Genomic DNA, 72,089 nt, shown 5'->3' with positions numbered 1-72,089 from the left:
GTGTATACAAATTATAAGGTTTTATTTATACATTCAAAGTTACAGTACATTAAGCGGATGAAAACGTTTAAAGATAAAACAATTTATTTTTAATATATTTATGGTTGGTAGATACCATATTAAACAAATTGTAAAAGTTAAATACACAAAACATATTTTGGTTGGCCACTGTTTCTTTAAAATCGTCAATAATTTTAAATGCTGTTACGTAATTGGACGCGTAGCGGACAACGGTATCATACCTTTCATGTTCATCCGATAGAAATAAATTGTTGGGTGCACATGGTTCTTTATACAATATTTCGTAAATTTTACGATAATTATCGGTTATAACGTAACCCATTAATTCAAAGAGTTTTTGGTTCACTTTAAGGAGTTGAATGTGCGAATTAATGAAATATTTGAGTCGGTCCAATTCTCGAGTTTCCGGCGCTTTGATTACGACCGACGCTTCGGATATCGTACTTTGCAAGGTTAATTCTTTTTGGTCAGACATGGCGGCGGTCACTAGCGCGTCTGATAACGGGAACGGTGATCGAAAGGGCAGCCTTTGTGGATCATTTATTTGTTCCCAGTGGCCGTATAAATCATCCCAGGCGCGCGAAGACATTTCAAAGGCCTGGTGTGTGATTTTATTGCATAGAGCTACAGATATATCGAGCTCAGACGTAAAACCCGTAGTAACGAAAAGCTCGGATGAAAGTGAATACCGAGGGTTAACTTTCCGCTGAGTCGGATCAAATTTAGACATTTTAGTGGGCCCAGGAACGTTATCTACACAGCTTCGTTTAGACATGATGCTCGAGAAACGGTTTGTAGTGTACTGCCGATGGATGACGGGGATGAATCCCTTATATAGCGATAATAATTTGGTGACGTAATCAGGATGATGTAATGGGTTGACTCAATGACTCACGCGATTAGTCAAATTTTGCGGTGTTATGTGTATAGCGACGCCCATATTGGTAAACCAAAGAGATAGAAATTCTACAAGTCCCATTAAAAGTAAAATCAACGCGATTAGTAATGCGTTTTTAGGATTGTTCGCGATAAGCCGACTAACGGGAGAGGCGGGGATAGAACCTTCCATACCGGAAGTTATCGTTAAACTAAATTTATCAATAAACCAAAAAAGGGATTTAAACGTTATATATTTTATAAAAAACCAAATGACATACAAAGTATTAAAATAAACAAATGACTAAAATAAACAAATGACTAAAATATACAAAAAGAAATATTGACAAAAAACTAAAATATAGAAAGGAATTATTTACAAATGAAAAATACAAACGAGAAATGAAAAAAATATATACAATAATTAAGAGGATCTATTCCACATAGTTTATGGGGCTACATAAAATTCTACGCGCAACAACATTCATTTATAACCATTTTTCGACAAAACGTTTGTCCCCAAAAAATATCTAACACTTTGAAACGTCTTTTTTTAAAAAGTATTTGAGTATATAACCATGACCATCCTTCGACGCTTAAAAACAGCTGTGAAAACAATCGCTTTTTATAAACATTTCGGTGCACACTATTTTAACAATACCCGATTTGACGCGTCATGTTAAATTCAGGAGTCGCGCGTGGGTCTTAATTTGCATCGTAAAAAAGGTTAGGGTTGACACAAAAAAAGAGCCCCTAAACAATTTTCCCTTCAAAGAAAAAGACCGTAGGGGCCCACATTGTTCAATTAAGACTCGAGCGGCGTGGCCCCCAAAGGATTCCACCCTAAGGGTTTGGTGTCTAATAAAACAGCGGCTCGTAAAAAAAATTGGGGCCGCTCGGAGAACAAGAAGGGCACCGTCAAAAAGTTTTTTTTCGTATATTCATCCAGCTTTGTCAAAATAGTCAAAAGAGTTTTCGGGCGGCTCTTTTGAAAAACAACTATTGTCAGCGATAAAAGGATGAACAACCACCAAATTTATGGGGCTATCATTAAAGTAGCCCTTGATCCATCCTTAAATTTAATAGGCTTAAAAAACATTGGGGCCCATCTTTTAGAAAACAATCGAGTTTTATATAATAGAGTTTCGACTTAACGACGTGATATTATTTTTATACAGCCTCAAAAGATACGTATAAATAGAGCCCTATCGGCCAAAGAAACTTCACTAATCAGCGGAATTCTCTAGTTGGAAGTCGTTTTCTTAGCACCTAGAAAAAATGGATAGCGAAAGCTTATGTTGGTTTCTAGACGATTTGGAGGTAAATAGACCCTGGTCCGTACCGCAACTACTGCAATTTTATTACGGAATATGTTTATTTTTAAATTTAGAGCCGGGGTTTGCACCAAATAAGTTACCCGCAATCTTTAGCCGTCTGAGTTTTAAATTAATTTTGACGGTTATTGAAATTTTTGAAACTGTTCAAGCTATCCCCCACGTTCCAGAAGCGTGCCAAACGGTAGCCGAACTCCGATTATTTAATCAAGCATTACCGCCTCGGTTAGGCGAAATTATTGAAGCGAGATATAATAAGCGGGAAAAAGAATTACTCGAACTCGAGTGGGATGCCATGTTGGGTGCCGAATATGACGAACCTGTGTTGGACTACCTGAAGAGTAAGTTTTTTTCTCGTACCGAAAAATATCTAAGAAATTAAAATATATATATTTATTTTTTATAGACGCCCCTGAAATTGTCCCGGTGGATGATGCTGAACCCCGTGAATCCGCCGAAATGGTGGACGACTATTTCAACGACCTACTTAACCAAAGCGGTTACGGGGAGGCGGAGGGAGATTTCCCAATTGTGGGGTATATTGATTTTGAGGACCCTAATTGCGTAATTTTGGGTCAGAATGAAAAACAGTTCCCGAACTTCAATATGACGGGAATTGAATTGGAAGCTGAAATATCTAATAATATAGCGGAAGGGCTTGCCAGGGTCACTGAACGGGTATTACGCGATGTAAACCCCGCTGACATGGTACAACTAGTAATCCGTAGTTCGGCGCTGGGTGCGGCGCATCCCGATATAACCATTTCATTTAGGAGACGTGACCAAATTGATATCGAGGCCCTTCTCGACGAGGTATCCGAATCTATATATTCAGATGAGGAAGAAGCGTTTTTCCTGGCACCCGTTAATTTAACTTTTTCCATTGTCCGTCTCCCCCAAGGCGGTGGCTGTACGAAACGGAAACGACTAGAGACCTTTGCCCTGTTTTCTAGAAATAGACGAGCAATTGTCCGTATTGCGAACAGCGACTCAATCTGTCTCGCTAGGGCTCTTTGCGTCGGTGTGGCACTGTGTAAATATCAGAATGAACCCGAAAACAAAAGACTAAAAACGGTCTATGAAACTTTGTCGCATACCAAAGAAAACAATGTGGCCCAGCGAGCCGAGGCGCTCCTCCTATGCTCCAAATCGGGTGTCCGACCGAATAAAGAATGCGCGTCGCCCGAATCGATTAGAAAATTTAGAACGTATCTGAAAGAATACGATATTTTAATCTATCAAATTAAAAACAGCTGGCCGACCTTGGTGTACGATTCTAGAGTACGGGCAGGTATGGACAAAAAACGTATTGTACTTTTAAACGAGGGGGCGCATTTCAATCTAGTTAAAAAGCTGGCTCCCTTATTCGGGAAAGCAAAATTTTGTTCAAAGTGTCTCGAGGGGTACAGACAAGATAGCACCCACGCGTGTTCAGACTATTGTTTCGCGTGTTGCAGGGCCCTAAAATGTACCGGAGATATAATAAAATGTCCCGACTGTTTACGTAAGTTTACGGGTGTCGATTGCTACGCTCATCATAAAATAAAATTAACCGGCGATAAATTATCATTATGTCAAAATTTATTTCATTGCACGGAATGTTCGATTCTAATCGATTTGACTAAACGCGACGGCCAGCTGCATTCTTGTACCGAACAGTATTGTACCGTTTGTCGTAAGTTTTCCCCCTCGGGACATCAATGTTACATCCAAGTAATAAAAGACCCGCGACACCCCCCACCACGTTTCGATTCCAACGGTCAACCCACGCAAATGTGGATATTTTACGATTTTGAAACTATCCAAACCAAACGGCACCCCGATAAGAAAAACTGTTATATTCATCAACCCATTTTATGCGTGTCGGAAACTTATTGTGTCGCGTGTGTTGATACCCCCGACGTAGCATGCAGATTTTGCGGCGTTCGCCAACGACAATTTCTGGGTTCAGATTCCGCGCGAAACTTTTTCGAATATTTAAGAACACTGGCTCGGATAAGAAGAGTGACCGCGCTGGGACATAATGCCAGTAATTATGATACGCAACTCCTATTACAAGTTATAATGGAGAGTGCCGACTCGTTTGAGCCCGATCCGATAATAAATGGAACTCGCATCTTGCAACTGAAACTACACAATTTAACTCTATCGGATTCGTATAATTATATACCCATTCCTCTGTCGAAATTCGCGGATACGTTCGAGCTGGGTCGCGAATATACGAAAGATTTTTTCCCTCATTTTCTATTCAACGTAGTTGATAATAATTTTGACATTTACAAACCCGAACAAACAAACTACGTCTCGGAGAACTCGCTGCCCCCCTTGGAAGCTTACGGGGCCCAATATTTCACGGCGAAAGACCGCGAAAGTTTTAACAAATGGTACGCTCTCGAATCCGAAAAGAGTTCGGGATTTAATTACCTCGAAACGTTAAAACTCTTGTTCTAGAGATACCCACATATTAGCTAAGGGTTGTTTAAAGTTTATGAAACTATTTCAAGACTTGTGCGAAGTTAATCCGTTTAGCGTGGGTGTGACTATCGCGTCAGTGTGTAGTTACGTGCTAAGGAAAAAATTTTTGGAGCCAGAAACGATTGGCATAATACCGGCTAATTTGTATCGGTTATCCGAGCCTCAATCCACCGAGGCTTTAGAATGGCTGGTTTGGGAAGCGCATGTCCGGAATGTTACCATCGTGTCAACGCTGAATGGTCGAGAACCGCGTGCTGGAAAAATTAAAATTGATGGTCTAATCGGTGAGAAAAACGCTCTACAATATCAGGGCTGTTGGTAAGTATTATTTTAAAAAGTTCGAAGAGACAAAATATAAACAGGTTTTTTTCATTAAAGGTATCACGGCTGTAGGACTTGCTTCGGGGACTCTGTAAATAGGAACCAGCCATTATACGCTAACGCGAGCGATACCCTTAATACACGATTTTCCAACACGATGCGGACAACCAATAAACTTAAAGAAATGGGTTATACCGTCATTCAACAATGGGGGTGCGATTGGATTTTGGAAAAACAACAAAATCCAGCCATAAATGAATTTTTAAAAAATTCTAATTTTTCGGAAACTTTAACTGAACGTTTAGACCCGCGAGCCGCTTTTTTCGGGGGCAGAGTATCAGCCTTACGAACGTACTGTAACGTTGAAGGGACCGACGATAAAATATTCTACGTGGACATTTGCAGCCTGTACCCTTTTATAAACAAACGGTATTATATCGAAAAATATATATATATATAACGAAAACAAATATTTAAGTGTGTTTTCCTTTTTATAGTGGCAAAGTCCCCGTTGGTCATCCGACAATTCTGCTCGGTAGCGATATTCCAGCCATTGACGATTTTGAGGGATTATTGTTATGTAACGTGCTCCCGCCAACCAATTTATTCCATCCTATTCTTCCGTATCGGACCGTTAACAAAAAGTTAACGTTTACCCTATGCCGGACGTGTGCCGATTTACGGTATCAGGGTGACTGCGAGCATTCTGACGACGAAAGAATGCTTAAAGGCGTTTGGGTAATCGACGAATTAAGATGGGCGGTAAATCGCGGATACAAAATTACAAAAAAAATTGAGGCGTGGTCATACACGGTGACGCAATACGATCCTGCAACGGACAGTGGAGGGATTTTTCGAGATTACGTTGACTGTTTCCTAAAAACCAAGGTGGAGGCGAGCGGCTGGCCGTCAGATTGTCAGACCCCCGAAGCCCGGGCTGAATACATTGCGGCTTTCGAACGTCATGAAGGGGTCAAATTGGACCCTACCAAAGTCTCCAAAAACGAAGGTCTTCGTGCCATCTCGAAATTAATGCTGAATTCCATGTGGGGGTCTGTATGGATTTTATTACCCCCCCATTGGGGTTATAAATCATATTGTGTAGCGTGATAGATATTAAAACTTTTTTTTTCCAGAAAACTCGGTCAGCGATCCATTGTGACCAAAACTGAAATCGTTCGCGAACCCAAAGTGTTCTTTGAACTGCTATCAAATCCGGAAATCAACGTAAAATCGGTTTTGACAGTCAACGATACGACTCTTCTAGTGAAATCAGCCCCCATCAAGGAAGCGGAAATCCCTCTAAAACATACAAATTGCGTGATTGCCGCTTATACAACCTGTCAAGCGAGATTAGTTTTATTAAAATATCTTGAAATAGTCGGAGAGAACGCGTTATATTTGGACACTGACGCCCTCCAGTACGTCTCGAAACAACCCCTTATAACTACGGGCCATTATTTGGGCGATATGGTCAGCGAGTTATCCGGTTATGGAAAGAATTCGTTTATTTACGAAGCCGCGTATGGCGGGCCAAAAAATTACTCGTTTTGGGTGAAAAATCCGGATACTGGCGAAAAATTTAACGTTACGAAAGTGAAAGGATTTCGAATTAATGTCGGTAATCAGCATATCATTAACGGCGAAAATTTAAAAACTATGCTAGGAGTGACTGACGAAGAAACTGAAATACCGGCGGCGTTTGCCGTGCCTCTGCCCAAACAAATCCGTCGACTTCCGGATCATACGCTCGTTAGCGTCGACTTGGAAAAAGCGTATCGGCCCGTAATGGATAAAGTTCGGGTTTTATCGAATTACCGAACAGTTCCATTCGGATATAAAATACGCGCTTAAAAAAAACCTTCGCTCTTATGCGGGCGAGCCGCGGGTCGAGAGGCGCCGGTCTCCGCGAGTCGCCGTCTCCGCGTACGAGAGAGAGAGAGAGAGAGGCGCGCGCGCGTTCTCTCTCTCGATCCGCTATCCGCGCGCGTCGGGGTCACGAGGGGGGTGTGTCTCTAGCGCGCCGGCCGCTTTCCACGTGGCAAGGGGGTGTGTCACGGGAAAACGTGTTTTGTTATTGTCAAAAATAAAAAATATTATATATAAAACAAAATGTCCATTTTATTTCATTCTGGTTTCAGCTACGCGGTGATAATGTACCCTTTTTATCACAGTTGTAACATCATACTTTGCGGGCCTAGCCAAAGTGGTAAGACATATTTCGTAGAAAAACTGATTAAACATTTAAAACAAATGTTTGAACCTCAAATTGAAGAAATCCACTGGTTTTACGGCGAGGATCAGCCAGGATACGATAAACTTAAAAAATATAACGTTATATTTCATAAGGGTTTACCCGATCCTGACTTATTTGACGGCTCGAAACGGATACTGGCGGTTTTAGACGATTTAATGGGGGCGGGCCAAAAGGGAGAAGTTGCCCAATTGTTCACCAAAGTCTCGCATCATCGTAATGTTAGCTTTATCTACATAAGTCAAAATTTATTTCATCAGGGTCGCGGGTGTCGCGAAATTTCCCGCAATGCGCACTACATACTTTTAACGAAAAATGTACGGGACAAAACACAGATTAATTGCTTGGCGCGCCAAATGGCCCCTGATAATTCCAACTTTGTTATCGAAGCGATTTCTGACGCGACTAAGGAACCAAACTCTTACGTATTGATCGACCTTCAGAAAGATTGCCCCGATTCACATCGGATCAGAACTAATATTTTCCCCGGCGAGCAAGTCTCGGTATACATTCCGAAATAATACTTTTCCGAGGGGTGGTTAGTTACCACACACCCCCCCCCCCAGCGAGTCGAATTCATTCGATGTACAATGTCTCGACGAGTCAGGTCGCAAAAACATCTGCTCGAATCGATCGGCAAATTAAAGGGCGTTAAGAGACGTAATATTTTAATTAACGCCAATAAAGAGTTGATCGAAGCAATATCTGATTGCGTGTATAATACTCTTATCGGGAATATACGTCTAACCACGCGGCAAAAACTACGATTAAAAATACACCGTAAAACGTTACGCAAAATTGCCCAGAAAAAATTGGGCTGGCAAACTAAAAAACGAATATTATTAAATCAAAAAGGTGCCGGATTTTTCTCGTTTCTTCTGCCTATTGTGTCGTCGCTCGTGGGAGCCCTAACAGGTTGAACATAAAAAATGTTAAGGTACTCGAAAAAGATGACATTAGCGCCGATTACGCCACCCCATCAACAACTCAAACCGGATATTGACACGGAAATGGCTGATATTTTAAAAAGCGAAGCGCTCGATGACAGGACCAAGTGGAAGATATACGAAGAGATGCTATTAAAAAAGCACGCTCGAAATAAACCGATTGAAAATAACGATACGCCCAGTTACGAAACATTAGTCAATCTGTTCCCGCTAGGATACAGAGCGAGCGCCCGAGAGATATTTAATCATTTGATTTCGGACAGCGGTCGACTGCGGTGGGACAGCCAGGGGCAGATTTTATTAGACGGTGAAATACAAACGGATTCTGATATTGATTATTTAGTATATTATCTAATAAGCCCCCACGCGCCGAGACCCCAGAGTTGGTCAAAATTTAATAACCTGGTGGGTAAACTACGGAAAATCACCCCTCAAGCCTTCCCCACCACCACCCCATTACCGTCTACTTCGTTCGTAACAGCTTCCGCCCCCCCGGGCCCCCATCTTTCGCTCGCCTCCTCCAAACGAAAGAAAACTTTGCCGTCAGCGGTCGGGCCTAATTCTTTCGCGACACCTCGACAGTCACCGAAACTTTGGTCGCCTACTATTAAGAACCGTTTACGTAAAAAAAAAACGCCGAGTGCCAAAATTTTGAAATGGGAGAGTTACCGATAAACGTAACGACTAGACTTGAAAAAATATATTTCGATTCTCGTAATCCAGCTAGCTACGGGGGTGTTGAAAAATTATACGATTCTGTCAAAGAGCTCGGAATATCTCGGGAGAATGTTGAAACGTTTTTGCAAACTCACGACGCCTATACGTTACATAGACCAGTTATTCGAAAATTCCAAAGACGAAAGATTCGTGTAGGAAACAGACTAGACCTCTATCAGACTGATTTGGCAGATATGCGGTCTTTAGCGAGCGACAATTCCGGATACACATTTATTCTTACTTGTATAGATTGCTTTTCGAGAGTGGCATTTGCCGTCCCCCTAAAACGTAAGACCGGCGCTGAGGTTGCCCGCGCCCTGAAAATAATTTTTAAAGAGCGGGGCAAGCCCCGCGCTATACAGTTCGACCGTGGGTTGGAGTACGTTAATTCGACTGTTTTAAAACTCCTAAAAGAGGATGGCATTAGACATTACCATTCCGAAAATAGCGACGTTAAAGCCGCGATGGTAGAGCGTTTTAATAGGACCCTGAAACAGCGCATGTATCGTTTTTTTACTCATAAAAACACGCGACGCTATCTCGACGAGCTGCCCAATTTAATTCATTCGTATAACGCCAGTTATCATACTGCAATTAAAATGGCTCCCTTCGATGTAAACGACAAAAATATTCTTCAAGTTTATAGAAATATTTACAAACCAGGGCAGTCCCAGCCAGCCGCCCTCAAGCCCCGAAAATGCCGTATCAAAGTCGGCGATTACGTAAGGATTACCCGAACTGCCAGACCGTTTTTAAAAGGATACAGCGATCAAAATTGGAGCGCCGAAATATTTAAAGTTGTTTTCAAGAATATTAAAAGACCTCTTCAATTTAAGCTCGTTGATTTGGCTGACGAACCCATCACGGGATATTTTTATTTCAAAGAAATTCAACGAGTTATAAAACCGGAAGAATATACAATTGACAAAGTATTAAAGAAGCGACGCTCAAAGGGTAAAGTCGAATATTTCGTTTCTTGGTTAGGGTATCCGGCTACATTCAATTCTTGGGTTTCTGCTAAAGATGTCCGAAGCCTTTTACCTAACGATACCCAGTAATTCAAATCTCGAGATATTTCCGAATAATACGGTAGCCTGTTTCACGATAAAATTACCCGAACCTATCGAATTAAAGGGGGGGTGGGAAGTTGCTAATGTGTGTCTTACCCACGATCCGCTGAACGGACACGTGGCGCTGGTTGGAAAAAATATTACCCCCTATGGCGTATTTATGAGTGACGGACTGAGCAACACGCTAGGATTTGAAAGAACTAAAACTATCGCGGGCAGAAGCGAGAACCCGGCTCGCTTAAATTTCCACATTCCGCCCCAAATCTTCGTTTATTCCGATATCGTCGCTGATCAAGTGGTGGGCTCGTCGCTCGTCAAATTGTTAAGAATAATAGCGGTTGACGAATCAGCCCGATTTGGTACTCATATCGAGAAAACATACATTTCGCCGCATTACGTGCCCATTGAGAAGAAATACTTTGATACTATCCAAATAGATCTACGCGATGTTTATGGGAAACCAGCTCCTTTTGAGTTTGGCAATCTAACAGTAAAACTTCATTTGCGTCCAAGATGCCCTTAAGACACGTTCTTGAAAAAAGACGCTGCGTAGCGTGCCCGTACGCTCAATATTATGCCACTCAGGCGGGTGGCGCTATTCCCGACGTATACGTGGGATCGCCGTATCAGCGGGGGCACGGGCAATTCGGAAGCGGGTTTGGGAGTTTCTTCTCCGGCTTGTACAAGCTAGCGAAACCGTTTCTTTTACGGGGGGCGAAATGTTTGGGGGGCCAAGCCCTCTCCACGGGAAAACAAGTTTTGGCTAATGTCTCGACGGGGTCATCCATGCGTGAAGCTACCAAACGGCGCCTCACAGAAAAGTACGATGATCTCAAACAACAATACGGGACTGGGAAACGTAAACGCAAAACTAAAACAATTAAGAAAAGACCAAAACGCGGTGGAAAAAAATCATTAGTAGGCAGGAAACGAGCTAGAAAGGTCGTTGATATTTTCTCCTAAAATTATGGGTCATTGCGAAGCGTTAAAAAGTGAACTTGATATTTTTCAATCCGCGCCTATCCAAACGTCAATTGAGGGAGGAAAATGGACCACCTTCAAACCCATATCGTCGCTGCGAGGCGATACCATCGAGTTTAATATTCCTGGAAGCGGGCACGAGTATATTGATTTACCGCTTACGTACCTACTTGTTAAAGCTAAAATCGTCGCCGATGACGCGGGCAAAAGTTTATTACCGTCGGATGTTGTAGGGGGGTGTAACAATTTTTTGCACACGCTATTTAATCACGCGGAAGTTTACCTTAACGGAACCTTACTGTCTCCGTCAGCTTGTTCGTACGCTTATCGGGCGTACATTGAAACTTTGTTAAATTTTGACAAGGGTGCCAAAGCGTCCCATTTAACAGGCGCGCTGTGGTACAAGGATACCCCCGGCGAAATGAATTCGGTCACTGCCAACGAGGGTTTTAAACAGCGGAAAGGATTCACGGATCAGTCGAAAGAAATAGATTTAATTGGTCCGCTGTTTCTTGACGCGCTCAATGTCGAAAAATATTTAATTAATGGCGTAGATTTACGTATTAAACTATCGCGAAGTAAAGCGAGTTTTGCGTTAATGGGTACGCCGAAGCCCGGGGTTGACTATAAAATTATCATTACGGACGCGAGCTTGTTGGTACGTCGAATACAAATTGCACCCAAAATACTTATCGCTCACGAAAACGCCTTGTCACGAGCAGCAGCAAAGTACGCTTTTACACGCACCGAAACAAAAATATTCACCATCAACTCGAATATCCGAAACACAGTTATTCCCAACGTATATTTGGGTACCCTCCCGGTTCGCTTGATTGTCGCGCTGGTGGATCACGAAGCCTACAATGGAACCCTGGCAAAAAACCCGTACGCTTTCGAACATCAAGATTTATCGAGTTTAGCTCTTTACGTGGATTCTGACGGTGTGGATTCGAAACCTATTACGCCAAACTACGACGCGGGACAATATATTCAAGCCTATCATACTTTATTCACGGGTAGCGGAATTCATTATAGAAACACCGGGATCGATATTTCCCGGGGAGATTATGCCGGGGGCTACGCTTTTTACGTCTTCGACATTTCAAACGACCATAGCGCGGGTGAGAGTCATTATTGGAACCCCTCCAGACAGGGACAGATGCGTTTGGAGCTTTCGTTCGCTAAACCAGTCCCGCAAACGTTAAGCTGCGTAGTTTTCGCCGAATTTCAAGCCAGCTTTAGCGTAGACAAAGATCGTAACGTTTCTATTGAAAACGTGTAATTATGCGCGGATCCGAGATTTTAAACATTTTGAGACGTACGCGCAATTTTATGGGCGTATTCGCTTCGGATTGTCTACCCGATAAGATTAATAGTTTTCCAGCGTCACTGGTTGTAAATCTGGACCCCCACGATGAACCCGGCAGCCATTGGGTCGCGATTTACCTTGATAAATTAAAACGGGCTTGGTATTTTGACTCTTTGGCGCTACGGCCCATTTTGCCAGCCATTAAACTTTTTTTTAAACAAAATTCGAGAAAAATCACGCCCACCAAGCGGCGACTTCAATCGACAACGAGCGTCATTTGCGGACATTATTGCGTGATTTATATACGTCACCGATCAAAACGTAGAAGTCACCAAAGCTTCTTTAAGGGTTTTTCACGAAGAGACGTCAACAATGATATAATGGCCACTAGAAAATTTAACAACCTGTTACGTCATCATAAACGGAGTATAAATTCCCGTCGCGCGACTATACCCCGTTTTTATTCCTAACTAAACCCTCAGTATCGTGTCGGTGGCATGGCGAGAATGGCCGTTGTCGAATTTGACTTTCTACTAGGAAAATCTGCCTCGCGCTCCGGCGGAGAGCCCCCCGACATTGTCGTGAAGGAACTAGCTATATCAACAGTATCGACCCCTCCCGCCGTTCAAGCTTGGACTTTCGAACAACCCTATCCAGTACAACAACTTCCGAACGCCATTAAAAGACAAAACGGCTGGGTGTCTAGGAACCTTCACGGTATTTGCTGGACCGCGGGGTATCTCCCCTATTATAAACTACCCGCCTGCCTTATATCAGCGGTATCGAGTGCGGATATGATTTTTACAAAAGGAGACGTAAAGTGTAAATTTTTAGCCGATTATACTGAGACCGCCATATACGATTTGGAAACTTTTGACTGTCCCCGAGCTGCGACTTTTGATACGCCCCCGCCAGTAAAATGTCTATTCCGACATCAAACTCTAAACACCCGACAACCGTGTTCTTTGGAACGAAGTCTACTTTTCGCCGAATGGATTACCCAGAACCGCGCTGAAATAGACAGTCAATTACGATGTCCATTTTAATTTTTTTTTGTATCACACTATAATATTTTTTTGTCTCGTAAAAGAAAAATAATTTTTGTAATATATCATCTTATAAAATAAATATTTTTTATTATCTTATAAATCAGACTCGTTATTTCTCATTGCTCGCGTCATTTTTTTTAGATTACGTAATTAATAGTTCATTGTGTCCATTCATTCGCCCACGGTAGAAAAATATTATAAACGTATTTTAAAAATATTAAGTGTCAATTTATCAATGTAAAAATTATTTTATACGGTCACCTTTAAAAATAACAATGTATTCAATATAAAAACGTTTATTCACATTTTCTTTACAGCGGTTTTAATATTATGAATTTGATTAGTTTTACAATATTCTTGAAAATAAATCAGAGCAGCCATTTCCTTTTCAGTCGGCATTTTTAATTCGGCTGGCAGGTTAGATGTAGTTGGTTCGGTTGATTCCATTGTGGCACCGCGCTTTTTACATGTCCCAATAAGTTCGTTAAGATAATCGATAATTTTATCATCTGACATTTCCTCGGCCTCCGTGTAATGGAGCGATTCACTCTCATCACAATCACACGCCATATCCGAATCTTCTTTCATTGTATTACACGATAAATGTGTCATTAAATGTTGTTTGAAACCTCTCACGGACCGGTATATTTCCGAGCATATCCCGCATTTCTTTGGTAGCCTAAGCGGAGACATCTTCCTCTTTCCCATAGTGGCTGGCTTATGAAAACCACAACGCATCTACGTAATCTTTACGTTTCATGGTGTAGATTACGTCATCTTTAGTGAGTCATTTTTATAGATTACGTCATTTTGGGGTTTAGACCCAGAAATATTATTCCGTAGCTCAAAGAGAATCGGGATGGCTAGTCACGAGGATCTCACCACCGTAACCGGTCGGCTAGAAACGTTCAAGCAATGGGACAACGTACACGTGAACAAGGAAGACTTGGCCCACGCCGGACTTTTCGCCGTAGACTCGGACGGCATAGTCGAATGCTACCTCTGCCACGGACAGTTAGGCAGTTGGGAAACCGGCGACGTACCCCAAACGGAACACGACAAATTTTATCCCAACTGTCCGTCACCCGCCGCTTTGGAGGGGCAAGATATCCCGCCATCCGAAAAATACATCTCCGGTGGACCTACAACCACCCCCGAGGGACCCGGCGACAACGTAACTCTTACCATCAAACGCCTCGAGGTAGAACATTTAATGAAAATGCTCGTAAAAACGCTAATTTCAGATGGTTCGTTTCAACCCTTTGAGTGAACTTTGGTATATACCCTACGAAGATCGACGTAATTACCATGATATAAATAAAATACATTTCCAAAGACGTATTTTCAATGTAAATCGTATTATACAGCCTGTACTCGAAAAATATCTTAATAAAACCTTATAATTTGTATACACTCTTCTCTTTTTTTCCCAAAACACTTTTACCGATGACCGCCCGCTATTTTACGGTACGCTTAGGGGGCCGAAAGTGTTTGTCGGCGAAAACCAACCAACTCGACATTCACTATGACGGGTAGGCTGTTTGCATAACATCGTTTCACCGCCATAGATAACCTATTGACCTAAAATGGGTTAACACCTGGGTTTTATGGGTTATAACATCGTAAATCAGCTAACCTTTTGACCTAAAATGGGGTGCCTCCAGCTATTAACTATGACTGGCCGGCTGTTTGCATAACATCGTGTCAGTCCACACCACCTGCGGAATAGGGGCAGATAACCTATCGTAAATCATCTAACCTATTGACCTGCCGAAAATGTACGCAAAATGGGGCCCCTATAGGGGGTCCGTTTCACACCTATTTATTGTTTGCATCGTGTCCATAGGGGCAGATAACCTATTGACCTAACATCGTAAATCAACCTCGTAAAACAGCTAACCTTTTGACCCCGCCGAATATTGCCGCAAAAGGGGGCCCCTATAGGGGCCCGTTTCCCCCGCCCGCAGGTGCCCCTTATCGGTATACAGACCCACTTATCTCTAATCTCTAACTTGCCACAGATGTAGCGGGTATTGAGATGTACTTCTGTGCTAATCTCGAAAGCTTTTTAAAGGATGACCTATGTGACTTCCACCAATCGTAAACGTTTTCATCAAGTTCAATTAATTTTAGGGTAAAATAACTTTATCTCTTGTCGGTCCACCTTTTCTTGCAGATTAAGGTCTTCGGTCTCCTTTCTTTTTTGACTATAGTTAGACAAAACTGAGATTGATCGCATTTTCGTACTTTTAGTTAAAGTTGAACTAGTACTTTGAGTTTTGGAAGACTGCTCGTTGGTACAAGGTAACTGACCTACATTTTTTTCAGTTGTTGAATTCATAGATTTCAACTTAAGAAGAAGGTTATCTTTGACAAGTTGGGCTACCTCCTTTTCCAATAAAAGCAACTTAAAACGTGGGTCTAAAACCATTCTCATTAATAGATCATCATTGGTTTTATAATCTTTGAACCTCGCTTTCAGAGTTGTTTCGAATGTTTTAGAAAATAACTGTTCTAGATCCTTTTGTTCGTCATCAACATTGTGGCCGTTGGCTTCATCGTCGTCTTCAGACTCATTTTGAACGGTGTCAGAAGGCGAGCCTACATTATTAATTGAATTTTCCAGCCCCGACAAAAATGGGAAAATTAGAGAAAGCGAAGGATAAGAGTCTCCCGAAGCTATACTCGTGGCTTCTTCAAAAGGTCTTAATATATTTACGAGGGCTCCTAGTTGTTTCCATTCTGAAGGGTACAAATTTTGAACTTTGTCCACTTTTAGTAGAACTCGTGATATGGGCTCTCTTAAATCAATAAGCCTTTCCGCCATATAAAATTGACTGTTCCAGCGCGTATCAACGTCTTGGATGACATTTCTTGGGGGAAGATTCATTTCCATCTGAGTATCTCGTAAGAGTTTTTTGGACGATACGCTCCTTTTAAAATGACCTACTATGCTGCGGCATTTTCGTAAGAGGTCATCTACTTGTAACTGCTTCAAGGCTTTGTTTATGACGAGTTGTAAGGAATGTGTGAAACAAGCAATGGACTGCCATTTAGATTTATTTACAGCTGCTATGATGTTTCGACCGTTGTCGGTAACTGAGTAAATGGGGATAGTTGTTCCAGTTTGATTTTTTAAATTATGACGAATACCAAATTCTCCCAACACCGAGACGATTTCTTTGTAAATGTTATCTGCGGTATGTTTCTCATCAAATAGTCGGCAACCCATTTGCTTAGGTATAAACTTGTCTGTGGTGTAATGAATTGTTACAGACATGTAACTATCATTCGCTCTGGAGCTCCAAAAGTCAGTTGTAAATGCCAGCGCTTCTAAGGTTGGAAGATCCGTCGTTAAAATTCTCTTGATGTTTTCGATCATATTAGTGTACATAGCTGGAATAACGTTTCGTGAAAACGTCGTTCTGCATGGAATTTGTTACCTCGGTTCCAGCACTTTAATCAGATTTGTAAAACCTTGGTCTTCAACCATACTATAGGGTTGAAAATCTGTTATCATGAGCTTAGCAATGGCCTGTGTTATTGCTTTTTCTCGGGCGTGACCTATGGGAAACGGGGTTTTCTTTGAGATACTTGTAGCTCTACTTGGTTGATATTTTTGTAGTAAATCTTGCTTGCAACAATTTGAAAATATTTCAATCTTGTGTAACCTTTTAAGGTGGTTGATCATTGGTGAAGTTTCCCCTCTGACTCTCTTAATTCTGGCATCACAAATTTTACAAACCGCTACAGTATCACTTTTGTTTCCGACTGTGAAGTAATTCCACACTTGACTTGACTTGCTAGAATTGTTACTTATCGATGGATTGCTAAAAGCTTGTAGAAAGTGATTGGTACTATCCTTTTGTCTCTCTGTGTTTTAAATTTTGGCACGTTTCTCTGGTATTAAATCGGTTTGTAAATTATTCTGAGTGTTCTCAGGAGTAACACCTTCCAGAATTATGTCATGTTCGTCAGGTAATAAATCATCATAGTTCACTGTACCCGCCTCTCCTACAGTTGCCGAGACTTCTACAAAGTTGGAAGCTCTAGTATTCCCATTGAGTTCTTCACTAATATCAGTACCTCTACCGTCAATCATGATTGGTACGTTCATAACCGTAATCTACAATAAATTAGTATATTTTAGTCACTTCATAATTAATGTAACTTGGTAAATCAGTGGGCCCGTCGTAAAAGATGGTCTTTTAAATTTTTAATTTTACTTAATAAAAAACACTGAAGGGGTCCATTGTCTCAGGCTGCAGGTGGGCCCAGAATTTTATATTACGCCAATGTGGTAAACTCTAACTAACCATTCAAATTAGTACTAATTGTTGTAGAAAATGTTTCCTTTGAACAATTTTTTTGTAACCTACAAAAATATCAACTTATCATACATATTTTAATTGGGTACCATGGCAAAATAATAATAATAATTAACTAGGCTAATACCCTAGGTACCACTCCAGGACCAAGTCTTCTGGCGACTTTTAACCTTTAGTAACTACTAACTACAATTAAAATCAAAGGACATGCTATATACTTCATAGTTTGCAAACACTGAATTAAAATTTCAAGTTTTTAAATATATGTAAAACGCGAAGGAGCAGATCTTTTGTTACAAATTAAAAACTTGCATTTATATTAATTTTAAATCAATAATAATTAATTTAGTTAACTCAAAAATTCTAAATTGACAAATCCATAAAGTTACTTACTTCAACTCTCCTGCCGGTTTTTAGTTTTGTTTTGGACTGGGTTTACGTTTTAGACTCAATTTTAGTTTTTCTTTGCTATTCTAGAAAATTCCATAACAAAAGAGAACACGCGAGTGATCTAGCCAATAGGCGCTAGAATAAACAGCTTCTGCCTTTCGCTAAGAAGTTTTAATACAAACGGTATGGATAATGGACGTGCAAGCTACTCTTTATATGGTCCTTGGCACTGCGGCCTAAAGAGAGGTGCCATAAATAAGGATAGTTCAGAAATTTCACTGCGCTCTCCTGGGATGGCCTTGAAACTCAACAAATTAGAAAAAGACCCGCGGTTATTCGACCAGTTCGCAAACTATTTGAAAATACCAAATACCTTTTCCCTATCTTTTCGAATATTCGACTATTTGATCAAAAATTCGATTATTCGCGAACTTTTCCAAGTGCTATTCGATTCGACGAATCGAATATTCGATTTGGTATTCGATCGAATTATTTGGTCTGACCAAATATTTTGCACACCCCTAAAAAATATTACACATTGAAATTATTCATTTTATACACTATTATTATTTTTTATCGATTAACACTAATTATTTAATTAAATTTAATTAGCTTGTTGGCTAAGTTTTCTACACTTTCTAATACTCCAAATTTGAAATACGTTCAATTATAAGCAATTTTTGCAAGACTTTATTTGATTCTTCTAACATTTTGATAATTTCTATCAGGATTACCTCATTGTCATCAGGTATTTTCAATTTGTCCGGAAATACCGGGTGCTGCATGGCCCTTTGGATCAGCCCTTCTTAATACCCCATAGCAAGTCTGCTAATAAGAACGCTGTAATATCTTTAATTACGTACAATATATAACTTGTAACTACAACATTGGATAGATTGTAAGTACATGTAGTATCGAAAACCAACATGTATTGGAATATAATGATTTTCAATACTAAAATATCGTCAAACCTTGGAGCCGACCACTTAGCTGGCTCACCGACTATTATTAAGGCATTTCCTTTCAACTCAATTTTACTTTGAAACGCACACCAAACCTTCTAGTATTCTAGATTAAATGTGAGAAAAGCGTGTGGCTCTTTTTAGACAATCAATACGACGGTCTAATCCAACGGGCCTCACATCCATTTGTATAAGAGATTTCGATATAACACAGTTAATAACGAAATATTTAATTAAAATCTAGCTAGTTCGGTTAGATCTATTACTCGAATTGTTATTATTTTACTTTTCATTAAATCGATTTTGAAACAACATTACTTTTTTAATTTTGCTATCGGGTTATTAAAAATATCTAAAGGGAACTGAAATATTTTAGTACTATCCTCAGTATATTGCCGACTCCTGGTTAGTCTATTAAATGACCATGACGTTATAGAATATTCATAATATATCAAATGTTTGGAGATAAATGGGGCTTTAATTATTTCCTTAAAATGTGTACGATTAAGAATATTACAGTTAATGTAATAAAAACAAAATTTTATAAAAATTAAATAAATTCTCCATTGGACCATTAAACATTCCGATTTAAAACATTGAACCTATCGCACTATTTTGCTAAATGCAATAAATGTATTCATTACAGCGGTAGCAAGCATGCTTTTTAAGGTAACCTCATCTGACCGGAAGCTTAAAAAAGCGGTGAAAGCGGAAACGTTTGAAGATTTCCTTAGAGCTGGTAAGTACATTAATTTTATATTTATTTGGTGATCTCGGCTTAGACACGGGGGGTTATGTCCAATTGTTTTTTTTTGTTCATTTTGAGAATGATGTGCCCGCTTCCCCCGGAAACAAAATCCTGGTTACGCTACTGCTTAGATGCAAATGCCTGGAAATTTTCGTTTGCTATTCGGATTAAATTTACTCTATTCACTTCGGTGACATTGGCTTAAACGAAAATGAAGGTGATATGAGACGAATATTTATTCTGACTATTGAAATGTTAACTTGGAAATCTACGGTGAGCCGAAATACGATATCCTGTCACCCCACGCGTCTTTTTATTCCTCGCGAGCCAACGGTGATAGACTAAGAAAGCCCTCATAATTTAATCCACGTATTTTTTAACCGTGCTATTGGCGAGTGTATTCTAATTGTCAATTGATTTTTTTAGCATGTGTTAAGCTATGCTTTCCATCAATTGATGGTGTTAAGGTGGTTTTAGAGAGCGATGGCACCGCGCTGTATTATTGGGATGTTCTTTACCATTTTAGTAGAGACAGTATTATGATACTGGGCTGTAAAGATATTTACAATGCGCAAGAAATTTATCTTCCGCTGAGCTAATCAAATTCTTCAGAATTTGAGGTATAAAAAACTTGTTTTAAATTATCCCGGGAGCTCAATGTACATTTAAAATAATAACAACAGTATTTAAAAGCCACGATACTTCATGGTTAAAATTTTTGTTTATTTACATTGGCGAACTTTCGGACCGCGGTCTCTGTTCAAGCCGAGAGTTACAATAAATGAAATTAACAAAATTAACAGTTTCCGACATCATCTCTTAACGCATTTTTTAACCTAATCTTTAAATTGCCCCAATTTTTTATTTATATCTGTCCTTTATCTTGATTTGATTTTCCCTGATTTTTATATAGACCGCCTCTTTAAAATTCCTTTTAAACCAATTATTTTCTTTTGCCAATATTTCTGAATCATCCCACACTATTTTATGACCAATAATATTATTTATGTGATTGCTTAGTTTTTTAACATTATCTTTATGTTCCTCTATCCTTTTCTTAAATTTTCTTTTAGTTTGGTCTACATAATTATCATTTCAGTTACATGGTATATTAGAGATTATACCTGTTTCTTTTAATTTTTCAATTTTCGGTTTATTTTTATCAGACTCTTCTCTAAGTTATTGAATGTATTATTGACTTATAACGTTGGAAAGATTCTGATAAAAAATAAACCGAAAATTGAAAAGTTAAAAGAAACCGGTATAATCTATAATACACCATGTAACTATAAGGTTAAAAAACTAAGCATTGACAATGGTTTGTCCAATCACATAAATAATAATATTGGTCATAAAATAGTGTGGGATGATTCAGAAATATTGGCAAAAGAAAATAATTGGTTTAAAAGGAATTTTAAAGAGGCGGTCTATATAAAAAATCAGGGAAAATTAAATTAAGATAAAAGACAGGTAGAAATAAAAAATTGGGGCAATTTAAAGATTAGGTTAAAAAAATGCGTTAAGAGATAATGTCGGAAATTGTTAATTTTGTAAATTTCATTTATTGTAACTCTCGGCTTGAACAGGGACCGCGGTCCGAAAGCTCGCCAATGTAAATAAACCAAAAATTTTATTATGAAGTATCTTGGCTTTTAAATACTGTTGTTTTTATTTTAAATTCTAACGCCATGGTTTGTCAAACATTTAAAATTATTGACTCAATATACATTATTTCCCCTAAAAAGTAAATTATTTGAAAACTATAACTGTTTCTGTTTTTAAAAACTAATAATTACCAAAACTAATACCTTAGATACACCGCCACCGCGTTAAAGGCATAGGTTTTCTTCTGCCTGTCACGCTTTAAATTTACTGTCCGGCCAAACAAATACCCTAGTGGTAGGCCAACGTTTTCTGTGGTTGGCTACCACCAGGGTATTTGTTCGGCGGGAAATTAACTTAAAGGGTGACAGGCAGAAGAAACTCTAGGACTTGAAGTCGTAGAGCTACTTTTATTGACATGTAAGAGCTGGCTGTATAATTCCGTCAACAAAACTCAGCATTACAACCGAATTTGGCCAACCTAGCGAATATGTTGAAATAAATTCCAGACTCGAAATTATCAAAATATTGTATTTTAATTTTAATTTTTACTTTTATCGTAGGAAGTAGATAAAGATTCGTCAGTTATCCAGGAAGAAACTGAAGATATATCTCTTCATCTTATTACGACGTGCACAACTTAGCGAGCAGATCGTGGGCCGAAAAGTGGAAAATCTAGAAGGACGAGTCCCGAGCGCTAAATTCCAGGGAGAATAAATCACGAAATAATTCCCTGCGTCGCAATTTCGAATTTATTTGTTCGGATCCTAGGAACCCATGGGTTATCCCAAGGTAAGATAATGAAAGAGAGAGGTTCAAATTCGTATCAAAAATAGAGAAGATTTATTATAACATTGATTAATCTTTTCACCGTTAATTAATATATACACAATTATTGGCACCTTGCCTTAAGGTCTGATAACATTGGTGGGTGAGATTATAAGATTAAACCATAAAGTATTTAAGGGACTACATTTAGAGAGAATGTCACTTAGAGGAACTGGATGGTCTCTAAGGCCTAATGGTTAACGATTAGACTTAAGGGCACTGTATGGCCGCTATAAGAGTAAAACTGGGAGAATCTGCATGGGCAATAAATGTAACTCAACGTATTGTCTGTCTTGGGGGACAGATTAAACAAAAAGGACCGGTTATAAGGAACACTAGTAAATAAATAATACCACACTCAAAAAATAATGAACACTTGAATCGATAAAAGAAAAAAGATCTTAAATTCTTGTAGATGGGATTTTTTTCTTCTACATAATTATCCTTGTCACACACGAAGAACTACGATAGTTCTTTAAAACACACAAAAAGACCTTTTATACCGCACTAATAACTGACGGCGCGCTCGAACATACCGCACCAAATACTTGAAAAATAATTCTTCGGACACGAAGGGCAATTACTTTAGCCGACTCAAAAATACTTCGATATTAACTTAAAACTTTATAAATCTATTCATAACTATTTAACTTTTTCACACTTTTTACCATTAAGACAATTACTAACTTTAATTTAACTCTTCATTTCTACCCTTCACCAGGAGTCTCCTGTTCCTCTCTGAGTGATGTCCAATCCTGGATTACCGAGGATTATATATGACATCAAAAAACTAAATAAACTAAAGCCAACGTTTTTTATCTAGTACAAAAAAGCTATAGAGAAAATAGCGAGAGAAAAAAAACAATAATCAGAAAACTATACTAAAAAAAGGTCACTAGAGGGCGACATTGTCTCTATAAAATATTAATTTTTGATTTCCATCGTATCGATGGTTTTTTTTCAGGGAATCACGCCCCGAAAAGTGAACGGGTCGTGATAATCTACCGGAATTTTCCCAATTTACGGAAAATCGATTAAGTGAGGGTAAGCCCATGGGCGTTTTTAAAGATGTCATCAAGGAATTGGCATACGGGCTTCTTGCAAAATTTTATATTAGGACGAAACAGCAATATGACATTATAGGCAAACTTATGCTCAGAAAATATCCTTGCATTAACGTAGCTAAAAACAGTAACGAGCCTGCAGTAAGTAGAAACAAATTATTTTTTTTTAAAATTCAAAGTAATTTATTTTCTTGGGTATTGTATTATTTTTTTCTAGAGATTCTTAATCAATAAGCTCTCGGCCAAGATAAGACATATTAGAATGTTGGAGAAGCAGAGGGAAAAGAGCTTCGAGCAAAAACGTTCAGTAGTGGAAAAGCATGGGTCAAGTAAACGCCGTAAAATAGCTGACGAAGGACAATATTCGTGCACTGTTGAATACAATGAAAATGGCATGTCCTACGAAAATTATATTTATGAAATTGGAATTGAATTTAACGAGGTGGATATGGACATCCCAAAACTGCTAAAGCTCACTCGCCTAAAGTTCTCGAAAAGGCGTTAATGGATGGAAAAAGAATCGGTGAAATATGAGGATATCTTAGAAACATTTCCACATTTTAAGGGCGTGCAGTTTGTAAGTTGGTTTAATTTAATTTATTCTAATATAAAATATAATATAATAATAATATATATATATATAAATAAATAATATATAAATTAATTTATTCTTTATTTTGTAAATATTTCAACTTTTCAGGATGATGCCGACTACGAATTGGCGGTAATATTTTACTTGGAAAGTAAACTAAGCACTCACCTACGAACCAAAGGCTCGAAGAAGAATACAGATAAGAGAAAGAAAAAGAAATCTGGACCATTCTCTATCGTAAATGCGTCAAGTGTAACTATTTCAGTAGCCAAACTGCCTATATCAATGACCTGAAGCGTAGCTTCATTAGTTGTAGTTATAGGTATAATTATAAGTTGCGTAGCGAAGCAGGGCCACGCCGGGGTGAGGGGTGCAAAATCCCCGGAACCCCACTGAAAAGGGCCCACGAGGGACTGAAAGGGGGCCTGTAGCTGTAGGGCCCATGACATCAAAGAAGATCGAAGAGGGGGGGTGCATATCGAAGGTCCCGTGAGTAATTTTTGCCCTGTGCCCCAGAATACCTCAACACGGCCCTGTAGCGAGGTGCCGATGCTACTGTCGAAAACTTTGCTAAACCTCAAATATCAATGGAGATTGGGAACGGTAACTTTTCAAATCACAAATTGGTGCAAACGGACTTTTCGAACCTCAACTCAGGTAGTTGAATTTTGAGTTTGGCCAACTCTAAAATTTTCCAGGAAAGAAAGCGGATTTTAAAATAGATTTTAAAGGTCAGTTAGTAAAGTTTAGAATTTCCTTAGGGAATCTTATTAAGAAAATCAGTCCATCCCGAAACAAAATGGCCAATGCCAAAGAAGGAAAAATTTGTGTAACTTATTTGTTGAACATTTAATTAATTTTAGGTATTAAATTGATAATTCCATATCTTTAATTATTGGTTTTTGTTTTCAGGAAACTTTTGTAGAAGCTACCTTGAAAATGCGCCTCAACTGGTTATAAACAATAAAAACGAATAAAAAGAAATTTTCCTTATATACGGATATAATCAAATGAAGTTGGAATTTTCCATTGTTGACTGTTTTTTTTTTTCACCTTTTAGCCGTTTATTACGTATTTGATTTATCGTACCCTAGGGCATTTTCCCGTGTTTTGGTTTTTTTGCAAGAGTACGTACTTAATGATCGGTCCCCGATATCGTCATTTGTTAAAACCACCAGATATTTGAAATTTGTGGAAGAACATCATATTGATAAAAAAATGTTAGATGATCAATAAAATATTTTTGGCAAATACAGATTTTCTTGAGAATCAGTTATTTTTTTTTTGAATAATCCGGAATGTCTCAAGAACTTGATACGTTTGGAATTGTAATGTTGCGGGAACTCGACGTAGTTTGAATTCTAAACGTTTCAAGAACTCGACGTGTTTGAATCCTAAACGTTTCAAGAACTCGACGCGTTTGAATCCTAAACGTTTCAAGAACTCGACGCATTTGAAACTTAAACGATTCGAGAACTCGACGCGTTTGAATCCTAAACGTTTCAAGAACTCGACGCGTTTGAATCCTAAACGCTTCAAGAACTCGACGTGTTTGAATCCTAAACGTTTCAAGAACTCGACGCATTTGAAACTTAAACGATTCGAGAACTCGACGCGTTTGAATCCTAAACGTTTCAAGAACTCGACGCATTTGAAACTTAAACGATTCGAAAACTCGACGCGTTTGAATCCTAAACGTTTCAAGAACTCGACGCATTTGAAACTTAAACGATTCGAGAACTCGACGTGTTTGAATCCTAAACGTTTCAAGAACTCGACGCATTTAAAACTTAAACGATTCGAGAACTCGACGCGTTTGAATCCTAAACGTTTCAAGAACTCGACGCATTTGAAACTTAAACAATTCGAGAACTCAACGACTTTGAATCTTACACGTTTCAAGAACTCGCCGCGTTTGAAACTTAAACGATTCGAGAACTCGACGCGTTAGAATCTTACACGTTTCAAGAACTCGACGCGTTTGAAACTTAAACGATTCGAAAACTCGACGCGTTTGAATCCTAAACGTTTCAAGAACTCGACGCATTTGAAACTTAAACGATTCGAGAACTCGACGTGTTTGAATCCTAAACGTTTCAAGAACTCGACGCATTTAAAACTTAAACGATTCGAGAACTCGACGCGTTTGAATCCTAAACGTTTCAAGAACTCGACGCATTTGAAACTTAAACAATTCGAGAACTCAACGACTTTGAATCTTACACGTTTCAAGAACTCGCCGCGTTTGAAACTTAAACGATTCGAGAACTCGACGCGTTAGAATCTTACACGTTTCAAGAACTCGACGCGTTTGAAACTTAAACGATTCGAGAACTCGACGCGTTCGAATCTTACACGTTTCAAGAACTCGGCGCATTTCAAACTTAAACGATTCGAGAACTCGACGCGTTCGAATCTTACACGTTTCAAGAACTCAACGCGTTTCAAACTTAAACGATTCGAGAACTCGACGCGTTCGAATCTTACACGTTTCAAGAACTCAACGCGTTTCAAACTTAAACGATTCGAGAACTCGACGCGTTTGAATCTTACACGTATCAAGAACTCGACGCGTTTCAAACTTAAACGATTCAAGAACTCGACGCGTTTGAATCTTACACGTTTCAAGAACTCGACGCATTTGAAACTTTTCGACCACACGACTGGATTAATCGTAAAATGTTTCGACAACGCTACGCGTTTGATACGGAAACGTCTCCAGATTTCGACGCGTTTGACACTTAAGCGTTTCCAAAACTCAATTCGTTTAAAACTTTAACTTTTCGAGTAATCTATGAGTTGCAAAATTAAACGTTTCGTCAAATAGACGAGTTTCCATTTTAAGCACTTCAAGACCTCAACACGTATAAAACAATCGTTTCTAGAACTTTACATGCTTTAAACGTAAAAGTTTTGTAATTCGACGCGCTTTTACGTTTCTTTTACTCAACGCGTGTCGGTATAGTGTATGTCTGTGAGAGCGTTGTATTTTCCCGTTCAGAAAAACGTCTAGAATTTAAACATTGTTTTTTCTGTGTAAAATATAAATTATATTAAACAATAAATAAAACGAATTGTACACAACACGTGATTGCATTTTGTTTAAGTTAAATAAATTAAAGTTTCTAACCTCACGCTCATTGCCCATGAAATATATTTAGCTTCGTTACCTTCAATGAGTGAAAATGCTTTCTCGGTGAAAATATCTGTAGCTTTCAGAGATCTAATGACGCTAGCAGAAAAATGAGTGAACAGAGGAGAATTTGAGTTGACGAATAGGTTCTTCAACTGTCGATTAGCTTTCGAGTAATACACCTATAAGTAATTCCTTTAATTACCTCTCCGAGGGGTTATACAATCACCGTGTCTGTCTGTGGGTTTGTCTGTCAGGTCTGCGAAGGGTAATCATTGCGTACGCAGTTCCTCGATGGGTTGGCAAAACCATCGTGTGACGGTGAGCGTTAACGGATTGATTTGCGGTTGGGTTTGGTTGGTCTTTTTTCGTCAACGCTCACCGGATATTTCGTTATTGTTATGTTGTAGGTCGTGAATGTTGAGTTCGTGTTGTGACTGTTGTGGGTGTTGAGTTTGTGTTATGATTAATGTGGATGTTGAGTCTGTTGTGTTTGTATGGGCGTTTTATCTGCAACTTCTTCTTAATGACTTTGGGACGGACCGAGTGCTGAGTGTAATGCTACCTCTCAACGTTTAATGACAGGGTTTCCACCAGTTGTACACGGTATTCGTCTTAGTATCAATTTGCGATTTTTTGGCGCCAGCCGGGAATTGAACCCGCGTCTGCCTCGTGCAAGAGATGTACTCTAACAACTCAGCCACCAACGCTTGTTGATTTACGGTGTTTTTCTAAAAAACAGCTTTGGTGAATGTCCTTTACAAAGTTATAACGTTAGGTACTATAATTTATTCTACATCATTTTAAATATTTATAAATTAAATTAATCTTAACTTTAATTAAATATTTATAAATTATATTAATATTTTATTTAATTAAATATTTATAAATGATATTAATCTTATATTTAATTAAATATTTATAGATTATATTAATCTTATATTTAATTAAATATTTTAGTATTTTAAAGTAAAATTTGATCGCGATCAGGAATTGAACTTGGTTCGTATTTTTACAATGCGGATAGTTCACCGCCGAGCCATTGACTTCCTTAGGGAACATATTCAAGTAAAGGAATGATTATGAACTAAACGGATTAATACAATATCTGTATATATTGTTTATTGAATGATAATTATTCAAAACTCCCGCGGAAACTATATCAAAGTTTTAATATAGCGCCACCGTGTTTAGAACTATCAATCAAACCGGGTAAAAAATATAATCTCTAAAATTTTTATAAAAATCGCCAAATAAACGTATATAAAGCCGTTGCCGTCAATAAAGAAGATTTAGTCTTTCTTAGTTCTTGGCTCTCAGACGAACTACTACAGGACGGGGTCCTGGTTCGGTCAAACGTTATGAGGTTACTTTGCGGTTTTAATTAGTATGTTCGGTCTTCGGTCAAGAAAAGAGTTAAATTGTGTTTCGCGTTTGGAACGTGAGTGAATGGACTTAAGTGTATGAACAGTGCGTGTTTCAGTCTGAAAGTGTTAAAGTAATTGTGAACAAACTCAAGTCAGCTGTAAGATAAAATTTATTTTTTTTATTTTTTGAATTGGAGTAACCTAATTATACCCTTGAAATTATCAACTTAAGCTGTGAGGCTAATTAAGTAGATTTGAAGTAATTAGTAGCGAACAGCTCTCAGCTGTTAATTAAGACAAGAGTTTATAGTAAGGTAGTTTGAATTTAGTTAAAATTACTCAGTAAAATTTATGATATTTACTTAAGTGTTGGTATGTTTTGCTTAGGTTCACTGAAATTAAGACACTCATCGTAAGCATAATAGGTAATAAAGTCTTTATTATGAATGAATTTATGAAGGCCTAATCTGGTTTTTTTACGAATTAAATTTTAAATGTTAAATCTTGTTTTAGCGCTGTCAGCCGAGATAAGAGGGTTAAAGGGTAGACCCTGTGGGTGGTCCACTTTGTTAGTTTTTTGTTATTTATTTACGGGTATTATTAACGACTTATATATAGTTGTGTTAATTCAAAGGCGATAATTTAACGTTTATTGCTTTAAGAGCTGGCGGTTAGTCAAGTGGCTCTCTGTGCTTTGTTGATGGTAAGGTTTTTGCTTCTTGTAAATATATTTTTATGTGGATATTTGGATATCTACGATTTCTAACGCAGTCAATGATTTCCTGGGTATGCGAGTCATTATATGATATTGGAAATTGGACGGCATTGGTCTTTTTCATGCGGTATATGTCACAACGTCAACTGGAAGTCTACGAGTGTTGAAATAAAATGAGCGTTAAAGATGCGGCAAGTATTTCGTAAGCGAGAAAAATACAAATACCATCTGTAGATATTTCTTTCATTAAAATTTGCTTAGTATTATATTCAACTGATAAACATGTACTGTAAAAAGGGTTAAATTCAATTGTGCATTGTTTTAGTAAGTCTAACTCGCTGTTGTAACTACTTAATTTATAATATTCTGAATAAATTAAACTCGATTGTTTCGTCTCAATTATTTAAATTAAAATTAAAATTTTATACCGGGCAGGGTTTGAACCGAGAATACGTTTTTCGTAAATAACTCTGAATTGCGGATCGTGTCGAGAAATTAATACCACTAGGGACCATTCTTAAAATATATTTTGAAATAAGAATGCTTTTGATAAGTTTCAGATGATTTATATTCGTTATAATTCTACGATATATCAAGAATAAAATAATAATAAGCTAGGCTAAAGCACAAGGGACCACCCTAGCTCTAAGTCCTCTAGTTACCTTAAATGCTATAAACCCAGGTGGTCGGGAAGGCGGCGAAAACACCCAAATATTTATACGCACCGCATAGCCTTTTGTAACGTTTATGAAATGTATAGACGAAAAACTTAAACCCTAAAATTAATTTTGTTAAAGTAAAATCTTTACACGTGACGCTATACAACATAAATATCATCTAGAGTAACACCAAATTATTCATTTTTGATTCAGGCTCGAATAACATTTTATCATAAGTATATAAATGAAACAAGAAGTGTACTACTTAGCCTAATTATTAGCCTTTCCCGTGCATTCCATGAAATTTTGGAAGCAGACGTTAAGCAGATGACGGTAAAATAGAGGTCGCCAATGAGAATAGAGGTTAGAAAAAGTAGTGTTCCGAGGTCAGTAAACACGAATAATGGCGTATCCCCGGTATTTAAAGTTTTTTTAATAATTTTAAAAGTCGTGTTAATTAATTTTAATCACGATTTATATTTTGAAGGTTTTTATTGTCACGGTGTTTTATGTTGAATTGAATTTAACCCAGTATTTTATTTGTACTAATCTCTTAGCCTTGGTGGTAAAGTGGTAGTTTATAACTGGTTGAAAACTTGAAACTAGTTAATAGTTTTCATTAAAATCACGTCATAATTAATTCTGCCATTAAAACTCAACGATTTAAAATGCCACGTAAAAGCAATCCAGTACTACTTATGTTACTTCCAAAAACCCAATCTAACTTATTTAATAAACCACGATGAAGATCATCGACATCAGTTGTAAAAATTTCATCATCATAATTTACTAACGTAAATCTACAGGAAATGTTGGGCCTAATTTGGGTTGGTCAACCATATTTTCCTAATAATATACATACAAATATTACTTTATTTTAATATCTTGACAAATAAATATAAGTAAGAAAAAATAACCGTTACATACCTTTTCCAAGGCCTACTACGACTTTTCTAAATTCCGGGTCTGCATTGCCACTACTTTTCTTATGTATCTAGTAAATTCGCCGCTGAAGTCATGTGATCGTTGTAGCCGCGTTACCGAACGATTTCCATCCGCGCGAAAGTGGGAAGGCAAACGAAATTACATGTCGCACGAAAATTGTAAGTAGTACACTTCTTGTTTCATTTATATACTTCTGATTTTATTCTCGGTGTCATATTGGTCCGAGTATTTCATAATTCTTACCATTACTTCAAATTTGTTAATGTTTAGCTATTTCTTGCTGCATTTTAACCACTCCGATGGAACTATTCCCAAGGAGGGGTTTTACAATTACCGTGTCAGTCGGGGTGTCCATGTATCTCTGTCTGTCTGGTCCGCGAACGCTTTCTCAGTCTCGGGGCAAAATATAATCACTGCGTTCGTAGTTTCTCGAAATTTTGAAACATTTGCCCAAATGTTCACGGTATACGTCCTATTATCAATTTGCGAAAGCGTCGGGTAGCTTTGGAAACTGGGCCCCCCTGTTTGGCCGGTGAGTATTCTACCACAGAACCACCGACTCATAATAAAAACTATTGAAAATTAGAAATTCAGCTTTAGCGGACGCGTATATTAATAGTTAAAATATATTTATATTGTTATTTCATGTTCGATTTAAATTATTTCATAGCTAGGCTTTCAAATGTTGCCACTTGTCTATTGAAAAAAATTACGGCTGGCCTCAGCAGGAAAGTCTGGATTCAAGACCCACATGTTTTTATTGTCACGAGAAAGGTCACCTCCAAAGAGATTGTTTCTACCGCTGGCGAATGGAGGATACCGTTAGAGAAAATCGTTGCGTAAATAATCGGGACCCAATTGAGCACCTTTAAGTTTTCAAGAAAATACCGAATCAAAAGGTCCAAACCAGGCAATGCAGGAAAAGGACGTTCTAGAATTACCTATTACTCGATGGTGGAAGTCAACGGGATGCCAGTGTCTAGTCTTATAGACAGTGGGTCTTCTATTAGCATCATCAGGGCATCTTTGGCTCGTGACCTTGGAATAAATTCAGAGCTTAGCACCGACGAAAGCGATACTAAAATCTATTCAGTAACGGGAGTAGTAATAAAGGTTTTGGGCAGCGTTACAATAGACTACGGTTTTGGAATTATAAAACAGTCGTGGCCCGTCTACATCGCTTAAGGTCCTGTAAATAATTGCGTTATTGGATGTAACCTGCTCGACTTTTTGGAAGTCAAGCTCGATTTTGAGAGGAAGATACTGCAAATCAGAGATGTTGCGCTTCCATTAATTATGTAGAATAGCGTTAGCTGAGGAAGTGGAAATTCCCGCAAATCATGAAATCGTGGTTAAAGGGACGATAGTCAAGGACAATCCCAACTTTCAATTACGCAACTTAGGAACATCGTGCGGTGTGATTGAACCCATTGACGTTCGGAAGATGTAGGGCGTGTGGTGGTTCGACACGACGTAGCATTTTTTAACGGGGGAAAAAGTCGTATTTTTACACTCACGAATAAACGAGAGATCCCACCGCTGCCAACCATGTAAAATAAGTGGGTAACACAAGCTAAATTGCTGATAACTCTTTTAATTTATTAACTTAATACTTTACACGTCAACTCTCTCTCTAAAATTCAAAACTCAACTGACTCTTAATTTTTTCAAAACCTCACTTCACGCGTTTACAAATCATTCGAAATCGTGCCTAAAATACAACGATTATAATCACGCACTATCCGATATTCCATTCGCTTTATATTTATTTCTTATAATTTTAAACTAACACATTCCAAATATATTACAGCAGGTTGACCTTTTGCAGCTGAGCTTCCACGTCTCCCGAATGAAAATAAACAAAATCATAAATAAACCATGGAGGAATAACAAGAGTAGTTTAAATTTGCCACGCTATTTACGACAGCTAGGGGACGCTAGCATCCCCTTTCCAAATGAAATTACATAGCCCAAAGACTGAGTAGGCCCGCCTGTAATTTCTCGATGGAAAAACATAGTAAAACAAATGTTTGGAAAGATATCGATTTTATATAGTGCAAGAGCTTAAACTATCCCATATTCATTTAACTATTTAAAACAATATTTATCAATATCCCTGCAAATTTTTTATATCGTTTTAATTCATCGACGATATCGATTGGGTGTTTCTGTAAATTAAAACAAAACAAGTTAGCAAGCTAAAATATACCTTCCCTCGGAAGAATTGTCCCTAGTGATATTAATATCTCGAGATGACCCTTAAAGATATATCCGCCATTCAGAGTTAATTACTAAAAACGTAATCCCGGTTCAATCCCACCCGGAATAAAATGTTAATTTTAATTAAAATAATTGAGACGAAACAACCGAGTTTAATTTATTCAGAATAATATAAATTAAGTAGTTAGTTAGACGTACTAAAACAATGCACAATTGAATTTAACCCTATTTACAGAACAAGTTTATCAGTTAAATATAATACGAAGCAATTTTAATAAAATAAATATCAACAGAGTCTATTTCTATTTTTCTCTTTTACAAAATAACGCTCATTTTATTTCAACACTTGCCCTTCACGAAGATACCGAAGAATAGCTATATTCGACATCTGATAGTGGACGACTCGTAGACTTCCTGTTGACATTGTGACACATACCGCATGAAAAAGACCAATGCTGTCCAATTTCCAATATCATATAATGACTCGCACACCCAGGAAATCAATGACTGCATTAGGAATCGTAGATATCTAAATATCCAAACAATACAAAATGTAATTATAGCAAGAAGTGCGACACCTTACCATTAACAAACAGGAATTTGGACGTTATTATTATGAAACCGGATAAGCTAAAGCATACGACGTTCACACTATAAAGTGTTCTCCAAAACTGGACGTTTCAATGAAAAAAATAAGCTTAAAATATTTAGATAAAAATATAAGATCAAAGAATAGACAAAAAACAACATTATCTCGATCAGTACAAAAAAAACATACGACCCTTCCTTTGCCCAAAACCCAGATACATATTATATTAAAAAAAGCTTATCCGAAAAAAAACCTACTGGCATTTAAAGAGTTTAACAACGTCATTGAATAATATATTTCAGTTTTATAACACAACGTAAAAGGAATCAATAACACAGTGGCAACGAATAAAAGTTCTAAAACCGCGCTCCCGGTTCAATTCCCGACGATATAAAAACAAGTTCAAAAAAATTAAAAAACAAAGTTCAATAAAAAATATTCAAAGATATTGTATTCATCCGTTTAGTGAAAAAAACCCGCCTTATCATAATGGTTCCTTTACTTTAAAATTTATCCTAAGGAATTCAGTGGCTCGGCGGGGAACTATCCGCATGGTAACAATGCGACCCGAGTTCAATTCCTGATCACGATCAAATTTTACATTTAAATACTTAAATATTAAATTAAATATAAGATTAATATTGTTTATAAATATTAAATTAAATATATTAGATTAATATTGTTTATAAATATTAAATTAAATATAAGTTGAATATTGTTTATAAATATTTAATTAAATATAAGATTAATATTGTTTATAATTATTTAATAAAATATAAGATTAATGTTGTTTATAAATATTAAATTAAATATAAGATTAATGTAATTTATAAATATTTAATTAAATATAAGATAAATATAAATTTAATGTAATTTATAAAGGTTTCATTAAATATAATATTAATATAATTTATAAATGTTTCATTAAATATAATATTAATATAATTTATAAATATTTAAAATGATGTAGAATAAATTATAGTACCTAACGTTATAACTTCGTAAAGGACATTCTCCAAAGCTGTTTTTTAGAAAAACACCGTAACGTAACAAGAGTTGGTGGCTGAGTGGTTAGAGTAAATCTCTTTCACGCAGCAGACCCGGGTTTGATTCCCAGCCGGCGTCAATAAATCGCAAAATAACACTAAGACGAATACCGTGAACAATTGGTGGAAACCCTGGCATTGGACGTAGAGAGGTTGCACAACGCTCAGCACTCGGTCCGTCCCAAAAGTCAATAAGAAGTTGGAGAGAAAACGCCTGCATAGTCACAACAAACACATGCACAACAAACTCAACACCCACAACCGTCAAAACACAAACACAACAAACGCAACACCAACAACCGTCATAACACAAAATCAACATTCACACCCTACACATAAACATTAAAATAACGAAATATCCAATCAAACTGAGTTAAAACGGTCGGGACGGTGAGCGTTAACGAAAAAAACCATCCAATCCATACCCAATCGCAAATTAATCCGTTAACGCTCTCCGTCACACTGAGGTTTTGCCAACCCTTTGAGTAACTGCGAACGCAAAGATTTCGAGAAACTGCATACGCAATGATTAACCTTTGCACGGAAAATGCGAACGCGTTCGCAGGACAGACAGACACGGTGATTGTATAACCCCTCCTAGGGGACTTAATCCCCTCGGAGTGGTAAAAATTGAAGTATAAAATGTTTCTATTCGCGACACGAGCGCCTCTTATTTAAGTGCAATACTCGCACGCGGATTTCAGATTAAAAAGCGTCTCACGACCGCAGCGCGTTTTCTCTACTTTCCAGAGCTACAGCTAAGTGACGAAACATTGTCACGTGACCTCCCGTATTATATAGAAACACCTAATCATTTAACAACAGGGGCTGCACGAGCTCGAGTTCCAATCCGAGCTTTCCTTAGTTTGGACTTATCTAACAAAGTTATTTTTACTAGATTCCTTCTGAAATATTAAGAAGTCTGCAGTTCATTGAAGAACTTCTGGCTATATGAATATTTTTTATTAATTTTTAAAGTATTTTCAGAGGATACCCATCAAGCTGGTTATGAAAAACAACTTTTTTTACACACATATCTCACTAGAAAAGGTTTACTTTGATTCCCTTTGGTAGCCCTGGTTTAAAAAATATAAACCGGAAAAATATACCAAATATATGGATGTAGAAAAATGGGGTTTAAGAGACAACGATGAAGTAATTATAATACATGTATTTGACCATTCCATCAATTTAAATAAGCGTCAACCATAATAAAGATCGTATAGTAGTGTTTATTGAAAATCCCACGATAAAACATTTTTAAAGAAAAAAAGCCAATTTATAAAAATATTTTCCAATATTTTCCTCTTTAACTCCAAATCGGAAAATAAGCTTCATTTTATATTCTAAGAACCAATAATATCGTACAAAGACACAACCCGACGTATTTCTCACAGATTCGATTTCCACTCAAGGATTGAGTAGACTTTAACATATAATCCACTGCGTTTAAGTAACTGCGAATTTCTACATAAAATTCAGAAAACTGCCTAAAGTTAAAAAAATCAGGGAAAATTAATATGTCGATATTATTTTTAGCGTTTCTACAATACCACCCGTTGGGGCACCGGTGTGCTCCTCCGCTTTAATTAAATCAAATAATACTGCAATCTCATTGATTCGTAAAAATTACGTTCGTCGACGCAATTAACGCTGCTGCAAGGACGCCAAAAATAAGACCGCCTCCTCCTCCCCCCCCCTTAGCGTGACGTGTTTACGACCTCAACGTGTCCGTCGATAGTCTCGACATATTCATTCTCCCTGAGTATAAATAAATACATTCTTGGTATATTCATATTTGTTTTGTAACTGGAGACGTTTCGAGCCGATTCTCTATGTCAATCCCTTGTTTTATGACTACTATTATAAAATAAAAGCACGCGATTTAAAATACTGTCGCCAGAGACATTTGCGTCAAAAAGGGAACACGAAATAAAACCAAACCAAGGTATACATTGGAGAAGTTTACAGTGCCAAAGCTTAGCGTGTTTAGTTTCTAAAATTTTAATACCATCTTCTTGATTGAACGAACGTAAGATTATTAATAATAAACTCCTTTAATTATTATTATCAAATAATTTGGTTAAATTACAGATACTAGATACTTTTCTAAGAATCCCGAGTCATTTTCTTCGCCGGTTAAATTGTGCCAACCCGGAACCGTTCTGTGGATGAAGTCAATGACAAACGCCTGTGCTGATTCGCCCTTCTTAGCCACAATAATGGAACATGTATAGTTTGATATTCATGGTAGAAATGAATACATTCATGATTATATTTATTAATGTATTCTTAATTGTATTCTTCTTTTCCATTTTTTATTTTTTTTTTGCATATGTCACTCGCGACATAAATACAAATCTCGTGCTTTATTGGAAGCAACGTCCCTGTTAAGTTGATTTCAGTGGTGGCTTAAGAAGGCTGGGTCCCCGGGGCGGCGGCAGTGTTTTGTGACACCCCCCAGGACCGTGCATAAGTTTTCACGGGTCCGTCTTCTTCAGGTATAATCGTTCTGATTTGCACCACCTCGAGCTTCTCCGATGGCACCCCCTGCTGCCCTGGTACCCGGGGCGGACCGCCCCCCCACTTAGGCCGCCACTGGTTGATTTGTTAGGAACGTCCCTGTTATCGATCATCTTTTGTTAGGAACGTCCCTTGTTATTAAAGTCCCTTTGTTAGAAACGTCGCTTGTAAGGAACGTCAAATATATAGAACGTCTCTTGTTAATAATAATAATAATTATAATAATATTAATAAAAATAATAAATTTAGTTTTTCTTTATATCTACAACGCTAGATGGTTTGGCCAGGTCGCAGGCCGACTTTTAGCCTTGGTTTTTCACAAGTGTTATAAGTTGTTTGGATTCAACAAAAAAATTAAAAACAATTACAAATGATATTATTTAAACATTAAAGAAAAAAATTGAAAACCCAAGAGTCAATAAAGTGAACAATAAATAGTTCCGATTGAGTTGTCTCACCATTTTTTTATAAGTGCCCAGTGTTATAATTGGAGGACGCTTGCGGCTGTTCATACGTTTAGAGGATACACAAAACACCGAGTTAAGTTTTAATTCCGTACGTGCAAAATGGACTTGTAGGATGTGTGTTTTCTTCGTAAATTACTTAGAGAGCTGCCTAATTGCAAAAGGTTTGTAGATATTGTTATTTAAACACTTGTAAACTAAGATTGTTAATTGTTGATTAAAGATTTCGTGAATATTTAAGATATTGATACTTTTGAAAAGTAGGATAGAATGGGAACGTGAAGGGTACATTTTCAATTAAGCAAATTGCTCTTTTTCCGTTAAGATTTTCTAGGAGTGTTGCCCCATACTGTTATGCGGTATACTAGATGAGCTTCAATAAACGCGAATAATAATTGTCTACACGTTAATTTCGATATATTAAATAGACCCAAAAGCATTTTATTTTATATTTTGTCTATATTCGTAGACCATTTGAGCCGCGTATCGTACCAGAGGCCTAAATATTTGTACGTACGCACTTTTTGCAGCGACATATTGGCCATTTGAATCTGAGTTAGGTGATTACGATTTTTATTTTAGAAGAAAATATTATGTATACTGTTTTGCCCTTATTTATTTTAAGAAAGTTGTCTTCAAGCCACATGCCAATTTTATTTACGCTCCGACTAGTTTCGTTTATCAATTCTTCTAGATTGGGACCTCCTAATTAAGAATGGCCGGTAATTTAAATAAATTTTTTCTGTCGCAATCGCTTTCTTGTTACACACATAAAAAGCGTGAAACCAAATTTCATTCGAGACATTAACTCTGTTTCAACGAACTTTTCCACGGGGAAATAACTGAGGCTAAAGGTAGGGAAATAATTCAACTTTTCATTTTTAAAGAAGTGTCAACCAAATCTAACACAACTGAATGTGGTAATTTTATTTTTATTCCTAACAATACTTTTATACCGTACTATAATAATATTGTCAAATCATCATTGGCAGAAATAAAGAGATTCCTACACAGCTTTGTTCCTACTGTCAACTCTAACCCTTTAATTTTATACCCGGGTAGCAAAGTGAACGTTGCTGCATGGTTGAGTTTTGGTTTTTTGGTAGATAAAGTGTTTTTAGTTTATTTTTAACTATTCGTCTACGTTGATATTTAATAACTGCAAAAACAAATTTTAAGCAGGAATATTGCTATATAGATATAAAACGTATTTATAACGTTTTGTTTTAAACTGAACTGCATGAGAATATTTTGTTGGTAATTTTCGTATTGAATAAAAGTTTAATTAAATAAATGTACCATAAATCTACCTAAATATTTATTATTCAAAGAAATATTATTTTTTCCCAAGAAATTAAAAATCCCAAATCACCGTTATTCGCTAGAATCACTACCGAAAACAATAATCCCTTTCAGCAGCAGTCTTAACACCGCACCGTGACCTTAAGATTTCCTAATTCGCTACCGAAACGAGTTTATATAGGTAGCGCAGCGACGCTGAAGTTTTCGGTAGCGAAGACAGTCTAGCCGCAGAAAAAGAAGTTTTAAAGAATATTGATTCACGATTTGAACCTGAAGCATACGACAAAGCTTTAAAGCCAATTCGCCACCTACACTCGTTTCCGTATCGTCCATACAAAACAATTGTTGAACCTAGGTTCAACCTGAGGTTAAGACCGCGTCCTATTACTTTTTGATAAATCCAAAATAACGTAGCGATAACGTTTCATTAACGTAAACAACGAGGTTAGTTTATTGATATTAACTAAACGTTATTTATGAGTTATCAAGTTTACTAATCCTTATCTAATTCAAACGCGTAGCATTTTGGCTTGAAAACTTGTTATTCAATTATAATGAACAAGCCATACAATACATAATACCTATGATCAGCTCTTAAACCACGATTTTGGTTATTTGTACCTACGAAAAAGTTATTAGTACTGAAACAAGTGCATATTTTGTAGTACTATAGCAAAAAAATAGTTAACAGCCGTTTCGCGGAAAACTAAGCCCTCGTGAATAAACGACTGTTAACGATGAGCAAACTGAGCTAAGCAGCATTTGAAATAAACGGTGGACACTTTAGACCAGCGGTTCCTAAAAGGTGTTCCGCGGAACCCTGGGGTTCCGTGAAAGGGTCAAAGGGGTTCCGAGAATTCACAGCACGGCCATCTTTGTTTGTGTCAAGAATCTTTTAAGATAAGTAACAAAAATTAGTTGGGGTTCCGCCAGAAATAGGTGGATAATTTTGGGTTCCATATCAAAAAACAAAATTGGGAACCGCTGCTTTAGACGACTTATCGAGTTGGAAGAAAAAAGAAAGTAAGTAAAATAAATGCTCTTTTTATTCACTTATTTATATAAAATAAGTAAGTATTTGTTCAATTGGGCAGTAACTTAACAGTTAACACTAGGTGACATACCCGGCCTAGGCTTACAATCATTTTGGCAACATAGGCTCTGTTACTAGGTACACCTGGCTATAAATTCTGACACACTGTTTGGTTTAGCCTTCTGTGGCCATTATGCCAAATTTGTAATATAAGGAGATTGTCAAATTGACCCAGAAATATATCACCTAACTTCAAGGATATATGCTTCAAGTTTGAGATGAAATATTTTTCACCCTGAGCCAAAATTCTAAACATTTTCCTTGAAATATAATTTGAGTTAGTTAAATTAATGTTAGTTTAGGGTAAATAAGCTCTCATATGAGGAGATGGTCCAATTGGTCCAGATTTATTTCATCTATCTTGAAGCAGGAGGAAATATACTTGAAGTTTGAGATTAATTTTTTTTCACCCTGAGCTAAAATTCTAAGCATTTTTCTTGAAATATAATTCTAAGTTGTTAAAAGAATGTTAGTTAATGGTAAAATAAGCTTTCATATAAGGAGATGGTCCAATTGGTCCAGAAATATTTCATATATCTCTAATTTTTATCATGAACCGTAAAGAAATATAATTGAAGTTTGAGATTAAATAAACTTTTTCAACCTGAGCCAAAATTCTAAACATTTTTCTTGTAATGTAATTCCTAGTTGTTAAGTTAATGTCAGCTTAGGGTAAAATAAGCTTTCATATTCGGTCAAATTTAAACAATATTTAAAATGTATTTTTATATGAAGTAAAATAAAAAAATTATCTGAGTATATATAATACAGGAAGATAATGACAATAGATAAAAAAGTAGTTGAGGGAGGGTTCAATTATTAATATTTTTACTAAAGGAGCTCCTACGAGAAGAACACACTTTAAAATAAAATAATCTTAGTCGAAAGCTACGCCGCAAAACTTTCGTTTTGAAAACGAATAGCTGATTACTATCATATTATTATTATTTATCTAACTTTTACGCTACAGCAGACGCGACAGATTAGATTTCTAATAATTCAGTATCTTTGTGATTAGAATTTAGCCCGAGTTGTCTCTACTCAATTACCTTTACGTTTATCTATTATTTAAAAGCCTTTTACGTGTGAAATATTTATGATTGATGAAATAATTTTTTTAAAGTCGAATATTTTAAAGCAATTAAATATTGATAACAAATTTAAATTGGAAACCTTGGGACCAGACGATATTTTGGCGACCTCAGAACCAAGTTTTAAATCAAGATGTAAAACGAAAAAGAAATTATTGAAAAAAATTCCATGTATTTTTCCAAACAACCTTTTCGAGTTTTCTATCAAGGTTTTATAAGTCCACCACCGTTGGAAGAACGTCAACGTTCTTTTGATGAAATGAACCAAAGGTACGATTCAGTTATGTGATATTATTTTTATTTAAACATTTGAAGCCCGAGTAAGCCTGTCCATATATGATTATCAGCTAAATTTTGAAAGAAGCCTTGAAGAGAAGACAGTCGCCATCTACCGGGATAAAGGAGCTAACATGGTTTAAACATAGCCAGCAGCTCCTCACTTTGTTATTTGAAAGTTTCTCGGAAAACTTTGGGCTCGTTTTGGAGACACAAACCAAAACTTTAGCACATGAGTCACACATTTTACGGATAACGTCTTGTACGCCGTTACTCTTGGAAATAGGCTTTAGGCGATGGAAAGATATTTATGAGTTTCTGTCTAGATGAGAAGGCCCCAGAAGGGAGTGGGTGACAATAGCTGAATAAAGAGGATGGTTATTTTTGATAATTTCTTGCTCCCCTCAAAGGCTCCATAACGAAATTCCCAGTAAAATTAGACAACAAAAAGATAAAAATTGGCATATAGGTAGTTTTTACCTACCAACATAATAAAAGTCCCCGACTCTGGAATGTGAGCTTCCGTCGCCATCTTGGAAAATGGCGGACAAAGCTCTAAAACTTACCTGTATTTCGGTTCATTTCCGAGTAGAGCTTTGAAACCGGCTTTAAACGATTTTTAAAGGAAAACTTCATCCAGGAACTACTTTGTTAAAAACAAAAATAGCACCAGACGTATAACCTGCTTGATAAACTAACACCTCCCAAATAAAATATTCGAAGTCCCAGGAAAAATAGAACATTTCGGAATATATCTTGCCCATTAAAAATAATTAAAACTTAACAATTAAAAATTAAAAAAACTAGATTTAAACAATTTATTATAATAAAAACGCCATAAACAGTAGTGGCGTAATAACTCCTGTAATCCCCAGATGCTGGGTGGCAAAAAATGTAAATTTAGGAGGTGATTAGGCGTTACATGAAGTTAGTAATGTTGGGAGAGGTCTTATATATCCAGAAAATTTTATCTAATTTCCATCCCTATTCTTCCGAGGATATATCATAATCTGTCCACTGCTGTATTTGATGTTATTAAAAAATATTTTACAGTGTTTTTCGGTTATGTACATGTTAGCCATAATTTTCGTATAAATATTCAATGTAAATGGGTCGTAAAAGCTAACACCGAAAAAACGACGTTAGGAATATAAAAGTTTTCCTATATTGCATCGGAAACGCTTTATATACATGTGTTATGTGGTAATGAAATGTCATAATTAGCGTTTTAAAATCGGAAATAATCGGTGGTAGAATATATATTGGCTAGATAGGATTGAACTATTTTATTACGTGTTAAGTTGTTGGCGCAGAGCTATTATTATAGTTTTGTAACAATCGAACGAGCTCGCAAATGTGCAACAATACAAACAAAGCCTTGATGGTTTGAGACATGTTTTCCAAATATTACCTAAAAATTTAATGAATTTTTATATATGGTGTACGTTCAGTAACAGTCAACAGAAAAGAACCCGATGGATTTATATTTTCCACCGATGAGCTATTTCGTCATAAAGACGTCGTCAGTTGTTGAACGCTTTTATTCAGTCATCGGTGTTTTTTTTAAATGGAGTAGATTTTATAGTAGTTTTACGTCAGTAATGACGTCAATCATCGGAAAAACCGGCTTTTGAAGCCGATGACCATCGTGACGTCAAAACCGGAAACGCGAAAAAGCGTACAGTAGGAAACTGATGTCAGCGATTACTAATAGGTGAGTCCGATGAGTGCTGCTGAACGTACCCATGGTGACGTGTAACCAAAACGGCAATAGCCGGTAGACCAGTTTAGTCGCTTTTATTTAGTACCACGTACCTGTTACTTCTATAATTAGCATCTGCATAGACAATTATTTTACAAACTAAATTACGTGGAAGGATCACAAGCTTGTAGTTACGTTGAGTGCCAGAGTGGGTATGGACTTTTTTGTAGGAAAGTAGGTGTAGTTGGCTGTCATGATAATATGAGTAGTTTAAGATTGTTATGGTAGGATAGGTGCAAACTTATAGGCACGAAAATACGTGTGTGTTCGAATGTAGGAAATTAAGGAAGTGAAATCTCATAAAGGCGTTTACCCTTGGCTAGCCTGTTTCACTTTCAAACGCAAAAAAATACCATTATTTTAGTTTTTAATACTGAAATATTTCTTAAAGAATTGATTATCGTTCTAACAATACATTTTAAATCACGAAAAGAGTAATTAATTCATATATAAAATGTTAAGCAACTAATACATTTTTAATTTTGCAGAATCCTGTCTTTTTCTGAAACAGGACACACCGTCTCGTTCAATAAAATTATCTTTGGCGAAGGGTGCGCTCCTTATATGTACATTGATGACCAGGACGTCAACGAATTTAAGCCTGTCGCACTGCGAAATGTTAAACCAATTTTTGTAGCGTACATTTGCGGCGTTTGTTTTTTGATCATCATCAAGATTCTTGAAAGTTTCTTCCTTTGCCTTAAAACATCACCGCATGCGGGCAAAAAATAAATGCATTATCACATCCCTAAAAACTATCACTTGTACGTGAATGATTATAGTTTTAACTAAATTTGATGAAGTAATCACGTGGTTTTTCTATTTTATAATGCGGTTTTATATGAAGGACGGACTCATTATAAATATGTATAAATATAATAATATAATAATGTATAAATAAATTAAATTTTCAAAACTTCTTTAAGATCATATCATTGACAAACTTATGGTATGTTGCTTTTAACTAATCACTTCTTTTTGTACTTTGGTACACATGAATCACAGATGTTAGTGAGTCTCAGACGTTTGAAGAGCATTATTAAGTGTACCTGGTTTTTACACGCTAAAAAAGGTTGGGTGAAAAATTAACCAAATTGGGTTAATTTTTAACCAAAATCTGGGTCAGTATTGCACCTACCAAGAAACTTGTGTAAACTTGAAACAACCCAAGATGGGGTTAAAAAATTACACATGCTTGGGTCAATGGAAAAATACCCAAGCGGTTGGGTAGCATTTTAATAACCCAAAAATTGGGTCAATTATTTAATGACCCAAAATTAAAAGTTGTTTCTTTATTTAACCCAAAAGTAAGGTATAGTTTACTAACCAACAAATTTAAGTCAAATGCGACTTTTGCCCAATTTTATGGTTAATAATTTCATTTTACCCCAAGATTTGGGTAGTTGAAACTACCCAATTAAATGGTTAAAATTGGACATTTGACCAAATTAATTGGACAAGATCTACAATTAAGCCTACTACCTGGGTATTTATAATATATATATATATATATATATATAGTCCCTGCAAAAGTTATGGCTTTGTCAAATAACGTTTTTAAGAATTAAAATTGCATCGTGCATCTAAAACGTTGCCATAAACTTTCGAAAATAAACTGTAAAAAACACTTTATTTTAGTACTTTAAATATACAATAATAATTCACAAACTTATGAAAATTGATTTGAAACTCGAAAATTTTACAAACAGTTTTTAAAACTATGAAAATCTTCTTAGCACAGATTGTTTTACACGAGTCCCAAATTTTGATCTTAAGCTAATTAACAAAAACATTTATCCGGAAAGATTAATCTCAAAATTAGGAAATTTATCACAGTGGAAATAGAGTATACGTGGTCTGATACTATTCTCACCTAACATAAAGGTGGACATGTCTTAGAGGAAAAAGGGTTATTTAAAAATGAGGGTTTACGAAAAATTTTCTTGGAAAGTTATATAGTCATGGAGAAACCTTTTCTCCATGATATAGTGATGACATCTAGTTTATTTATCCCTAATAGAGCTACTTTATTGTTAGAACATACTACTAAATTAACCAAATTAGAAAAACAAAATATAATGAAGTGTGTGTTTTGTCACAATTAATTCAATATTTCAATATTGAAATATTTATTTTCTAAAAAATATTCTAGACCATAATAATCATAAAATATAAAGTAATTGTAATACAAAAATTTTACTCCTAAAGAATCACAAAAAAATATTAATTTAAGCTTATATATTTTTTAGTTCAGAAAGTTAAATTCTATGGATTGTACAAAATAGTCATAGAATATGATTTTATGTATTATGAGATTTCAGAGAGATTTTACAAAAACATTACCAAAATAAATAAGCAAATTAATTTTTTAAAATTTAGGTACATTTCTCTGATTCGCTAAAACAAGTTGAAATTTTTCCAGAAATATGTGATATATTAAAACTTAAAGGACAAAAATCCACCAATTCTACTCATACTATCCAAAATGCAGAACCACATTTCTTTGTAGAAAAAAAATCATTTTTGCCTTTTCCTTAAATTTTTAGCGTGCCAAATGCATGAAATGTGAAAAATCAAGTGTTTTAATTTTTCCAGAAATCTGTTTAATATTAATTAGCAAAGGTCAAAATTCCACCAATTGCACTCATCCTACCCATAACTTCAAGAAAAAAGCCAAAAATGGCTCTAAAATTGTAGTGTTTGTATATAATTCTTAAACCTAATGACAGATGGCGCTAGAATCTGTTTATTTGTATCTACTCTTAATTTAAAATAGGAAATATAATGTGCACGAGTTGGCAGCACTGAAAGAAACAGGGATGGAGCTACTCCACCGAATAAAAGCTAAAATGTACGTGTTTTGGTGCGTTAATGAAAATAATGTTTTGTTGTTTACAATAGAGTTATTCTTTAGTTAAACAGTTATTACAAAACATAACATTGGCGACGGAGATTATTTTTAACGGTCATCAAGCAAGTTCTTGTGTTTAACCGGTTTTTTAACAAGTTTTCGTTAGCTCCGTGCTGGCTTGTTAAGCCCACTTTTATCTTTTTGTGTTTCTCGTCGTCCCATGCGCGATTTCATTGTGCCTATAGCGACGTTTCCGAGTTTTGATGTACACTCCGACCCTCTCAACGTTGGGCTCCGGTGGAAGAAATGGCTGACACAGTTTGAACGTTTTCTTATTGTTTCTAAATTTACCAATGACACGTCTAAACGGGCTGCTTTATTACACTACGTGGGAGAGGATGTTTGTGATATATTTGATACGTTACCTGATACTGGCACTAATGCCGAATATGGGAAAGGCATTACTGCGTTAAACGCTTATTTTAAACCGTTAGTCTATAAAGACCATGCCATTTTTCTTTTTCGCTAAGCCAGTCAAGGGGAAAATGAAACTGTCGACGAGTATTGTATTCGATTACGACAACTAGCAGTAAATTGCGATTTTCATCATGTAGAGGCAGAATTAAAGGCCCCCGTCATCCAATCTTGTCGTTCATCTACGTTGCGACGCAGAGCGTTTAGGGATCCTACACAAACGTTAACAGGCCTCTTAGACCTAGCACGGTCAATGCTCCACGCTGATGCTCACACAGAATCTATGGAGAAGCAATTTCAGGCAATGAAACTCGAGCAAGTGAGTAAGGGCTCTTCGATTAGTGGAGACAATACTGCGGTACGAAGAATTCAATCCGGTGCTAGATCTGACAAACCAAAAGCTGTGTGCTATAATTGTGGAAATGATTATCCTCATACTGGTGAGTGTCCAGCTAAAACTCGCAACTGTAATTCTTGTGGACGCCAAGGTCATTATGGAAAGGTGTGTTCACAGAAAAAGAACCAGCAACCCGGTAAGCGAAAACCTAAATTCGCAAGACCTCATAAGAAGAAACATGATGTACGCAATGTTGAGAAATCAGTAAAGGACAACGCACAATCTAGTGACTCGGAACATTCAGTATTTACTGTATTCCGATCACATACTGAAAGACCACAAGTTGTAGCTGAAGTTGACGGTATACCAATCACTTGGCTTGTAGATACAGGAGCGGACATGAACCTGATATCTTCAAATGTTTAAAAAAATTTGAAATCACAACCACCGTTAAACAAAGTCAAGGCCAACTCTTATGGTTCTCAAAACCCATTGGCACTGGATGGAAAGTTTCATACCCAACTTGAATCTAACACGAAGATAATAAGTACTGAAATTTATGTTTTGAACTCTTCTTATGGAAATCCATTACCAGTTTTGGGTTACAAAACGAGTTCAGAATTGGAGCAGGTCCATTTTGCCGCTTTTATTTCCACACCACTCAAAGATACGTTTGGAGGGTATGAAGATTCATTTCATGGAAAGTATATAAAGCTTTTTAAAGGAATTGGCAAACTGAAGGACTATCAAGTGAAACTTCATATTGACCCCAGTGTTCAACCAGTTGCTCAACGTCATAGGCGTATCCCTATACATATCCTAAAACCTTTAGAAGATGAGTTAAACGCGCTTGAAGAACAAGGAGTTATAGAGCGGACTACGGGTCCTACACCTTGGATATCAACTCCAGTCCTCGTTCCTCGACCGAAGTCCGGTAAACCAAACGCCATACGTCTTTGTCTTGACATGAGATGTGCTAACACGGCTATCGCAAGAGAGCGACACGTAACACCAACTTTTGAAGATATATTCACTAAACTCAGCGGAGCCAAGTACTTTTCAAAAATAGATTTGAAAAATGGCTACCACCAGTTAGAGCTACATCCAGAAAGCCGTAAAATAACGACATTTTCTACGCACAAGGGTCTTAATCAGTACAAATGTCTCAACTTTGGTGTTTGTTCCGATGCTGAAATATTTCAGAACGTAATTCAACAGATAATTAGTGACATTGAAGGAGCAGAGAACGTAAGTGATGATATACTGATTATGGGGAAAACCAAACTGGAACATGATAAAGCCTTACACGCTGTCCTCCAAAGATAACTAGACAGAGGGCTCACCTTAAACAAAGATAAATATGAGTTTGGAAAAACGACAATCACGATCTTTTGTCATACATTTGGTAGAGAAGGTTGCTATCCTGAAATTGAGAAAGTCAAGGCTATTCAAAATGCCAAAGCGCCAACATGTGCCAAAAAAGTACGTAGTTTTCTTGGGTTACTTAACAACTGTTCACGTTTTATTCCAAATTTAACTACTTTTGTCGAACCTCTGCGACAACTCACGCTAAAAAATGTCCTTTTCAAATGGTCGAACGGTGCGGAGAACGCTTGGAGTAAAGCCAAAGACGCGATTACCAGTACACCGATTTTAAGTTACTTTCATTCAGACCGCAAAACTTTCGTCGCAGTTGACGCGAGCCCGGTAGGCTTAGGGGCTGTTTTGTCACAAGAAACCACTCAGGGCAAACGATTTATAATTTCATATGCTAGTAAGGCTCTAACTACCACTGTACAAAAGTACACTCAAGTTGAAAAAGAGGCTTTAGCGTTGGTTTGGGGTGTCGAGCACTTCCATTTGTATCTGTGTGGTACCCAATTTACAGCTGTGACCGACCATAAAGCGCTGGAATGCATTTTTCGAAATCCACTGTCACATCCACCAGCAAGAATTGAACGATGGGCGTTAAGATTACAACGCTATAACTTTCATGTACTCTATCAAAAAGGTGAAGGTTACCCGCCGGACTATTTGTCCCGACACCCGGATGCGTCTACTCCACTAACAGAACTCCGACGTACGCAGGAGGCAGAGCAATATGTTTATCATGTATCCAAGCTTTCTATACCACATGGGCTAACCATTGACGAAATACGAACAGCGAATACTGAAGACTCCACTTCTCAACTAATTTTTCAATTCGTTAAGTGTAATCGTTGGAATATTTCTGATGTAAAAACGCGGGACGGAATTAATTTGTCCTATTTGACAAGTATGTTAAAAGTCAAAGAACACTTACACGTAAAAGACAGCATTTTACTCAAAGACCAACAAATTGTGATACCACCAACTCTTCAAGAGCGTGTGCTGAAACTTGCGCATCAAGGACACCAGGGAATTGTAAAAACCAAAGCCATGGTCAGAAGAAAGGTGTGATTTCCCTCAATCAATGAGCGAATCGACAGTATGATTAAGACTTGTGTCGCGTGCCAAGCTACCAGCAGCGAATCGGCACCAGCGCCATTATCCATGTCAGAACTACCAAAGTACCCCTGGCAACACTTATCGATGGACTACCACGGTCCTTTACCAAGTGGAGACTATCTTCTTGTTTTAATTGATGAGTATTTGAGATTTCCAATTGTGTATCGTGTCCCATCAACAACCTGTGAAGCTGCGAAACCCATTCTCTTGAAATATTTTGCTATGTTTGGAGTCCCTGAAATTCTGAAGTCTGATAATGGGCCACCATTCAATGGTAACGAGTTCAGACAATTTACCATATCGCAAGGAATTCAGCACCGAAAGATCACTCCCAGATGGCCCCAGGCTAATGGTATGGTAGAGAGGTTTATGCGCTCGCTTGGAAAGGTACGGCAAACTTCGCAAGCTGAAGGTACAAATTGGAAAGAGGTGATACACGAGTTCCTCCTTAACTATCGCTCTACGACACACACTACAACGGAAGAAACGCCAGCTTTATTGCTTTTGGGTAGACCGATTCATTCAAAAATACCTCTTTTCGAAACGAAACGAAACCTCAAGGTACACGACAAAATAAAGCATACGGACGCCAAGAACAAAGCGAAAGCCAAAGAATACGCAGACGAGAGACGAAGAGTAAAATCTCCCGCTTTCAAGAAAGGCGATATGGTGCTGGTTAAGCAAATGAAACGCAATCAATTAACAACTCGTTTCGACCCGTTACCCATGGAAATCGTACGCGTAAAAGATACTATGGTTACAGCGGAGAATAAAAACCGACGTGTAACGAGAAACTCTTCCTGGTTCCGATATTTTCATGGTCAAAGAGTTCCAGATACTGACGTTGCCTCTAGCGATGTCGATGACGATGTCACACCTCTACCTCCGGCCCAACAAGAAGTAAGAGCTGAAGACCAACGAGCTATTTACGAGCCACCAGCTCAGATTGAACCACCTCCCGGCAGAGGTCAGCAAACAAGATACAATTTACGTCGCAATAGGCGACCCCCTAGTTTCTTAACTGATGAACTCTAAATATAAATAAACTCAAACCATCTTAGCCCTTTCGCAATATGTACATCTGATATATTACAAAAAATAAAGAGAAAAGAAGGGCAATGTAGTGTTTGTTTGTTTTTTCAAATAATAATAAACTTTATTTTGGTGCACATGACAACTAGGTCTTAGCACCATACACACCCTGATACAGATACTCAAAATCAAAATAAAAATAAAAATATATATACAGAAAGATAAAAGTTGGCAGTCCTTTAACAAAAAAAAGAAAAGAAATGACTATTTATGTCTGCTTTGTATTCTACTTGCGCTTTAAAAAATACTGGCCGCGCGAAAAATAGCACAGATATCAAAAATGATTGCCATGTCTCCGTTTTGGACCGCGGTTTTCACCCCTTGTAGATTTGTATCATATCTGCCTTTGTTTAGGGCATGAAAAAGTCTCGGCCTAACTGGTTGACCACGAACACAGGAGAACAGAATATGCTCCACTTTCTGGACCTCCTGAGTCGTACAACTTGTACAAGCATTCGAGTGTTTTAAGTTGATAAGGAAAAGTCTTTCATTGGTAGGTAAGCGATCGCAGTTCAGTCGGGCCAGGAGAGAGTCCTTCCATCCGGGAAGCCTCAAGGCTGACAATATGTTACGCGATGGAACTGGTTTGTAACAAACTCTATCCGTACTTTTTAGAAAGAGGTGCCACGCTGTGGTCCAGTTGTTTGACACTAACTGCAAACATCTAGTTTTCAGGCAATTTTTCGAATTTGGAAGAAACTCACTGATAAAGGGGGGACAAGAAACGAGAGAAACATCAGCACATTGGTCGGCCACCACATTTCCCGGCACTCCCACGTGAGCAGGACACCATAACAAAGTGATGCTGCCCTGATAATTGTTGCATAATGTTCTAAAGGTCAAGACTTGGAAGTCCATACTGAAGCTGGAGAACATGGAGAGAGCAGATTTGGAGTCTGAACAGACAATAATATCTCCAAGGCTGTGAGTATGAGCGTAACGTAATGCCTGATTTATTGCAAACATTTCCACCTTAGTGATGGGATGACCCGGATCCACCAATGACCGATTATCAATCCCATGGTACGGGATACAAAAACCCGCACCCGCGCAACCAAGATCCTCCCTGACTGAACCATCGGTATATATAATTGTGTGAGTAGCCTGAATTTTGTCTAGTTCTGAGAAAAACCTCTGATAAAGTTCTACATCTGACAGGTTTCTCTTTGAGAGCCTTAACCAATTACAATTGATTGTAGCTTTTACTGGCTGCCAAGGAGGGATCAGAGAAATAGGAGCGTCCTGTTCCAAAGTAAGATACCAATCAATATTAAGTTGCTCTAGGAGCCTCCAGTATTTTAGAAGTGGAGGGGTTTTATGCGATAACCATTTTCCTTCATGTGGCTGCAATGCTGCCAGACTAGTTTGGGCTTGCACCCTATAATAAGTCGGAGCATCAGAAGCAGCCCCTAACGTTAGGTATTGTACACCAAGTAGATCTCTTCGGAGGGAAAGTGGCATAACGGCAGCTTCCGCCTCCATCATTTCTATTCGGGTAGACTTTGGGACTCCAAGAATTGCCCTAAGCGCTGCATTTTGGACTCTGACTAACTTGTCAAGGTGTGTTTTAGCCGCCGTATTGTATATCGTACAAGAGTAATCCAGTCGGGACCGGATGAATTGTGTATATAATACCTCCAGAGCACGTCTAGAGGTTCCCCAATAGGTAGAGGAAACACATCTCAGTAAATTCAAACGTTTCATGGAGGACGCATGAAGGGAATCGATATGGGCGCGCCAGGTCAATTGGGAATCGATGGTGACCCCAAGATAGACATACGTCTCCACCCTCTCTAAACGTGACTGACCCAAAGTGAAGAAAGTAAGGTCGAGAAAGTCTGTATTCCGCTTGTTGTGGATCACCATATGTTTACATTTTTCCGGCTGAAAAGTGAGTCCCCATTCATTGCTATACTCATCCATATTATTTAGGACCACTTGAAGATGTTCTTGTAAAATCTGGGCAAGTCGCCCAGAAGCCCAGATAGCCAAATCATCAGCGTGTTCCCCGTGTAGAACTCCGACTGGACAGCCTTCAGGAATGGCGGCCAGCATAACATTAAAGAGAGTGGGACTAATCACGCTGCCCTGAGGTAAACCACGAGTGACTGGAAACGTATCTGAAACCTTGTTGCCGACTTTCACCGCAGCTGTACGCCCTTTTAAAAAATTCTCTAACCAATTGTACAGGTTACCAGTAATACCCAATGCTTCCAATTTGGATAGCATTGCGTGATGGTGTACACTACCAAAGGCATCTTTTAGATCCAATCGTGCTTTCGGAATGTAGTGTTTGTATATAATTCTTAAAGCTAATGACAGATTGCGCTAGAATCAGTTTATTTGTATCTACTCTTAATTTAATAAAAGATTACTCTGTAAACTTAAAATTATAAGTATTCGCGGTAAAGCTTTAGATTGGTGTGAATCATACCTTTCTAACAGAACCTCTCAAACCCAAGTAGGGAATAATATATCACATAGACAAACTATCACGATGGGAGTTCCCCAGGGGTCGATATTGTCACCATTATTCTTCAACCTTTATATAAATGACCTTATTAAAACGTGAGTAGAGAATTATCATATTTGAACAATTTTTTTCAAGATGGCCGCCAAGATGGCTGCCAAAAATACCCCCCCCCAAACAACCCCCAATTTTTTTTCCAAAAACCAATTTTTGACCTTTGATAAAATCAACAAAATATTTTAATTTCAATATCAAATTTGACCTTGAAGATGATCTTTGACCTCGACGCTTGACCACTGTCCACAACCCCTAAGCCTCGGTCTATCACCCCAACAAGTTTGGACACGATCGGACAAGCTCGGACCGAGATATCGGCGGTAATATGTGACCCCACCAAATACTTCAACTTATTTACGTTTGATATAGTGTTTTTATTTTTTTCGTTTTTTAGCCATATAAAATGCTAATTAGTTAATTGCGAGATGGGGAAACGAATTCGCGACCTTCGCTTTATAGCCTTGAAAAGATTGTCTGTCACGTGATATCCAACTAACCCCTGTCGAAATAAAATACATATTTTAAAACACAACAAATTGCAATAGGCCTGATTGGTCAATATCCGCCCAATAACTTATGTTTTACCCCTGTTGAAATGAAACTTTATTTACTTTTGGAGATAAATAAATAATACAATAACGACATAATAAACAATCAATACATATTTTAAAAACACAACCAATTACAATGGGGCTGGTCAATATTCTTACATTTTTGAAGATACAATGTTGTTTTTATTGTTACTCTTGCTAGTGTTCGCAATTGTTTATTCATTATCCACAAATTTTCCGAATTATTTTAAAAAGGATGGGAAAAAGAATGTTTTTACGCAACGATGCATTTATTTGAATAAAAGCGGTATTTATTTAAAAAATTGTTTGTTTTATTTAAATAATAGGCTTATTCACTTTCAATTATTTAAACATTTTGCATTTTTTATTAAACTATTGGTTATTTAAATAAATATTGAAATATAGCCGAGCTTATTTTATTCATGGAAAAAAATTAATCGACTGCCGAGCACTAACTTTTGCAACCCAAAAGACTTTAATTTTACCCAAATAGATGGCTGGTTAATTTTTAAAAGTAAAATTATATATTCTAAAGTTGGAAAAACATTTTAAATTACATAATTAATAAGAATTCCAAAACCATTTATTTAAAATAAATAAAAAATAATTAACTTTTTTAAATTAAAAATAGCAACATTGTAAATAGAATTTTCTCTGACTATACACAGTGAACGAACGTCTGTTTAACGGTGACTAAATTAAAACAAAATTAAATTTAATAATTTTAATTATTTTTCAAATAAAATAATACTTACTTTAATTGATTTATAAGTTTATTTTTCTGCTGAACAGCGTTACCAGAAACACGCAAAGCCATCGTACAAGACACGGTCTATGAAATTCTGCCGGATTGCGAGCGATATCTTTAAATTCATAAATTATAATTACCTCGAGAATAGAACTGGTTCAACATTCTATTGCATTAGCCTTGTAAAACTGATTTTATAACCACACCCTTATTATCGTCATGCGTAGAATATATTAACTCATTACAACCTTGTAAAACTAGTTTGGAATTTTCATCAATTTACTGTCACACTTTCAAACGCAAAATGTTTATTATCATCTGGAATCATTGATCCTACTCTCACTTTTGCATCTCCGCGCCAGATTGAATTAATCAATAAATTATAAACGCAGAACACGTTTCGCCAGGAGACATTCCACAGAGCCAGTGAGAAGAAAAAACTGGTTTTACAAACAACCGCTAGATATTAATAAAATATCAATTAATAAATCCTCTAATTTGAAAAAAAAAATTGTAAATAAAAATGAATGATTTTAAAAACAAAGCTTATTGACAATTTACTTTTTTGAAGATACAATTGTTTATAATACTTAACAACTAATAATAATAATACTTCTTTCGCAAAAGACTAAATGTATTGGCTACCAGGATAGTGCAATAAATAAATAAGATAGAAAATGTACACCAATAAAATTATTTTTTAAACAATTGCAAATTAAGTTATACAATTAATAAGCATTTTTTTAAAAATAAGACAATCACAAATATGTACAAAATAGCCTATTTAATTAAGAGATAATTAGTAATATGAAAAAAATTAAAGGTTGTAAAAATAGAACATTACCAAAATTATAAATAGTATAAGGATACAATAAAATATAGTTATATTTACCTTAATTCGTAGAAGATATTTCTTTACTACGAAATTAGGTATCAGGTTTGAAATTCGGGCTAAAACTTGTGAATGTTAATTAGTATAATTAAATTAATATAATGAGAAATATTAACTAACAAATTATTTGATTTTATGCTGTTGTAATGTGTTTACGTATTTAAAAGAGCGGTTTTTATGCTGAATTATCCCTACACATTACATTTGAACAACAGCATCATTGCTAAAAATGGAATGGATTTAGTTTTGAATATAAACAACATGTTTTTAAATTTAATTATTAAAAACGTAAAAATAAATAAAAACAGTATCATTTTTGTATTTTTATATTGTCAGCGTAGTTTCTATAAATCAATAATTATAGCTTTTATTATAAATTAAGATAAAAAATATAAGAATCATTATTAAAAAATAGCAAGATTTGGAATGTCTCACTAGAATTAAGTGAATTTTCTCAAAAATACTTTTATCTTATATTAATAAATAATAAGTGTAACCTGGTACACTATCGAATGTTAATTATAAAACAATTTAATTTTATCGTATATGTTTTTATATAGAGGGAATTATTTACGTGTTTTAACAGGCAACGTCACTTGTTGAACTTGTGTGCTTTTTCGAACGTACGGGCGCAACGGTCTTAGATTTTGTTATTCTAATAAAAAGATAAAAACTAAACATTAATTAACACAAATTATATTCTGTTTTCAATCCAAGGTATCAGATTATGAAAAATTTAGCTTAAATTATTATTTACTAATTATACGACATGTTCTACAACCTGTATCATAAAACCGTTTGATTTATGGATTTCAGTTTAAACAGCAGACCAGTTATCGTATTCCCAATCACAAAGACATTTCAACTGTTAAGTACACATTTTTAATTTTACATTAACGGTGGAATTCAAAATAGAAATATTAATTGCAGAAACATGTTCCTTAAAAAAGAGGATATTTAAATCGATTATTTTTTAATTTTAAACCTTAATTAACGTGTCATTATTAATTCTGTTAAATTCAAAATGCGCTTCTGATTTCATCTGTCTGTTATTAAAATTTAAATATTCGGTTTTTATGTTTCCAGAGCGAATTTTACATTTTCAACTAATGTTAAATATGTAAGAATTTCTATTTATAAAAATATTTTAAAAATTAATTTAAATTTTATTTTTAATATTTGTTAAACAAAATTCAAAACAACCATTTACTTTCATTGAAGATATTCAATAATAATTATAATTTATATTAACCAAAACGAACTTTGCAGATAAAAAAAGGATGTTTATATATGTTGGTAAACAAGACAGCACAAACAAATATACTAAATTAATATTGAGTTAATTAAAAAATAAAATAAAATAAAATTAAACCAAAAACAAAAATAAGAATAATAATTTAATAGAAAAAATAATCAAAAGATTCATTAAAAATAAGTTTGAGCTCTATTCAAAGAAAAATTAATTAGTTTATAACAATTTAAATAACAATGTTATAAATTCCTCTATCCGTAAATAATATTTGTATCTGTTGTCAAGTAGTTGAGATTTAAATAAAAAAAAAATAAGTTTGATATTTTGAAACAAATATTAGGTTGATTTTCTAAATAAAATAGCCTTTGTTGAATATTTCAATTTGAATTGATTATGATTTTGTTGTTTTTGATGTATAAAAATCATTAAACAATCGCTTATAAACCCAATATCATTTTTCTTTATATGTGCACGGTAACTTTCCATCAACTATTTTAATTTATATTACAAACATTGAATATTTAAACAACATTAGCAATTGGTGGCTCAAGGTTATAACATAAATAAATAAATAAATAAATAAATAAATAATAATCAGCTACGCTAATACCCAAGGCACCACCCTAGGCCTAAGTCTTAAAGCCTTTAATTCAGGTGGCCGGGTTACAATGCGTAGGAGGGTGGTGGCCAGCCCTTCACGCGAGCCAACAGCTCCCTATACTAACTATTACCGTTAACCTCCACATTACAACCATTTTTCGTTCCGAATAGAAGATCTTTACGACGTTCTAGTTCTATAATAAAGAAAATCTACAATTAACGTGGAAATTGTAGATATCCTTTCCAATACCAAGATCCACATTTGGAAAAATTATAATTTTATTTAAAAATCTATTTATTTGGACAAATATTTCCGTCATAGTCCTACAAAACTGTTAAATGTACACATAAGACAAGAAAATTTACACTTATACGAAATGTTTAGTATATTTTCTACAAAAGCATGTTTGGATGTATTATGCAATAACCGTATGATTAAATCTTATAAGAATTAATGTCGTTATCGCGATGTTTAGTGTTATTTAAAACTTTGAATGCTTGAATTAGTAAAATATTTCAAACAAGGCAAGAATAAGTTCCACTTAACTGAGAGAAGAGTATATGAATCGCAAAACACATTCTAGCCGGGGGGCCACACTATTAATGGATAGGTAATTGACTTCTAGTCGTTTTACCTGTGGGTAAAAGTGATCAAAATGGAGTCAATCGAACCTGTGGTAATACTGGGTTGTTATCATGTTTCCGAGCTTGTTCACCTTGGTATTAGGTATTAATTTTACGGTCTGTTATTGAACGTTCACAATTCACTTCTCTGTGATTCAATAGGATTTATTGACCATCGCCTTGATTAATGTGTATTATATGTTACAATTATTACAATAAGTTTGATTTACAACATACTATACAAACAAAATGTTAAATTATTAAATTTAACATATTAATAATGGTGTCCTAGGAAAAATATTTACATGTCAAAAGAACATTATTAAATAAATAGACCCAGCTTAAAGAACATTTTCAATATAATATTATATCATATATGGGCCTGAGTTTTAAAATATAAAATATATTATAACAGATTTGACATACTATGAATTACATTATTTTTGCGGTATTTATGAAGATTATAGTAGAATATCGCATTAGGAAACATTTCTATAATGTTAGTTTTAATGTAGTATGCAATTGTCAATTTAAAAGTAACAGTCCATCAGTTTGATATTTAAGAACATGTTGCAAATTATGTGAGTATTAAATTTTAGAGTCATTCCAGGAGAGATAATATTAAATTATTTTAGAATAAAGTCTTTATCTTTCAAGATTTACTGGTTCTATTAAATAACATGGAACAATGACAACATTTTTATCATCAGAGTAAATCGATCCTATTTCTTTTGAAATAAATTGTGCACCTTTTTGCAAAATAGCGCAAATTAATGTATCTTTTGTTGCGTTAATTCTATATTATTAGTGATTTGAAGAAAAAACCCATGGGCAATTTCATATAAAATGGGTAAATTTGAATACATTTCGGCTAAATCAAATTAAATTGGGTAAGTTCTTATATTATTGGATTAACTGAAATTATTATGATTTACTTGATAATAAATTGAAAACTTTCGAATACATTTTGGTAAATTCTTGTATCTTGGGTTAATTGAAATAAATAAATTTAGTAGAAACAACATTGTCTACATTTATATAAATTTGAAGAAATTCAAATGTTATTTTTTATTTGAATAATTTTTTTAAATTCCAATGATATTGCGTAATTAATATCATTTTGTTTAGTTTTTTTAATTTTGACTATTTCAATTTACAAAATGTAAGTTCATTTACCATTGGGTGGTGCCTTAGGTATTAACTTAGGTGATTATTATTATTAATGGGAATAATATCGATACATTTATAATCTAATTAAAATAAATATTGGGTAAATTTATGTAATTTTTTGTAAATAGATGAGTGCTTGCAATGAACAAAATGACCGAATTATTGTAGAATAATTACGGATTTTATCGGAACATGAGGTATTTGGTGGCAGGTGTTTTGAAAACAAATGGCACAATTAAGAACTAGCTCAAAAACAGGTAGCTGATTTAAACAGTATTATAATATTACAACTCTTTGTAAAACTTTAGTTTTGGGAAATACCGCTAGAAGACGCCAGTCACATTTAACCATCATGTGATACGAGTGACTACAGCAACTTTTTCTTGATTTTTATAATCATCCAGCATTTATCAACAAATCTTTTCCGATGACTGACAGTCAGTAAAATACGTAAAAAATGCATTTTGAAAGTAAAAGGATAAAGAGTTTCAACTCAAATTTTAAGGCAACCCTTTTTAAATGTAAACGAGTTGGCAGTTGGAGAAAGGGTGATCATCCTTTACTAATTCATATACAGCGGTATCCGGATTGCAAATTTGTTCATAATGAATCTACAGAAAATGTTCCCGTGCTACGCATAACGAACAATCCTTGGAATTTAAGCCCAATGCGATCTGAATTGGTACGAATACAATCGTTTAAAAATTTCCCGATCGATCACATAGACGTAAGAGATTTGGCACAAGCGGGTTTTTACTACACAGATTTCAGAGATTGTGTCAAATGTTTCTCCTGCGATGGAAAGCTAATATGCTGGAAAAAGAACGATATTCCTTTCGAAGAACATGCAAAATATTACCCGAGATGTAAATTTGTTTTAAAGCAGAACTGTGGTAATATACGGTGCGAGTATCGTTCAAATCAAAAACTCTATTCAATCTTAAACGAGAAGGTTTTGGTCTATTGTTTAATTAATAATTTAATTAACAGTCTAGATCGAAAGAAATCTAAACCATTTTGTAGCATTTTATAATGAATTTTTAGCAAAATATCGGTCGATCGAGTACCATTAAAAATATTATTTAGTTAACATTTAATGGTCTTATTAAAACCACAGATAAAATAAATATTAAATTGTTTGTAATTTAGACTAAAAATATTACGTTGAATAATAAAAAAAGGTAGTATGAGTTTGAAAGACTTTTATTTTTGAACATGGTTTCAATACTTATAATTGTGTCTAAAAGAAAAGTTAACTACCGAAAAACTCCTAAAATGAAAACAGTAAATATGTTTCAAATTTAAAAAACCAATGTTTCAAACTTTAAAAAAATGTGTGTGGAATATATAAACCTTACAAACCACCATGCAAGTTACAAGCAAGTGTTTTGATAGGTCACAAAACGTCAACCATCAAAGAAATTGGTAAATTATATAAACGGCAAAACTGACAATCAAATATACAATTATACAAATAATTTCAATCCTTATGTGCAAAGATTTATTGAAAAGTTACTAAAACGGATGATATTACTGAAAGCACCCGAATCCAATTTCTACAGGGTTAACATCCAAGGAAAAATTGAATGAATTTTTTACACAACGCTATCAACATAATGAAAAATTTTAATTATTTAGAAGTTTGTAAACTTTTGAAATTACTTTGAATAAATGTTTTTTAAACCTTATCAAGCTTATTTCATATTTACTAAACATTTTGGCTAAACAAGGCTGTAACTGTAGTTGATAACTTTTACACGTGACGATAATTAAGGGTGGGTATCAAATAACTTCTACAAGGTTTAAAAATGCAATTGAATGTTGTACCAGATCTATCCTAGAGGTAATTTTAATTTATGAATTTAAAGATATATAGATATTTTTTATAGTTCACAATGCGGCAGAGTTTCATAGAGCTTGCTTCTGGTAACGCTGATCAACAGGAAGTTAAAAAATTATAAATCAAATAAAGTGAGTAATATATAATTTAAAAATAATTAAAATTATTTAACTTAATTTTGTTTTAATTTAGCCACAGATAAATACCCGTTGGTTTACTGTGTATAATCATCAACCAATCAAGCCCATTGTAAGGTTTTAACATATTTATTAATTGTGTATTGATTGTTTATTATGTAATTACTTTATTATTTAAAAAAAATAATTTTATTTGATTATGTTACTTTAGAATGTATTGGAGTACTATTGAAAACCAATTTCCTATTTGGATAAAATTATACCTTTGTTTTGCAAATGTTAAAAACAATGTATCTCCAAAAGTAAATAAATTTTATTTTATTTATTATAAACAAAATTGGCTTTATCTCGGGCGGATATTGACCAGTCCCATTGTAATTTGTTTTAAAATATGTATAGATTGTTTATTATGTCGTTATTGTATTATTTATTTATCTCCAAAAGTAAATAAAGTTTCATTTCAACAGGGGTAAAACATAAGTTATTGGGCGGATATTGACCAATCAGGCCTATTGCAATTCGTTGTGTTTTAAAATATGTATTTTATTTCGACAGGGGTTAGTTGGATATCACGTGACAGACAATCTTTTCAAGGCTATAAAGCGAAGGTCGCGAATTCGTTTCCCCATCTCGCAATTAACTAATTAGCATTCTAAATGGCTAAAAAACGAAAAAAATAAAAAAACGATATCGAAAGTAAATAAGTTGAAGTATTTGGTGGGGTCACATATTACCGCCGATATCTCGATCCGAGCTTGTCCGATCGTGTCCAAACTTGTTGGGGTGATAGACCGAGGCTTAGGGGTTGTGGACAGTGGTCAAGCGTCGAGGTAAAAGATCATCTTCAAGGTCAAATTTGAGATTGAAATTAAAATATTTTGTTGATTTTTTCCAAGGTCAAAAATTGGTTTTTGAAAAAAACAATTGGGGGTTGTTTTGGGGGGGTTATTTTTGGCGGCCATCTTGGCGGCCATCTTGAAAAAAATTGTTCAAATATGATTATTCTCTACTGACGTGTCCGGAAGATACGACTAAACTATATGCTGATGATACTGCTGGTATTCTAACGGGGCCTAGTATTAGAAACTTAGAGCAGTCTGCTAATAATTTAATGACTAAAATAAAAATTTAGCTGGATAAAAATCAGCTTGAATTAAACTATGATAAAACTGTGTATATGATAATATGCAATAAAAACAAATCAATCGCCTAAACACAAAGGGTGCATTCACCCAAGATGCAGAAATGATAGTTTCTATGAAGACAAAGATCACATGAAAAATGTGTTTTTTACTCTTTTCCCCAAACCCTTTAGAAGTTAACCCTTCATCCTAAATAAATAAATTTTTAAATTAAATGGATTTATTCCTAAAGGATAAATTAGGCTTACGGTTACCTACCACTAGGTGATCGAGAGATTGGATAAATTTCTACAGAGGTAAAGAGCTAAACTTTCAGAAATGGTTCCAAAATGCGAATGACGGGCACACTACAGCCAAGCGCAACCCGGTACTGCTGCACCGAAGACCCGGTGTGCTACCAAAAGGCCGGAAAGCCATGATTACAGCGCCTAATATGGAGACCCACCGCCGCACAGCTCGCTCCTAAATCCGTCGAGGCACCAGGATGCCGGAACCCTCTCCGTTAGCCTGAGCTGAAACCCAAGTCGGAGGTGAAGATAGAACCATTTACCTCGCCTTACATATCTCAGTGTGCCACCTCTTTTATGGCTTGAAAGACCCAGACCACGACTCCATGGTAAAGCCCACAGTTATTGCACACTATGGCCCATAGCTAGTCTTAGAGTTACCGCCCAGCTCTGTCATTACGCACCTGTTTTTTAAATTCGGTCTGGCACCTCTTTTCCGAGGTTTCTTTTAGAAATAAATTTCATTGTACTTTTGCAGATTTGTCCATCTTGAGAAGAAACGTCCACGCGCTAGAAAACAATCTACAGTTGCTTCAGATGACAGTATATTTACTAGAAACCTCTATAAGAGGGTGCTGATGATACACTGATTAGGTTTACTTTTGATGACCACGTGTACTGACGTCAGCGTACTCATCTTTCATTGGCTATACGAAATTTGTGCGGGAATGCTTTCATCGCGAATATGTTCAAAGGCCGTTTCATACGGTTCTTAGCTGGATATGCTCCGTTCTTCCTATCCCTTTCTAAGATCCTTTAAAAATATGATACTTTACACATTCATAAGTATCTCCAGTTTGAATGTGATAATATAAGGTCATTTATAAATCCTAATCGTTACGCAAACTTTAAATCATAAATATTTTAAGTAACATCACAAAAATATTCTAACACCTCAAAGTAAAAAACCAAATCTCAATCGAAAGATAATACTTTATCTGGTAATCTCACAATTTTTATTTGTTAGTACAGCTTGTTGTGTGTTGTAATAAGTAACTAGCTCTATTGGCATTATTAATTATTAAATGATATTACTAGAAATTACAACGCCGTTAATGGTATCTCGGCCAAATTTTTCCGCAATACTTTAAAGAAAAGCAGCGTTCAGACTATGTGAAAATATTACGTTTGCGTCGATTGTGTCGGTTCTTTCTATTTCTTACACCGTTCAGACTTCTCAACAGAGACTTTAAATTTTCGCGCGTGTCGTTTACATTTTTTTCATTTCATTGCGAACTGCCTAGATGTCGTCTCAGTTTAAAGCTCAATAAGTTCATAGCAGACAATTAGCCTTATGCCTCATCAGTGCTGACTCTAGGTAGTGGCGACCTTTAGAACCGACGCGACCAACATAACCTAAACGACACGACCTATGCTAACGTAATATTTTCACATAATCTGATAGCTGCTTAACACCAAACTAATTTTATATTAGAGCTTATACAAATATTCATGTTTTCGTTTATTCTTGCATGTAAGATACTGCACAAAATTTCCAAAAGGTTATAAAATTATTTAACACATTTAGCACAATCAAAAAGTAAATAAAATAAATGGTAAAATATGAACCGATGGAGCTGCCACACTAACATTTTTTAGAGTTGGCAAACTTTATCTGGTGGCCGATATTGAAATTGGTAGGTTCTTAGTAATCTAAAGTTACTAGTTTATTAATTTTATCCGCTAAGAAGTGTTCGTACGGGGACCCCGACCCCGACCGTCGCAAATCAAGTCGGGGTTTTCCAGTTTTCGGGGTTGGGTTTCATAGTGTAATTTTCAATTTTCACGCCGACGCACCCCGCTAATTCGTAAAAATATAAAATAGATAGGTTCCTTCTCTCCCTTTTTTCGGGGGGACAATAGAATGACCCAAATGACCTTCGGCCGATGCCACTGCCGTGGTTCTCGCTTGACGCTTGTCTCCGACTTGAGTCGATTTTAAGATTTAGTTTCATAATTGCCGTTGTTTCGGGCTCTCTCAGTCTCAGCTAAGGAGTGTGGAGTTACAACGTTTGTAAATAACTTGTTAATTTATTAAACAGCTTATTTAAACAATTACAATGCCTAAGCTATATTCCTCTATTTTAAAATATACTTATCTTATATATTTTTGCTATATTCTTAGTCGATAATAAAAAATAACGGTAAAAAATGCCGCCGATCAGTTTTGTAAAATATTTTCGGCGGCGTAATCGTCGCTCCGTCGGCCATTTTGGGTATGGAGATACTCGCCGGAAGGCAGGCAAGGCTGCCAGATTTCGATAGATTGAAACGGCCAACTCTCAAATGTTTTCGATTTCAAAACGGAAATTTTGCGGCGTAGCTATCGACTAAGACTATTACTAATAAACCCTAGGCTCAGAGGCTGGCTTACACAAGATACACTATCTAATCCTATCCAGTAAAATTGGGGTGTTTTTCAAATTTTTCTATTCTTAATAAGTACAAAGAATTTTCCATCCCCGACCCAACTTGTTTTTCGCGGGGTTAGACCCACCCCGACCCCGACCCCGACTTTATTTTGACTCCGTACGAACACTAATAGCATGACGGCAAATGAGGATCACAAGAGGATAATATTTCTGTAAACATTGTTATCTGCGATAGAAATCTATAAGAACGACTTCAAAGCACAATCTCAAACTACAGATTTAAAATTTATGAATTAATGCTAAAATGTAAAAAACAAAATTTATTCTCATCCTTGAAAATATCGAAATCAGACTGAGATTGAAAATAGATATCTTGTTTGAGGTAGTGCGGTTGAGAAATAAAAACGGGGATGAGGGTAGTAGTTGCAAACGTTATTTAGTCTGGCGCTCCGACAACTGTGCATTTCGGTTTATAACGATTGGAGGTTTCACAAGTGTACGCCTTAAATTAATTATTCAAGTCTAATTTGAACAATTAAATTATCATCTCTGAAAAGTGCCGACGGGAAAGGCGCGAGTTTCTGAATTCTACAAAAGGCGTTGCTTTTAGACGCTTCTACAATCATGTGGGAAATAAGTCATTCAAAAGCTCTTCTAAGACTGTCGCGAAACGATTGCATAATTGGAGGTTAGAGAAAAAAAGCAAACTCGTAACCTCTTGCTCTCTGTGGTGGCCAAAATTACTGGCAGATAGTGTGATGGCCATAAATAAAGTCTGCAATTCAAAATGACTGCCTGCAGAAACGAAGCGTGTTTTCTTAAGAGTTAAGGTTATGTTCCAACTCAAAAAATTCGCCATATTTCGCTTATTTATGAGCTATTGTTACTTTTTAGGAAGTTTTACTTTTTAATAAGCCTTGGCTGAATCAGTCAAATTGGCGTCGGAGATTTAACGGGCTTCGTTAACTGGCATTTCCAAAGACTGCAGCGATTTTGAGCCTTGTTAATCAGACCTGGGCAAAACGGCAATATCGCTCACAGCCGTGAATTTTTTTTCCCAGTCGTTCGCTTCACTGAATTGTTGGGAAAGTACGTTATGTATTTCTCTATCCGTCACTCTCTGTAGGACTCCCCCCTGAACGCCGTTTACCCTTTCGCCTCGTGAGCCACTTCGCCGACGAAGTCCCGTGGAGACTTCAGTAAGAAACATTCGCAAGCGCTGGAATAGTACAACCCCCTCCTCTTAGAAAGGTGGTTCGTCAGAGACTCGGCTGGGGGTTCGACGCCAGTGAAACATTCGCTTCCGCGCCCCCATTATAAGCATTCACTATCTAAAGGAGTTCCCCCCTGAACGCCGTTTACCCCTTCGCCGCGCGATCAACACGGACGACGAAGTCCGGTAAAAAGTTCGTCACGAGACTAGTTCTTCGAATCGAGCTTAAGCGCGGGTGTTTCGTCTACGGCAGATTCAACCACGAAACGTTTGCCCCCTTCCCTCCATTTCAAAATTCAAATCGATGAACCGATTTTCGAAGTTCGTTCGTTTGGTAAATCTCTACGAAATTTATTTTGTGGAAATTCGTAGCTTTAAGTTTTGTCACAATGGTGAAGTTTCGTACGTAAATTGGGATGGACGAGATTTTTCCCCAAAAAATTCCGTAGACTTTAAATCGTCTTAAACTAATATCTTTTTAAATTAAAAAACCCTTTAATTAACTTTAAAGGGACAATGAAACAAAAGAAATAAGCTACTTTCTATCGATTTGTGGATGAAAAATAGGTGGAAACATTATGGGAAAAAAATTTAATCGGTGAATCTAATTTTTTAATTAATTTCAAACTTCACACAAAATTGGGCTTAGCCAGAGTAGTGCACAACCGCACCTCTCTTCCTTCTTTGCATAATGGGACGGGGGGGGGGTAGTTATCGAGACTGGATTTTCTCTCTCGTATAGTCATGTTTTATGACCAATTTTTTATACAAGGTTGAATTACAACCTTGTATAAAAAATTGGCGTTAAAAACTTAAAAACGGGATAAGACCCGGCGGTGAGGTGTGGAAAGTGCTTAAGAAAAGCCCCTGAGGTGATAGCCAGACTTCACGTGTCCAAGCGCATTACCAATAAGAAAGGGGGAACTCGGAATTGGGATGGGTTTTCCCATTGTTAAATATCCGATATTTTCGGAATATGCACTGACGCCCATATATAGAAAGTCGAAAAGGAAGTTTTTAGGCTAATAATTTTTATATATATTTATGTTCTGTGAATTTTAATTTAACTTTGCAAAGAAATTATATTCTTTGAAGTGATAGAAAGATCTGAAGAGTGGAACATTCGAGTATTTGGCAAAGAAAATATTAGAAACTAGCTGATAAGCCCGTCCGAAGGTGCTTGGTTTTTTAGGAATTCCATTGTATTACTGACATTCTAATTAAGTTTTTAGTTTGTTAAGGGTTTATAATTAAGAACAGACTGAAAGAAAGAAAAAATGAAAATATTTATAAAATATATTTTTGATTCTACGCTTATTAGCCTAATTTTTGCGAAATAGCTTTCCGCGAAGCAATCATATAACTCCCGCTTTTTTAAGTTGGAAGTAGCAATGTATATTTATATTGTTTTCAGAGAAAGTGGGTAACTTTTATTAGTTTATTTTTTATTTATAATATCAATGCCATTATATACATTTTACATACTGTTAATGGATGAAAAATTTCAATTTCTGATTTCCGTGGTATACTCCCGAAACATGAGAGTAGACACCCCAACTGCTTCACTGCATTGAGACAATTCTTGTCTCAATAGCGTCTTTCTCTTTCTGCTCATAAAAACGTTTAGCCTATTCATACAAACGGGGATCGCTAGAAATCTCTGAGCCAGTTACGCTAAAGTCGGAAAGCGCTTTTCTGAAATTTTCCAATATTCTAATATTGTAATTTTTCCCTGTTTAAGGGGAGGCTCCGCCAAATAGTCTTCTTATTCCCGGTACGGGGCTACTGAATTTTCCTGAACGGGGGTAGACATAATTAAGTCTGGAAACTCCTCAAAATCCGAATTTGTCGATGTTGATGGTATATTGTCCAGGGGAACTGTTTCTTGTGGGTTCAAAGTGTCCATTTCACGTTGAATAATTTCCTTAACTTCACTTTCCCCTTTGCATTTGAAGTGGGGAAATTCATTTTCCCACTCGGGATTGACATATGGCCCTTTATAAAATTATAAAATTTATTATTATAATGAAAAATGACTTTCAATTAAAATTTATCACCTTTAAATAGCGCCATCTTTTGTTTGGGGTCTAAAACAGCCGCTACAATATAATCGTCATCCGTTAATTCATCAAAAAGATTTGTTGTCATATATTTTATCAAGGCCGCCTTCAAATCACATAGGTGCGTTGTCTTGGTAGATTTAATTCTCACAAAAATTGACAACAATCTGGCGGGTACACTGTAGGCCACAGGACCTCCTCCTTGAAGGATTTCAATTGCAGTTTGAAATGGATTTAGGAGTTCCAATAACTCTTTAATTTTCGCGGACTCAATTGGTGTAATAGTAAAAAGATCTTCACCGCATTCTTTTTCCTCTTTTGCGGTTCGCAATACTTCTTTTACTGCATTACAAGTCTCAGTCTATGATAACGGAAAATTACGAGTCAAATGATCTCTAGTAAATTGAACTGAACTTAAAGGGATAATTTGGGTTTAGTTATTAAGAATAGTTCATTTTATAAAATGTCTTTACACTTGCCCAACTTGTTGAAATGTTGCCCTGGAAGAGTTCAGCCCATGCCTAAGAATGAGTTCAAAAACTCTTTAGTGGGACAGAAAACGGATCCACAGCCGAAGCGGTGAGGCAACATTTCAACAAGATGGCCAAGGTTATTTTATAAAAAGAACTATTTTGTACTTTTTGGCATCTACAAATCGATAGAAAGTAGCTTATTTTTCCATTTCATTATTCCATTAAGTAATTAAAATTAAATGTAAATACCGAATTAAGACATTCTACAACCATCATTAAAGTCTTGAAAACGTAGTCTGCGCTGCCAGTTGGCTCTTTCCAGGCAGTTCGATTGATAGAATCCACTTCAGTCTTCCATCTGGGCGACGTTTTCAGGAATTGCCCCAAGTTTTTTAATTTTTGGACAAGCCTGCGGCTTCGACTGCTTGATTTTATTGAGGTGTTGACAACAAATTGTAATTCGTTGACTATACACCTCTTTCTAACCCATGATGCGTAAAGCGAAACTCTTTTATGTACTTCTTCCCTTTCGTCATTTTGTGAATGTTCAGGAAGATCGTCGTCATCGCTCACATCACCATCTGATTCTGTTTCAGTACCAATGTCACGCATATCCATGTTTTTAAGAATAACATTGGCACAATTAATGTTGACGCACGATACCTAAAATTGTCAATTGTAGAAAATTGAGTTTGGGTAACATTTCTTTCAGATGAATAAGCTAACTTTTCGCCCACTCGGTAATGTAAATTATAAATAGTTAAATTTTTATTACGCCAACTCGTATAGGGTTATACCTATGATACTATCAGTAGCGTAGCCAGGATTTTGTTTCGGGGGGGGGGGCGCCAATGAAAATAAAAGTAAAAAAATAAAAATATTTGTACGTACGACCATACGTTTCGGGGGGGCATGTGTCCCCTGTGCCCCCCCTGGCTACGCCACTGCATACTATGTTACTTATGATAACACTAATGAAATCAACAAAATTGAATTTATATAATTCCGGCGAAAGAAATTCGGAATTATACTTAATTTTGGAAGTGGAATAGACTGAAAGTAGGTTATTTTACCATTTTAGTATCCCTTTAAGGAAAAAATCGCTTTAAAATACAATTTTAGTCCGATAACTTTGGTTCATTAGCTTCAGCTACAGTGGCGTAGCAATAGGGCGGGGCAGGGGGTATCCGCCATCTGCCCTGGCGCCACTCATTAGGGGGAGTCAAAAACTGTTTGACAACTTTTTTGTCAATAAACAAAGTTGCATTTTAGATATTTTTAAAGCAAAAAGGGCTTTACGAGATTTTTTCAGGACGCCACAAACCCTCGCTCAGGACCGTAGCTAGGGCTGGGCGGCCGGGGCGGCCGGCCGCCGTGCGCGCGATAGGGTATAGGGGCGCCAAATTTTGTCCATATTATTATATTAGGGGGCGCCAAAATTGCAGCTCGCCCCTGGCGCCATTTTCTCTAGCTTCGGCCCTGCCCTCGCTACACCACTGTTCAGCCAAAAATGTATTATTTTATTTACTTACATTAAATGATTGAATTCCAATTTCACTAAAGATTTTAGCGATGAAGATTCGAAACTTATCACCGGAAAAACCTTCCGTATAGTGTGCGAAGCCAAGTAGTACATTTTTGAGCCTCCATGACTCAATAAAATGACATCGTACACAAATGATATTTCTATCCCAAATTTCCAATATCAAATGTACTTGTACGTTTATAGTTTTAACAACTTCCTATTAAGTATTTCAAATTGACCTTGAAGTAACGTTATATATTAATAAAAACATTTGGATCTGACCTTAATTTTCTCCTTAATTGAAACAATGGCATCTTCCATCGCTATGATTAGTTCCCTTTTCAATGGAACTGTGAATTGAGGCGCTGCTTTTGCCATCATTTCCTTAAATCCTTCTCCTTCGACGATGGAGAAATCATGTCCATCCTTTGCAATGAATTCAACAATGGAAAGGTGATGGTCTTTCACCTGCGGTGAATTCGCTGGCAACTTCGCGACCTTCCTCGGCGGTAAAGAATGTAGAAAATCTACGACATCAGACGGTCTTTTTTTCCTTTGGCCTCAGAAGGACATTATTATGTAAAGTCTTAAATACAAAATTGACGAGTTATTTTTGTCACATAGAAAATTAAAAATGTAAACACGTCTCACCTTAATGTGGCGCTCTAAGTTGTTGGAACCACTGTCCCACCCACAGATAACATTTTCACAATGTATGCATTTAGCGTACACGGATTTGGAGGCCTTACCATTGTGATCAGGCTTATGTCCAATATATATAAAACAATCTTGAATGTTATTAGACCCATAATTGCCGCTTTCAAATTTTTTTTCTAAACTCTTCCACAACCACTACGGGTCGCGTTACGGAGTTTGAATCAGAGTCGTTTGGAGATGATTGTCGGGTTGAAGTGGGAGTCGAATCCAACGATGACATACTATTGGGAGTCATAGGCGGGCTACTCGAATAACTCCCTGTTGCTGGAGATCCACTATTTGCAGATATACTATACAGTATATTTAGAAAAACCAAAGTTTAGTAAAATAATTTAAAAAATCCATTAGTTATCTTACCTATACGTTTATCTGGATTGTAATTTCCTGAATTAAGGCGCACTCGTATAAACAATACACGTAAAGGTATGCTTGGAGAATCTCCACCTAAAACTAAGTTGAAAAAAACCGCAAGTTCGACAGGGTTTAGGACGCAAAATGATCTCCGCAAATGGAATTACCCGATAGTATACGAATTATTTTACTCCGGGCAGCCGACTGCTTTCCAAATGACCAAATTCCAACTAGCCCATTCTTTTTAAGCATAATCTCCCAGGTGTAGTCCAGACGCGAAGGCGCCTGTTTAGGCATCTTAGCAACGAGAACACTTTGACGAAGGAAGAGTTTAGAGTTGCCCTTTGTTATTTCCGGCGAGCTAAGAAGAGGATTATCTCTTCAGGGATCCCCTGGTTCCCCCACCGCTTTCATGGCTCCATTTTCGTCGCGACGAAAATCGAGCGCTCTTCGTACTTTCGTAGTATAATTTATCATTATAAACTAATTCGAAAATTAATACTATACTTGAGGCAGCTAGTTTAAAATAAATTTATAATTACTATTATCAGAAAGAATGTATTCATTTATATTTAGAAATAATAATTATGTCAAGGCTACGTTTAGCGTTTATCCCAAAATTCCTAATCCACCTCGACCCCTCTCCATCCCTCCTCCCCCACCTTACCCCCCTAAATTTGTATTCAGCAAAAAACATTCTGGGTATATATCACCTTTTTCCAAGGAATCACTTCGCCCGTGATCCTTTTATTGTAAGACTAGAGACGATCACGAGCCTCGACCAATTCTGGAACTGACTCACTGAAATCGAACTCAACTGATTTCTGCTTAGACGTTCTTCCCCGTTCGTTATATTTGCTTGAGAATGTTAGAGGTTAATGAGAACGTAACACTTCCCGTTAAAAAGCACGCGTGGAAGTCAAAAAAACAACAGGATTTTCGGAGAGATCTCGTTTTGTGGGTAGCTAACGACGGTCAACCGTTTTCAGCTGTAGAAGGAATTGGCTAACGTAATGTCGTTAACAGAATAGCGCCGCAGTACACATAACCTTCTCGTCGTACGCTCGTCCGTTCTCTGAACCAGTTAAATGCGGACCTTAAACCCAAAATAAAAGTATTTATTAATTATTTTTGTTTTGGATCGTACCTAGTTTTAATTATTATTTTTTTAAACGTAACAGATATTGTTAGGCCAAGTTAAAAACAAACAACTGCATATGAACATCGATATTTGGAGTTCTCGAATGCGACAATCTGTTATAAGAGTTCGATGTCAATTTATAAACGAACTTT

At 36.3% G+C, this 72,089-nt stretch overlaps 2 protein-coding genes and 1 long non-coding RNA gene across 3 annotated transcripts; all 3 read left to right on the top strand.

The window, feature by feature from the left end:
- Positions 1-2,139: 2,139 nt before the first annotated feature.
- On the top strand, positions 2,140-5,122 carry LOC149945658 (uncharacterized). Its single transcript, XM_090176662.1, has 4 exons — positions 2,140-2,572; positions 2,638-3,439; positions 3,485-3,522; positions 5,085-5,122. Exons 1-4 carry the CDS (start codon positions 2,176-2,178, stop codon positions 5,120-5,122), a joined length of 1,275 nt encoding a protein of 424 aa, XP_090032788.1. The 5' UTR covers positions 2,140-2,175.
- A 41,509-nt stretch (positions 5,123-46,631) lies between these two features.
- LOC149945657 (uncharacterized) lies at positions 46,632-48,041 on the top strand. Its single transcript, XM_090176661.1, has 2 exons — positions 46,632-47,076; positions 47,176-48,041. The coding sequence occupies exons 1-2, from the start codon at positions 46,632-46,634 to the stop codon at positions 48,039-48,041; spliced, it is 1,311 nt and encodes a 436-aa protein (XP_090032787.1).
- A 2,714-nt stretch (positions 48,042-50,755) lies between these two features.
- Positions 50,756-51,819, top strand: LOC149945656 (uncharacterized). The gene is made up of 5 exons (XR_016481056.1): positions 50,756-50,791; positions 50,910-51,218; positions 51,272-51,389; positions 51,453-51,546; positions 51,732-51,819. It is a non-coding gene; the product is annotated as an uncharacterized LOC149945656 (long non-coding RNA).
- The last annotated feature ends 20,270 nt before the right edge of the window (positions 51,820-72,089 follow it).

The sequence above is a fragment of the Leiobunum rupestre genome, chromosome 5 (assembly GCF_980474605.1).
Source record: "Leiobunum rupestre chromosome 5, qqLeiRupe1.1.hap1, whole genome shotgun sequence".
Taxonomy (NCBI): Eukaryota; Metazoa; Arthropoda; class Arachnida; order Opiliones; family Sclerosomatidae; genus Leiobunum; species Leiobunum rupestre.
Note: the sequence above shows the minus strand (reverse complement) of the source record. Positions and strands in the feature narration are given on the sequence as shown.

Coding starts and splice junctions, on each gene's coding strand:
- LOC149945657 (XM_090176661.1), top strand. CDS start 46,632: ATGCTCCACGCTGATGCTCACACAGAATCTATGGAGAAGCAATTTCAG. Junction 47,077..47,175: donor AGTTGTAGCTGAAGTTGACG/GTATACCAATCA, acceptor CGTTAAACAAAG/TCAAGGCCAACTCTTATGGT.
- LOC149945658 (XM_090176662.1), top strand. CDS start 2,176: ATGGATAGCGAAAGCTTATGTTGGTTTCTAGACGATTTGGAGGTAAAT. Junction 2,573..2,637: donor TGTGTTGGACTACCTGAAGA/GTAAGTTTTTTT, acceptor TATTTTTTATAG/ACGCCCCTGAAATTGTCCCG. Junction 3,523..5,084: donor CGATTCTAGAGTACGGGCAG/GTATGGACAAAA, acceptor TTTTCATTAAAG/GTATCACGGCTGTAGGACTT.